The 72,089-nt window shown below is 42.3% G+C and overlaps 1 protein-coding gene and 1 long non-coding RNA gene across 5 annotated transcripts; one reads left to right on the top strand and one right to left on the bottom strand.

Annotated features, from left to right (window-relative positions):
- Window positions 1-20,259: 20,259 nt before the first annotated feature.
- Window positions 20,260-60,038, top strand: ppargc1a (peroxisome proliferator-activated receptor gamma, coactivator 1 alpha). 4 transcript variants are annotated; one of them, XM_075451759.1, is made up of 13 exons: window positions 20,260-20,494; window positions 23,109-23,288; window positions 38,309-38,500; window positions 39,388-39,513; window positions 40,635-40,980; window positions 42,859-42,904; window positions 43,125-43,198; window positions 46,578-47,802; window positions 49,841-49,933; window positions 50,799-50,919; window positions 52,711-52,832; window positions 53,164-53,315; window positions 56,579-60,038. In XM_075451759.1, exons 1-13 carry the CDS (start codon window positions 20,447-20,449, stop codon window positions 56,680-56,682), a joined length of 2,829 nt encoding a protein of 942 aa, XP_075307874.1. In that variant the 5' UTR covers window positions 20,260-20,446; the 3' UTR covers window positions 56,683-60,038. The 4 variants fall into 4 exon arrangements, with proteins under 4 accessions (XP_075307874.1, XP_075307872.1, XP_075307873.1 ...); XM_075451757.1 differs by having other exon boundaries at window positions 40,635-41,955; XM_075451758.1 differs by having other exon boundaries at window positions 38,306-38,500.
- Window positions 33,997-35,041, bottom strand: LOC142369150 (uncharacterized). Its single transcript, XR_012767526.1, has 3 exons — window positions 34,891-35,041; window positions 34,356-34,565; window positions 33,997-34,226 (listed from the first exon to the last, which is right to left on the bottom strand). It is a non-coding gene; the product is annotated as an uncharacterized LOC142369150 (long non-coding RNA).
- Window positions 60,039-72,089: the final 12,051 nt, after the last annotated feature.

Below are 72,089 nucleotides of genomic sequence, written 5' to 3'. Positions count from 1 at the left end.
TGAGTCCAACCTTGACAGTGCAGTGTTTTACTTAGTTTTCTTTAGTTCTTTCTTCACTCTAATACTGTAGCACATCGTTACACATTCAAGGACTTGGTTAAAAGGTAGGCATTCATTTCATTTCAATTCAATTCAAAATACTTTATTTGCATGGAACCACTTCACAATAAAAGTCATCTCAGGGCAACAAACAGAAGTTAAACATGTTCACTTCGAGTTCAATTAATACAGTCCAATTTATTCTAAATGAAATCCAGTTCAATCCATTTATATGTCAACCAAATCCAGTGCATTCTAATTCAAGTCCAATTCAGTTCCATACATTCCAATTTAGGATGGTAGTATTTAATGCCAATAAAAACAATGTCAAATATTCACTTCTATTAAAAAGATTTAGTTAATGTTTGAAAGACACTACTGTTAAAAGTTCAAACACGCAATGAAATATATTCTATTGCATAAACCTTTTTCCAACATTTTCCTTTTTGCCATGGCAATGCGACTGCAACTGTTAGGTTACCAGTTCAGAAAACCTTGAACATCCAAAAAAGATGCTTTTATGGTACCCTGTGTGTTTATAACCAACACAGTGGGTTCCTGAGTAACCATTAAGATATTAGATGTAAGGGAGGTTTAATTAGCTGTGGTAGCTTTAAGATTCTGACGAAGCTGAAGCAAACAAGAAGTAAACTATAGCAGAAGTGGGCTCCCCTCTTATCATAGAATGTTTTTACAAAGACTTAATGTAACAATCTGCTTCAGAGATGCAAACTGAATGTGAGCAGATGAGACAGCTATAACACTCTTCCCCTTTTCAGAGTCCAACCCCCTTCACGGCGCTCAGGTGGGACGTGGCCTCGGACGAGGCATGTCACCACTCGCCTGATGGGATCCACTGAGCGGAATAACCGGGTCCGACATACAGTCCCTCACCTCCGCCTTCCCGTTTTCCTGATCTTTCCCTGTTCTCCCAAGCAGCCCATTGTTGACCAGCCGTGGGACGCTGGTGAGAGACCAGGGAGGAGGGAGGGCAGGGTTGCATTTGATCTGATCCCTTCAGCTTTCAACCCAGAGCTGGAGGAAGGCTGAAAAAAAAGAGGCATTCTATCAGCGAATTAAACTAAGATTCATCCTGGGCTTATGTGATTAAAAGGGGAAGAGGACAGCATCAATTAACAAAATCCCTCCCCAACATTTTCACCATTATTTGTTTGAGGACGTGCTGTCTGCGATGTAAGCCCCTTTTTATGCCATGCACAAATATTTGGAGTTTATTTCACTGGGGCTTCTCGTGGAAAATGAGCTCTTGCCTTCAGTGAGCAATTTAGACGAACGTGTTACTTGTGAATGTTGAGAGACTGACATGTTTACGCCCAGATTAGTCTGACGAGAAATAGCAACAAAACAGACGTATTGTGTCACTGCAATTGCTGTGCTATTTTCCTATCTGTGTTATATTAAAAAATACGTGGGCAGCATCTGCTTCAGAACACAATTGTAGCTCAGCATCTTTAGAAACCTGGTTAACTCCAAAGACCTTGTCATTGTTGTCACCTCAATTTGACCCTGTCTGAACTGCCACATGTGCCTTCACATAGAAAAGATTTTACAACACCTTTATATACAATGTGTCATCATCTCATTAGCCCTATAATGCGGTGATCTGACATCCCCAAGGGCTCTCGCCGCTCACTAAGATGTTTGTAATCTTGGTTGGCGCTGCCTCTCCGTTCATTGTTTCCATTCCATTGTTCACCTGCCACATCATCGTCGAGATAAACCACAGACATGTCACTTACAACCAACTCCGCCTTATTAGATTAGCCGGCAACTGCACAAACGAAGCAGACACACAAGCTGTAATAAACACATTCTCAGTCCCATGCAAACAAGTGGCAGCTCATAACCGCGGCCTTATTGCTGTACAAGTGCATCCTTAAAAGTTGCTTCTTCAACTATTAATCCTAATTAACAGGCCTGGTGTGGAGGAGCGATAAACGCTGAACAGAGATTATCAGCCAGCTTGACACTCAAGAAAGAGCAGTGCTGCACACAAAAGCCTCGGCTGCACACAACGGCTAGTAGCAGCGAAAAAAAAGGCACAGAGGGGAGCAGAAGGGGGAGGCTGTGTGAGAGGAGGTGCAGAAAAGGAGGGAGTTAAAAAAAGAGTGGAGGCAGGCAGTTAAGACAAAGGTTGCTGGAGGAATGTTAGAAAGGGGAGTGGAAGGGTGGGGGGTTGACAAGAGGAAAGGGTCCTTCATCCCTGATCCCCAGAGTGTGGACTAGAGTGTGAGCAGTCAGATCAGGGGGCTCTGCCAGCCATCAGGGAGTTCACACTAGTGTGGCTGTAAAGCGCAACTTTCTAAGGCACACATAAGTGGCCCCTTGGTATACATGCTGGAAATAAGATGTTCCAAACAGGTTTGGGGTATGTCTGTGAAATCCCTTAGTTTTAGCGTCTTTGTGACGACTTTGTAGATCAGTGTTGCCTTATGACACCAGAGCCTCTGTTTCTTCCACTGTGTATTAAACTACACGGTCTCTATTTATAGTTCTGTTTTCATCTCTTGAGTTGCAGTTTGTGTTATGGCTACATTTCCAGAGACAAGTCCCGAAGCAACTACGGGAATTCATGATTTATTTGGGTTTCAATCAGTCTGCCCATTTGCTGCAGAGAAGGAGGCGTTAATATTTGCTGTTTTTAGCAGCACCTGAGTGAGAGGTCGATGGACCCAAGACAGAGAAGTAAAAGAATCTGCACATTTATCATCCAGAGTAACAGAAAAACGTCATGGGTTGTGTTAAGAATTTTAGTAGGACCTTGATGGTAGATGACTGGCTCTCATTGAAATAAAAGTGTAAGTTGTGTTTTTTTCATGAAGTGCGCTCAGGCGGACACAGGGATTTAAGAATGCAGACATGGCTCTGCATTTTAAGGCCACAGGTTTGATTATTATAGTATATTTTCAGTCTTTATAATTATTCTCTGTGCATTGGTTCAAAGAGTTTGAAGCAAGCAAAAAAAAAACTATTTGTATGTAACACAGGTTCCTTCCTTGCGTTTTCACTAGAAGCAGTCTTACCGCTTATTGCTGTCAGTGAACTTTTTGCTTTAGTTTCTTTGAATTTGCATAAAAAAATGAAAGTGCACAGATTTAACATAATTTCAAAAAGTCAGATCTATTCATATACTGTATGTATGCACTGGCGCTGCTGGCATGGACACTCAAAGGCATCAAATGAAAATCTATTGTTCTGTCTCTCGTTGTTGATTCACAAGTCCCAGCAGATCCTCTCCTGCTTGTTTGTTGGGGATGAGGGAGCCGCCGTCAGTTCATTGATGTCAGATACTTAGTACAGCAGAGATGGATGCTCACAACATGTGTCTCTGAAAACAAGATGAAAAAAAACCAAAAAAAAACAAAACAAGGGCATCGTGGATAAGTATTCAATGATCGTTCTCTTTGCATATCAGAGTTATAAAGTTGTAGACCTCAACATACTGTCTGTTTTTGTTTCAGTTTGTTTCTGCTCTAATCATTACAGTTAATTTCCTCAAGCTCTGTCTCTAGTCAGCCTTCAGATATTTTTTGAAAGGATTTCCAAAACTGACGGTGTGTCATTGAGAGCCTAAGAGCTCATGCTGCATTGGATCAGGCAGAATGCGTCTGGCATCCCTGATTTCCACCAGGTATCCCCGTCTAAAAATACATTATTCAGGTTTTATATTCCTTAACCAGTTTGGAATTAACCTATAAGATTTTGCCTGAAAGAAGGAGGAAATAAACTAGACGCTATAGCATCGTCATAAGTTGTCTGTTTCTATTGCTTCGTCACACATGGCTGTGATAAACACAGGAGTAGGTGTCATCGTCATCTAAACCAGGCAAACAAATAGACAAAACCAGCCATGTTCATAATAGATCAAATTGGTTGCAATCGGATACATAATTATAGTTTTATTTTAGCTGATAATGGATAAATGTTTGGTATGTCTTTTCTTGACTTTGCTTTTACTTTGTGAAGCACTTTGGGTTGCACAAATAAAGTTGAGTCGGAACTGACTTGAAAAAGTTGTTCCTCCCACCAAGCACGTTTGCTTTTTTGCTTTTTTTCAGTAAAAACCATCTCAGACAAGCATGAAAACTGTTTTGCAATTTTGTTTTCTTTTTTTCCCCCCAATTTGTCTTCTCCAATATTTCCAAATACATTTGAAAACCTATGAAAAAGCATTGACGGAAACACAACTATGTGCGTGTCGTGAGGTTTAGCATGAAACTAAGCTAAAGCTCCCTCAAGCCACCAGATATTCCGCCCTCTAATCTGTTGTAAAATGGTAATGACAATTTTGACAAAATCTTTTCAACACATAATCTTTGAATTTCATATATATATACATTAGAAGGGGGCCATGGTATCAAGGTACATAATGTGTGAATACTGAGGACAGGGGATGATACTACTCAAGGTGTGAGGTGACACTACACATAAACTTGATGAAAGAGACTAGTCTGAATAGGAGTGTGTGTGTCATTTGAAGGGGGGAAATGGAACTCTATGTATTGCAGGATGTCGCACTCAATCAACAACTGGAGGTGTCACCTGTCTCTTGTATTCTCCATTCAAAGGAGCTTACCAAACCAATCATTGCATGAAGGGGTTTGTCCAGGACACATGAACATTTCTTCTCCTTTATTTATTTCTTTTTTTCAAAGTGTTCTCTGCAGCTTGATATCTGCACATGTAGAAATGTGGTGAGGATAAAACGGCTTCTAATTTTTCAGAAGATGTATGCATTTCCAGTTTATGTTCATTTATGAAAACAAACCTGATGATTAAAGAGTCTGTTAACTTCGTGAACTGTGAGTACCGGATTTTTTTCAAAGGAGAAGCTCAAACTTTGAATATAACACAAACAAAATAGAGACGTAGCAGACCGACTTGCTCATCTATTACTTAAAAAGAATCTGAGTTCCATTTTCTGGTCATGGATGGGTACATATGCTTTGTGTTGTCAAAGCCTTATAGCCCCTAGAGTCTTAGTCTGCGAATACGTGCTCATGCTAGTCCAAAGCAGCTCCAGCTTACACGGGATGTGATCCTTAACTCGCGGTTGCCAGTTCAGCAGATATCTCCAGCCTTGTCGTACCAGGGCAAGCCAGTTTCCCTTGGCCTCATATTTATTAGCCCTGATATGTGTGAGCTGGCGTGCAGCACGAGCAACTGAGCGAAAGCGCAGCGGACACAAACCATGCTTGACGTGGCCATCTCATGTGGAAGGCGAGAATAAATAAGATTCCAGCGGGGAGGAAAGTGCACAATCATTGCCTGAGAACTGGGGCCTCCCATCATGCGATTCATGCAAACCTAAGCAGGCTCCTACTTAGACTCTTCACTGGGACTGAGTTAAAGTCCTTGCCCAGTTAATTCACTTGAAGAACATGTCTGGTCTCCTGGCACGGCTAGCCTCAGCTAAAAGTATCTACGTTAGCTTACACCACGGTTGGTTGTGACTGAGATATCCCCCACTTTCTTTCCCCATCCATTTCTAAATGTCAGTCTCCACAGTATGTTCCTTGTACAGAAATGTTGCCCTTCAGCATGACTGAATTCTCTCAGGGAGAGATGTGTGAAGACACAAGAAAATTCTCTGCTATCAATAGAAAAGTGTCCAGTGTTATTACAACACTGTGTGCACTCATGTACAGGCTATAACTTAATCTTCGTGAGGAAATGGTGTTTGGGGCCTGGGAAAGAAAGGCAATTTGCAAGTCAGAATAGTTGCTTTAATAGAAGACTCAAAACGAGGTTACTTGATATCGAACAAGTCTAAAAATCTGGTTTCCCAGCTATCTTGAATGAAGACCAGGCATGACTTTAAATAGCCAGCGAAAGAACCAATCATAATTCTTTATTTTGAGAATGTAATTTTCTCATGCCTTGCCAGTAATTAACCTCCACACAATAAGGTATTGGAAGCACCACAGAACCAATTCCAGACCCACAGTTTGTTTAAAAGACTAGGCTATATGATAGGCTGTGCATAGCAGGGGACTGGAGGAAGAGGAGGAAAAAAGGAGCCAAGATTTGACTTTATCTTTTGCAGGGAACCTTTTCTTTTGCATTCTCTGCCTCGTTTTATTCAAAACTGCTGTTTCTTCACTACTGCTGAATTGGGTTTTGTTCATGGCTAATTCCAGCCCGTCTCAGTCCAGGGCTCGTGGGAACTGCCGCGATCGCTTACAATCACTTCAGTCAAACACCTGGGAGATAATTGACTGGGCTTCGGTCAAACTTGTTTTTTTTTTTTTTTCTTTTTCCTCCACCTCTCTCTCTCTCTCTATCCCTGAGACTTCACAATGGAGACAAAGAGCATGAGCACAAGAAAAAGATCCGAATCACTAAATCCATTCCCAGACAAGGCACTGTATAGATGGCCCGGGAGCCAAATTGCCTTGCCCCAGTCTGGGCGAGCTGAATATGAAAATGGTTGAGGAACAGTTGCTGTTGTATGAGCTTGGCAGTCTCAAAGTAGATGTAGTGTTGAAGAACATAACCGTAAAAACACATAAGACACATTTATTGTCTTTTTCAGGCCTTAACAAATACTTCCAGATCTCAATTCCCAAACCAAGAACTTGCTACATAGCAGAAGTGTTCACAGAAATTCTATATCTACCTGGGACAGTATGCAGGTGATGTTACTGCTGGGCAAGGTGTAAGAAGTGTGTTGACTGAAAGTTTCAGAGCAATCCGTTTGTATGACAACACTTTTAAATTAACGCTGTTTAGCATTTAGGGAGAGCTATTTGTAGAAATGGAAAACTAAGTAAATAACTAGAATTTCATTAATCAAAACGCATGTGACATTTAGAATCATAATGTTTTTGCAACTGTATGACAAGCTGTTTATATCTGCAGACCAATCAGGTCGTCTCCCATTGCCATGTTACTACATCAGGGCTGAACAGACGAAGGAATAGGTTCCACAGTGGATCTGAAGTGTTTTCAGAGCTTTCAGTGGACACTATGGCTTCTTTCACACAACTGGGAGGGGAGGAGGTGTTCAGCTAGTGGAAAATCTGCCTTTCTGTTGCTCTGTGTCACCTATTCCGACACACTGCCTCTTAAAATAGTCTAAAGGCTAAAGTTTTAAGAGCTAAAAGCAAACGAAGAAGGAGTTTATATTTAAGCCATGACCGTCGCCGAGCTGTCAGTTGCAACACATCCTTAAACCTAAGGACAGAGTCAGCCCAATGTAAGTGCACATTTGGAAATGAGGGCTACTTTGACTCTTTCATTTGTTTTATGTTTTTTTATTGATTTCTATATCTTTTTAACTTTTTGATTTAGTTTTGGCGTGGGTTCTCTCCGGGTACTCCGGCTTCCTCCCACTGTCCAAAAAATCATGCATGTTAGGTTGATTGGCATCTCTAAATTGTCCTTAGGAGTGAGTGTGAGCGTGCATGGTTGTTTGTCTCGTTTGTCTCTATGTGGCCCTGCGATGGACTGGCGGCCTGTCCAGGGTGTACCCCGCCTCTCGCCCATTGACTGCTGGGATAGGCTCCAGCCCGCCCGCGACCCGATCGACGGATTCAGCGGTATAGATAATGGATGGATGGATGGATTTAGTTTTGGTGACTAAAGGACGTTAGGAAGTTTACAAAACAAAGAATAACCCTTCCACATTAGTGACCACATTAGATGTTCTCTTCATTTACTAAGTTACCAGAAAAAAAAAAATAAAAAATTAACTTTAACTGAACTCAGATACATTTAGATTCTTAGTTTTCCCAGTCATAGTGATCCTACTAAGTTCCTAAGTGCTTAAAAAGAAGGGTAAATTGACTTTTTCTATTTTCATTCTTTTTTTTTAGAAGCAAAGAAAAAAAGTGCTTCTTAAGCACTTAGGATTCCCCCAAACAGCCCCCCAGTATTGTCTTTTTTTTACTCAGGAGCTCGGGGTGGTCAGCTGATAATTGGCCACCCCAGTTACCCCACTGTATTATCATGCTTCCACGTTTGATTGCACACATTTCTCTTCAGGAAAGAAAGGGAAGTAACTAATCATTTTTGAATTAGTGCATGGCAGCAGCAGGAGCAGTCATTAAAATCACACTGCCATTAGTCATTATGCAGCAGTTAGACGTTACAGTTTTACTGTTAAACATAATCACACCCTAGTTTCATTATCCATCGGAAGTATTTATTATGAAACAGTTCTGCAGTGTGGTCTTATCAGTGAGTGCAATTTGTTGAATTCATGTTATTGACTCAGTAATCTTATTCAAGGTCATGATCCTCTATAAATAAAATTCATAAAAAGCAGGCTTGTAAACAACAGTGGACTTAAGTTGTCTCCTTATCTCGCTTGGCAGAACATATACACATATATATGTATAAAACGGTTTATCTTCCATACCATTTGGCCACATCCCAATGTGAAATCACATTTAAGAATGGATGTGCATATATTCTTGGCCTGTTTACTCCAGATGCATGTGGGGCAGAGGGTAAATAAAGGGTAATTATTATTAGGTTATGGAAATGGAACAGTTTTACATGGCTGAGGCTGCCTTACTCGCAAGATGACTAACAAGAACTCAAAGTGACATAGTAACCCATACTTATTTATGTGGGACTCATTCCAGCATGTGCTGAAATCTGTGCGTTCTTTTCACTGACTTGATCTGTTTACCACATCTGATCCTTTTCTTCTTCGGACTGCAATGCTACCATGTTGACAGTGTGTCGTTCTGTTATAATTATGGCCTCATTGTCCATATGTGTGTCTAATGTCCCTTGTTGCGTGGAATCTGCATGAAAAAATGATTGCTTGTCAGTGATTGTTTTGTGACTGCTGTTATGCTTTCACAATGGCATTCTAATATCAGCCCCCACCCCCTCAGTCTGCTGATTTAGTATTCATTTTCTTCACAAATGCTTGTGTAGATCAGAAACCAGCTAAAAACTGAAAAGAGATTATGTTAAAGAGTTTACTTTATACTTCAGCTGTGGTGAGAGCCCATTTCAGCCAGATTTCAAATTTTTTTCATTCCAGACATGCTTTCCAAACAAAGCAAGATTGTACAACCTGAACCTTTTCATATATTAAAGGGACATAGGCATGAATCAAAGAGCACTTATGTGTCTGTGCTGCCTCAAGACGTAAGAAAGAAAAAAATAAAACTTGCTATGGGATAGGTAGATGTGTGGTATACCCTCACTCTCTTTGAGCTATCATCAAAGTCTTAGAGAGTCTGCTGCACATGTGATTGCTCCACAATGTAACCTACTCAAATTTCATGAAAGCATTCTTCGATGGCCCGCATCTTAGCACTTCTCCTTGAACCCCCCTGCTGTGAGAAGTTCATACAACAGTCGTTATTATGTCATGACAGATGCCGTTTACCAAAGCCCTCAACCTTGGACTCCTCCTTTAGTACGGCTGCACTCGTCTACATAGTTGGCTATAACACAAATGATGGGGTCAGGTATGTTTACACTTATTTTTATATCACACCTGCTTACATACATTAGCTTTATGTTTGGCTAAAGATACAATATTTTCTTACCAATGACACCCAATTTTCTATTCCATTATAGGATGACTGATGTCTTGGAGTAAGAACTGATTCCTCAGAAATGATTATATAAAACACTGTGACCAGAAGATTAACAGATTTTCTTTCCATTATCAGCCCAGAGAAAGATTAAATCATGTCATCTTCCACATCCATATGTACCTTTGTGCTATGTGCAGCTTCCTGGCTGCTCTCACATTGGGCTGTGGCTACTAGAGGTATTTTTCACATTTCTGGCCCATTACACTCAGCTAGGACTTGATGAAGCTAAAAGTACCTGTTTTAATTGCTGTGTTTTATAGACTGTACACGAGGCTACACTCTCTAAATACAGCATGCTTAAATTAATGGGAGCGTTCAGCGTTAGTGCATTTTTAATGAGGACTGGAGGTTGCCAGAGGAGTTTTCTATATGATGAAGCACACTTTCCCCTTTGTTGGTGACACTGGCACGATGCGTTGTGGCGCCCCAGTGCACGCCAGCTGGTATCCAGTGTGAAGCCAGCAGAAAGCTAGGGTGCTTGGTAAAGAACATCCTGCACAGACACACAAGGCTTTCTCTTTGGTGTCATTTTTTTAAGGGAAGTGATGCCGCTTGAAATTCACTGTCTGACGTGCAAATAGCCACATTTGCAGACACGCCCTCACGCACAAATATACACGCATGCATACGGATAGTTTGGTATTTTTCCATGTTCGTAACAAGAGTGCACCTGTTGTCGCTGTAAACGCTTTCTCTCACACACACACACACACATACAGAGCTTATCAAATAAAAACAAGAGTTTAGAAACTTATATGTTGCAGGATACAGGGTGTGACCCTGATTTACATTTGTATGTGGAGTGCAATGGAGTACACAGAGTAGAAACGGCAGTCAGCAGAGAAGATAACCCCAAAACATTCACTCTAAATTTATGCCAGGATCCTATTCCCTCTCACTGAATTAATGCTTTAATCTCTGCCTCTTTGTTGCATGTGTACTTGGGCTCAGTGTGTGTTTGTGTGCGTGTGGTGGGAGGTTGGGGGTGGGGGATTATATTTCTCAGCAGCCACTGTTTTAGTAGTTCTTTCGGAATGAAAGAATTTAACACACAAGTCCGGCGGCTGAGAAATTGCACCTTTTGCCATTTCACTCGTTCCTCTTTTCAAAGTCACACCAATAGTCCCCATCAGTTCTGCTGTCTTTGCATTTCTCCTCCACAAAGAAATAGCTAGTGTTCTTTAATGGGAGATTACCTTCAAATGCAAGCTTAAAAGATTATGCGCTTTCATATATGTCTTTGAGGTCCATTATTCGATGTCATTTCTTGAACATTCGGAGCTCTCCCTCACTTTCCCATCTCTAACTCTTTTGTAGTTGTTCTGTGCATCTTTAATTCATTCCTTTATCTACTCAAATAATAGTCACCTGTTCATATCGTGCACCAAGACTTTTTTTTCCTGTAAAATCCATGTTACATCTGTGACTTAACGTTCTGTATCTTTGATCCTGCGGCTCACTCTGCATGCAGCACCACCAACATCTCCACTGACAGACCGTATCCATAATTTATTCCATTCTAAAATGAAAAATCCGACGTATGCCAGGGAATATTCATTTTTCCCCATAACCGTCCTGCCACCTGAGTCATTGCTTTATGAATTATTTTGACGATTGGTAACGATGTCCTGCGTTGGTAGGCCCATTACAAGAGGGGATCTTAATTCGCCCATTGTTAATTAATTGCTTCGTTCTTAGCGGGAGTAATAAAAATGCTATTAAGTAAAATACCTCTATCATTAACCTAACTTTGTTAATATGGGTATCAGTGGGGCTCGATAAACAAAAGCTGTAGTGCCTACTGCCGCATAGGGGTAATTAAAAATGTGCAGTCATTAATTATATTGGCGGGAGGATTGTCCAATGAGTTGGAGTCTTGTTGACTGTACCCCTCCCAAGCATGATCGCCATCAGGTGCTCAGCAGAAACAAAAAGTTTTTAATAGACGGGGACTTCCTGCTGTTTGTCAGCTGAAGATTAATTTGGTAGTTACTAACTAGTAGAATCACTTAAAGCAGAGTTTTAAAAACCTTATTACAGCCCTTTCCTGGAGAGGCCATAAATGGCCTTAAAATATCAGCGGATGCTTTAACATTGAGTTGCAATCCTGCATAGCACATGGGTTGTCTCAGATGAAAGGCAGAAGTTATGCAAACTGCTATTAAGTCTGTTTGGCCTGGAGGCCATAAAATAATTCTCAGGTTAAATATCTGCTATCTCAGCTTGTACAAACAAACGTGTTTGTACCGTAGATAAAACTTTGTTACAGCTGCAACATCTTTTGAAATTAAGTGGAAAATTTTTTTGTGGGCTGGGTACTTTTCCTTTGAGGACTGACGCAGGAGCAATAGTTTAGAAAAGAATGAAGGAATGGAAATAATTAAAAATGCACCTCTACTGCATTACTGATTTACAGAAGTATAAATTCTGTAAAAAAAAAAAAAAAAAAAAAAGAGTGAATGGAAATCTTTATCATTTGATTGGTTCTGCAGGTAAGAGGGCAGTGATATTCATTTTAAGCGTGGACAGCCAGAAGGTACTGCACTAAAAGTTAGAGTGTCATCAATTATTAGCCAACGCACGCCAGAAAGGCTAGACTGAACTGCTAGAAGGAATCCTGTGTTGCATCAGTAAATTGAGAAGAGGGCAACATTGTCAGTGAAGATATTAGCCTTAGAGATTTCTTTCATTTGTTTGTTCACAAGAGAACGCTGACAGCAATCACTTCTGCCCAGAACAAGCGCTGAGATTAACATTGCCAGCTTCATGTATCTCCGAGCTCATTGTTTTCTTCCACTTCGCTATCTTTGTCATCCCCTTTTCCTACTTTCTCTTTTCCCTCCCCATCTTGTCACATTTCAGAAGAACTGGCAGCACAGGCGTGAAATTGATGTGATTTAAAACAACTGGGATATCTCTATGAGCCATTTGCTTTGCTGTTATGGCCACCCACTCTCCCCTCAGCACGACTCTGGGCTTTCTGTTGCGATTGAGGGCATACTGCAAATTAGCCAGCAGCTATCTGAGGTTACCAGCCAAGTGCACGGCTGACCTCGCTCCCTGCCAAGCACAGCCCCTCCTATGACCAGCTTTACACCCAAACTTTGTTTCAGTGATGCTGGCCTTTCTTTGGTCTGGCTGTCATATTTAAAATTCCGTTACAAACATGTACTGCGTGATTCATAATATCTATTTACTGTGGCACACCTTCAATAGCCCCGAAGTAATTGAATTTGAATAGAAGATGCAGTTCAAGTTTGGAGTAATGTTACCTCTTATGTTAATATAATTTAAAATTGCATTTGCACTGACAAATGGCTGCAGCTAAATAAGAGTGGAAGAATAAAAAGCCAGTTTGTGTATTTCAAATAAAGTCAGAGCATCATCTGAAACCTTTGGTGGCGATTCTTTTTTTGAATTATGGATTTCTATAAAAAAAAAACTAAAAAAAAAAACTAGAGGAAACATAATGTGCATGTGTGCAAACAGAACAAAAAAAAAGAGACAAGAACAGAAAAAAAAACCTATCCCCTTAGTAATGTTGGGTCATGAAATCAGCCTCTGACTTATCCCAGAGCTTCCCATTTACAAGCAGAGATAAGGGCAGTTTACGCCTATTGTTGCAGCCGGCCTGAAAGGGCATCTTCGCCATCTACTATTGTGTGACACTACATTGTACACAGGGCTGCATAAAAACATCCTTTTGTGTTAAGTGAAAAGAGAGAGGTTCTTAATTAAGCAAGCGAGAATTTAAGTGACTTCCCACGTGCATAAATGAATACACAAGAAAGCAACTGTGTCATCCTAGATGTGGATAAATGAATAAGTTGTACAATGCAAGTAGCAGTAAGTGGGTTAGCATGTAAATAAATGAATAAGTTAGTAAATTAGTGTTTAAGTGTGTTAGCATGTAAATAAATGAATAGGCAAGTGAATTACAATGTGAGAGAGTTTGCAGGGAGAGTAAAGATGTTAGGGAAAGTGAGAGTGTCAGCAGTGTAAAGGAAGTTATCGCTTCAAAAAGCTTTTGAGGACACAGTTGTTGGAACAGAGCTTGTGTTAGGGCTGCACAGCGTGTGCATCTGGCTTTTGCATGTCGTATTTCCTCATGTACAGATGACATGCCAATTACTCCTTAATTACACGCGTCATCTGGACCAAAGTGCCCAATGCCAGCGCTGATTAATCCTGTTTATTGTGGCAGTGATGACAGTCCCAGTGGACACGCAGCGCCACAAAACGCACAACAAGGAGTTATGAAAGGGACCCGAGGAAGGCAACGGGAACAGAGAGGCCTGATTCAAGGACTGCTTCAGAGTGCATCTTGATCTTGATCTCGTCCACCCCATGATCAGATATCATGAAAATAAGTTTTGGAAAAATCATTTTATTTCCAGGTAGTGGAAACAGCTTGAGGCATGACAACATAAGACATGGAAAAAAGATCTGCAGCTGCCAAAAACAATGAGGTCGCCAATAGGAAAAGCCAGCATTATTGCTCAGCACAATCTGAAAGATGCTTACACACATTTTCATTTTGATGGGTGGCTGTCAAGTCATTTCAACGTCATGAAATTGAAATTAGGATTCTACACATACCAAAGCATCAGTTTTTGCCATCTTCAATACCACATCTCATTATCACTCACAGTTGTCATTTAAAAAAAGAGAGTGTCTTTGCACCTCAATTCTATACCCAAGATGTGATAGTCAGAGGGGGCAATGAGGTCATGTTGGCAGTGGGAGGGACTGTTTGTATGTCTGTGTGTGAAAACCTAGACCTTCCTGTAAATGAATACATATCACATGTGAGCAAGATGCCCATCGTAAGCAGAAAGATCTCAAACCGTGACCGGAATATGCGGGGGATGGGAAGGCGCTAACAATTACATTAACGCAGAGATAGTGGATGCTGTTGGGCTTGCACTGGGAGTCAGGCAGGGGACTGCTGCCATCCCCATAGAAGGAGACGGTAAGGTGGTTTATCTTCAGAGAGAGGGAACAACCTCGGAGCATGGCGAGATGGTCGCTAGCCTCCCATCATATTAACCCTTTTGTTAAAGTTGACACTTCCTGTCCATAATCACTCCTTCCTGTACTCAGCTTCCATCTTCGTTCCCCTCCTTCCATGTCTGCCTCTAATTCATGCCCCATCTTTGTCCAACTCTTTCTATCACTCACAGCAGATCCCTCTTGCTTTTGTTACTCCCTGTCACACTCTCTTTCAGCATTAGCTCCATCTCCATCCATCTGCTCCTTTTGTCTCTTTGCTCTTTTTCACAAGGATGTCTTGGCAAAAATGGGTATTGACTGTGCCTTCTCTTTCCTCTCATCCCTGCCCTGCTTTTTTTTTTTTCTTCCCATCACAGTGTACTTCAGCAGTACATGCTCCTTTTAGGAGGTGATGTGAAGAGTAGTAGAAATGCAGCCTGTAAGGGGAAAAAGGTGATGATACAATCAGTTTTATTGTGCTGTAAGGATTTTTTTTTCAGGCTTGTGGTTATACACCCGTATGCAGGCTGTATGAAAGAATTGCAATTCACATGCATTTTTCCCCTCTCTCATTCCCCCTTTCCTTCTCTTTTCATTGCTGAAATAATTAGGCTGCAGTCTGGACTCAAGGGTGTAACGTTTCTGCTCATGTCTCCATGATACGAGAATAAAAGAAAAAAAAACAGGTTGTGCTGCTCCAGAAATTTCTACCTGTGTGTCACCAAACATCCCCCACTTCCACCCAACCTCTCTCCCCTGATGCTGTTTTAACGTAGAGTTCCACGAGGCACAATGCACTTTAGCTGACCTAATTCTTCCCTGGCACTCTTCCAGTGCTAAGAGTACATAAGGACTGTGCTGTCAAGGTATTCAGCCCTGCCTCTCTATTATTTTATAAATCAAGCAACATCTGTTGTGCTATGGGCCCTTCTCGTGACTCGCAGGAGGTTTTTGCAATATGCAGAAAAATGCACCTGAAATGGCTTCTGGCTAGTGATGAGATCTTAATAATTTAGCTTTCATATCTCAGTTCACTTTTATTTCTTCTGCTCTTTAATTCTGCAATTTCTGTTCATCATTTTTGGTGAGCTATTTACACATGCATATTCACACAAGGCATTGGACTCACCAACTTTTATACACAAACTAAATCTGAAAAAGTACCTTACAGGATGTTCAACACGACACTCACGTGATTTCTCTGTGATCTTTGGGCATCTCTTCCGAACAAGTACCTTCTATTTCCTCGTGTTACTTTGCCCGGCATGTGGCATCCGTTTGAGTTTTACAGCAATTTCAAAATACACATATTTCAAAGTTAAGGTTTGTAGCATTTTAAAGCACCCAGAGTGCGCGAGCCATGTTTATGTATGTGCATTTGCAACTCAAACCCTCACGGCCCATGAATTTTAATATTCCTTGTGAGTGCAATACCCAAGCAAAACACAAAGTGCCTCACGAGTCCGTGCCCAGAGCGCCAGTTTAGCTCCACCAAGATGCGCTGCACACCAGGGCTGTGCTCACACTGCTGCCTCTCTCTGCCACCACATGCTGGTGATCTTAAACAAGCCAAATAACAGCCCTCCAACACACGGCCCCAACGGGAGACTACGGCTCACTTCACCATGTGATAATATTCAACTATAGCTAGGGAGGGGGGCACCGCTTTTCCGCAGCTCCACCAAAACAGAGGTGGAGTACAGAAAGGGGAGGGTGGTCCTGTGTTGCGCCCCAGGCTCCTTTTTGTGTTTACAAGTCCCTGCATGAGGTTGATGCTATTTTCTGTTCCATGCCTCAGCCATGGCTAACTGGCCCTAGCCTCTTCATGCCATTTGCCATAATATTGTGGGCCGGACTCACAGCGGGGATAGTAGCCGCCATCCTGAGAGCGGCTAAATGACACAGTGGAGTTCATTGATGGAAAGGATTACACGCTCGCATGCAGGGCAGCAAAGCAATGGGTTCTCTGAAGGGCACTACAAAGAGAGCCGATGTAAAATCTTCACAAGGGGAGAAGGCGCCAGCTTACTGTATGTGAAAGAGCGAGTGCCGGCGTAATTTGTGGCGTCAAACGGTTTATCTCGCATGAGTTAGAAGCCGATGGAGGCCAAGGAAATGCATAGTGATCTTGAGAGTTTTTTTTTTTTGTTTTTCTGTGGCACCGCAAGGTGATGGAAATGTTCACACATGCAGTTCAGTTTTAATGTGTCAAATGATGCAGTTTATGAAAGGCCACTTTTAAAGAACTTGACACCATATTAGAACCACATACTCGCACTGTGTATCCATTTACACTTCCTGCCAGTTCTGTATAGCATTACATCCTATGTTATTGTAGAGTACAAGACTTCTGCGAAATGCAACCGCTTCCTCTACTGTCCCCTAACAGGGAGAAAACAATATGACATATCAAGTGGAAAAATGACCCATGCGCCAAAGATCTCAAGGCACATCAAATGACAAACCAGACAACGAAGCATAAGTTGTCTTATTATAGTCCTGAAGGATACATGAATAGATGTAGCACTCTGTTTTACCTCTGCCCTCAATTAATTCTCATGAATTCAGCCACCATGTATTAAAATGGCCAGATGCTGGGATGGATTCTGTTGGGAGCAATGACATGCAACAAAGTGATATGAATCACCCCACACACACACACACACACACACACACACACACACACACACACGCTGTGCAGCCACACACTCTCAGAGGAATGGTAACACAATTTATGGAAAAAGCAAAACAAAACACAGCCACCTAAAAATGGGTGGAGTGTCAAAAATAGACGCTGTAAAAAAAAAAAAAAGGAAATGAATATCACTATAATTTCTACCGGATCAATGCAAATTCTGCTCTTTAATGGAAATGTTGATATCAAATTCAATAAGACCATAAATGCTAATAGAAGGCTTTGTGCCATGAGTCAGGCCATGCTTAATATTCAAACAAAGATAATTATCTGTGGATTAGCCCCTTTTTGGCTTTGAGAACTCTACTTGTCAACTGATTCTTGGTAGAAACGGTTTTGTCACTCAGAGCCAATTATAATAGCCTGTTGTCGGTCTGCATGTGTATCCACACTGTTATTTTTGTGTTTGGAAGTTTTAAAAATGTCACTTTTAATCCATTTCGACCACATTTGCAAGTTTGTGCTAAATAGTTTGCAGTATTCACAGCCTTTGAGGGCGCTTGAAAAGGGTCCATCCTACAGCATGACAAAATTTTCACACTCCATCCCATAGACACTACCCCCTTCAGAGGTGATATCTATACGAGCGGCTAAATGTAATGCTGGTGTGAAAGCAAGGCCTGAGGCAAATTTTTGGGAACAGAATCAAACATACAGTAATGATGATTTTGTAGCTTGCAGTGCTTTGGCCTCACTATCCTCTGATGTTGGCTGTGCCACACATCACTTAGTTCTCATTGTGTCCAGTCTCCCCATACTTAGCCATTCATTATCAGCTCTGTGCATTTGGAACAAAAGCTGTGGCATTTCGAAGATTACCTGTACTTCTAGAGGAGTGTAGAACCCCCTCTTTCCTTTTGAAATGACTCTTGTTTCGACAAATCTCCACCTCTGCATACATAAATATCCAGCCTCCAGCAGGGAAGTGTTTGCTGAAAAAAAAACGAAGTCCATTCAGGAGAGGAACTTATAACATTATATCTATATTTAGCTTCTGTTGTCTTAAATTGGCATAAAGAGTACAATCAGATAAGCTGTTTGACTGTGACTTACATGCTGCTTCAGGAGAGGGAGAAATATCTTTTACTTGCATATAGCTCCTGCCAAGACTTTTTTTTCCCTTTTTTTGGGGGGGCAAGTCGGTCTCCATTATGGTGCTTTGAAGTCTCTTTTTGCCAAGCAGCTTCTGTCCAGGCCATTACCTACACATGCCATACCTTCCACACAGAGTCAGGGAGGTTAGAACTAGACCTTTTTATTAAAGAATGACTAAATCCTGCTATTATTTAGTGTTTTATCTCTGCCCCAGTCACAAAGCCGCCTACCGTCGAGCTCCACGAGACACCCATCTTGCCCCTATATTGCTATCTGTGCAGTGCTGGTCCATCTGGGCTGTGTGAGGTCACTGCACACACCACCTGCTCTGATCAGGTTTTGCCTTGGCTTCTGGGTGGCATCTCTGAGCACACGTGGAGAGGCAGATGTATGGATTTTGTAGTACAAATGCCCCGAGATATCCATAAACGTAGCACACGCTCACACTAGATGTCTCTCAGCACAGAGGGAGCCAACACCCGCTTGCTCGCACACAATCTGTACAATTTACATTTCCAGTCCCAGAACCTTTTTATGGGTTTCCATGCAATTTTGTGTTTAATGAGACTTACTGTATGTGGTTCACTAATTTAGGGAGACAATTGCTCCTTGCATGCTCAGGTGGACTTAATAGGCTTACAAGACTAAAAATTGGACTGGGGTTAGCATATTCCATGGAGTGAGTCTCTCAGTACACATAATTTTAACGTGGTTATTTCATGAAAACAATGTCCACATAGGAAAAAAAATTATTATTCTCAACAAGCATTATTTATTCAAACTCTAAAGCAGCAGAGTCGCACTCGTATTGCGCAATTCGTTTAAATTACTAAGAAAATTCCAACATTACAATAGCTCAGAGAGACAGTAACACTTAGAACTGACAAACAATTACTCCCCCCCACCACCACCGCACCATCCCCCGAAACAGAAAAAACAGTGTTTGAAATGTCCACAGAGCTTTTGTTTTTATTTCACCGAGGTAGTGTTGCCTATACACATCCTGTTGACACTGTATACATGGTTGATACTGCCACCTGTCCTCTTTATTGCCTCTGAATAGACAAAGAAATTCTCCCCCAGCGGACCTGAACTACCTTGTTCGATTTTCTACACACGCCAACAGGCGTTTTAGTCTGCAGTCATAGCTGCGGGAGAGAAAAGGGAATGGCTCAGCCAGTGGAAAGTATATGTCATCTTAATGAAAGATCCTTCAGTTAAACAGACATGTTGATGTCTTCTCTCAGTGCAGAGAAAACCTGGTATTTTGCCGCTGAAACCTAAAATCAGGTGGATCCCATGAAAACAAATCTCATAGATCACTTTAAGTCCTTTTTAATCCTAACGAAAACTGTCAAGAATGGCTTTTATAAACAATTATTACTATTATTATTATTATTATTGTTGTATTTAGAATGTTGTAAATCAGTTGAGCAAATATATTTATGAGCTTAACCGTTGAAATTGTGGTGCAAACCAAACCAATTTGCGACCGTTTGACGTTTGCAACAAAGCATAATCATGAGACATCTGTCTGGCAAATAGGTCACTTAGTCAACGACCTCAGACAAGTATATAGAAGTTGTTTTAAAAATCAGTCTAATCGTATATGAATGTTAGAATGTTAGAAAAGAATAGATCGAACCACAAGCAGAGCGTCTTTCTGATGTGTGGACATAAATCCTGCACACATGGATACACGATAAGCTGTTTTTTTTTTTTTTTCTTGTGGACATTTTTTGCAGTACACGGAAAGGATTTTACTATGTGCGCAGGCAGACCCCGCCTGCTTATCGCGCGTCACCGGCGAGTAGAGTGGACGCGGAGTCACTCCCCTGCCTACTTTTAATAGCTTTGTCATGTGATGGAAAGCAGTTGTAAGACAGGTGCCCTCGGTTCATTCTCGGCGAGGGGCAGCAGTTGCCTGTGTGAGAGCGAGTGGGAAGCGTGTGTGGATTTCTTTTTTACTTGATTTGTTTCTTTTTTTTTTCTTTTTTTTTTTTTCTTTTTGTTTCTCGGACCGTCATTCAGTGGCTGGATGGCGTGGGACAGGTGTAACCAGGACTCGGTGTGGAGAGAATTAGAGGTGAGCACATCTAAAACACCGACTTCTGTCATCCCTCTTGCCCCCTGGACTTTTTCCTTTTTTTTTCTTCCTTCCATCTGCCGGAGCGATGGACAAGTCTACGCTCTCTCCTCCTGCGCCGGTGCAGTCCGCGACATGCCGGTGTAGCGCGCGTCTGGACACGGTTGAGGATGCGAGGGATTTATACAACACGGGGATATGTGACAAGTTGAGGGAATGTGTGGAATCTTCCTTTTCAACTCGCCTACTCGTTGTAATACGTGCACGGGGCTCAAGACCAACGCTTTCTTCTTAGGATCTGTTTTTATGTTCGGAGCTTGCAAGCTGACGGAAATCTCTCCAGCCGCTGACGGCACGCGCTCCGGTGCAAAGAGGGTTTTCACCGCGAAATGACTGAAATGTCTCAAAGTCAGGTATTGCGCTGACGCATGAAATCCACTGACGATAATAATTCCTCTGATGTGCCGCGGTGCAAAGGTTATCCACACAGAGGCACCGCTATCTGGCATTGCGCAGGAGCATCATAATCTTAAAGGCACCGGCCGGCCACGACTGTGCCAACATCCTGGCCGAAGGAGCGCTGGCTGGAGAGCAACATCGCATCCAGCCAAAAGTCGCTGATTTTTTTCCTTTTTTTTTGTTGCTCTGTTTACGCGATTTTCTTTTAGCCCTTTTTAATTTCTCCATACAAAAAATGGCTCACGTTCGCAACAGTGTTCTTGTAGCATATTCTATCTTATCTTCTTTGATTAAAGTGCACGCGGATGATAAGGGCAAATCTGAAGAATACTTAATTGTCCCATTTTTGGGGGATTCGTCGAGTTTATACAGCTTGTAGCGGACGCTTAGATGTACCTGGCTATAGCCTACTTGTCTGCATTCATGAGCTCACTGATGCTTCAGACAGTAACTATGATATAACTGCAGTCTGGCTGCACATTTATGATTATAAGGGCTCTGTGATCATAAGTGGAAAGGGAAACTTTGCTTTCGATTAATATTCTGTTTGTTATCCGTCATTGTTTGCGATTAGAAACCCCCTTTGGACTTTAATCCAAGTATGTTTCGAGAGAGTTTCTCGTTCGCTCTGCGACGGCGTTCAGCTTGTCAGTCAACCAAACACATGTGGGTACTCCAGAAGCTTATTTTCGCGCGATTCCCTGCAACGTTCGCATGCTTATTTTCCAAAAAGCTTGCCTTTTGAAGAAGAGAGCTGCCACCAGCGCCACGATACGTCCTGTAATAATCATCCCAGCAGGTGCTTTCATGTGCGATGCGTGCGTAAATCACTGGCGCGCGATGGCGCATTCTGATTGTCTGACTGGCGGCGCTGTTTCATTAGTTTGAGAAGAAAACCATAATTGAAAATAGGACCACCAGTCTCTGAATATCCGACCAGTTGCCTTGTCTGACTGGATCATCTCGGGGGGGCGGAACACACAGTGAATCTGTCCCTTTCCCTGTTGCATTTGCAACATAACGGATTTGTCTCATCACAGTCCAAGTCATCGTGTATTCTTGTTGGCAGATTCCAAGTAGGCTACTGATGAACCGTGACATCGGTGTTTTCCCACTTGGCAAAGCATTCTTCTCTCAGCTTTGCCCTAAGCCGAACCCGACTGTAAACCCTCCTCAGTCTGCGGGACAAATACCTCTCGGCATCGCCCGAGGATGTCTATCTTATATCTTTCCTAAGACTTCCCTTTGGCGCTCATACAACGCCCGATGCGTTGTCAACTAAATTATGAGTGTGTAACATCTTCGATGACTGAAATAAAGCGATTTTTCTGGGGCTTGGACTTGTATTTGTGCAGCCAGCACAGTGTAAACACGCCTCAAACCTGGGGTGTATTTGCCTTTTAACGACCACTGACTAATAGTTCTGAAAGTTCTTGAGAGTCACCTTAACTTTTGCTCATTTCAGCTGTGTGAGGTTGCATATTTCAATTCACTGTATCTTGTGCTGAACATAAAAATGACTGATCTGCAAAAACATAGAGCAGTGTGAACGTGTTTCCTCTTCTTTCCCCTTGTCAAAGCACTTTTCCAGCTTCAATGTACAACCCTGCTTTGCAGCCAGGCCAGAGCTGATGATTTGTGTGTGGAGGAAGCAGGAACAGCTGCTACAAACAGTACACATTGGCTAGATTGCATAAAAGAGGCTGGTGAATAACAAAATGTCAACAGGCAGCGTTTAGTAGCCGGGAGGCCAGCACCAATTGCAGTGTACACAGTGTACTGGAGGTCAAGAGAAACTAAGTGGAAACAGGTTGCACGTTTGCACGTTGTTCTGTAAAACCAGCTGACCTGCAGCCTGTCTAAGCTACTCTGTTAATAATCAATGAGGTGACAATAAGAAAAGTCAAAGATTAAATATAGTTGGTACAATATGTCACATTAAAGTGGCAGACATTTTTAAAATGATCATATAAGAGGAATTACTGACATTTGATTTTTTTTATATACTGTTCAAATGCAAGAACCTTTGTTTAAGAGGGAATCCTTCACTTCTGTTCAGATGCACAGTCTGCAGTTGTTTTCCACACTGTCTAAAAAATGTGATGTTTTTTTTTTCATGTGAAAGTTACATGTTTGTTTGTTTTTTTTTCACCAGTGTGCTGCCTTGGTTGGCGAAGACCAGCCTCTCTGCCCAGACCTCCCTGAACTTGACCTCTCAGAGCTGGATGTCAGTGACTTAGATGCAGACAGCTTCCTGGGCGGCCTCAAATGGTACAGTGACCAATCAGAGATAATTTCCACTCAGTATGGGAATGAGGCATCCAATCTTTTTGAGGTAAGTGATGCTTACAGAAATGTTTCAGATCAAGTCACAAATTACTTTATTTGATCATTTATAACTTTGCAAGCTGCAGCTTTTTCTGCTTTAAGGTGCTGAGATGCACCCATAGTGATATAAAAACTCCAAGGGTGTCAGGAGTGAAGCAGAGTAACAACAGCTCCCAGCAAACAAAGCACCTTATCACATTCTTGAATACAGCCCAAAAAAATTGTACAACTGTTACCAGTTTACAAACACAAATTTACATTGTGCTGAAGTACAAAAGTGGAGATAAGGGGAAGACTGATAAGTCCTGGAGGACTTTTGTCCCCTTGTTTGGCTTGTGGCTACGATGGGAGGCTGCCTTATCAAAATTTTGAGCATTTATTTCAGCTTGAAGGCAGTAATGCGGCACAGATCTGAGACAATGTGTCCGTAGTAAACTCTGGACTTGGCGCCTGTATTGCAAAATGCTTCTCAAAGGTTGGAGCATAAAACTTTAATCTTTGCCCCACTTGTGTATTCTTTATTTTTCCCCTCCTATCCCTTTATTTCTTTCCTTCTTTCTCCCTCTTTCTGTTCTCACCCGGTGGCAAACGAAGTCCACGGAGGGTGATGATCTGGCTGGGGCCATAAAGCCATCGGTCTTGGGACTGAGTTCCAGTCCCCAGTTCATTATAAGTCTTTATCAGTGCTAGAGATAGACAAGAAGGGCTGAGATTGGATGCTTTAGCTGCGCCTCTGGAGGAAAAACCCTGTCTGAGGAGGCAGTGCATGTGCATGTATTCAGACCTGTCATGTAGTCACATTTCCAAGGTCTCTGTTGTGTGTTTTGTGTATGTACATCCTTAGAGGGGATAGTTGATAACAGACTAAATTCTTTCCACTTTTGGCCTCCTCCCTACCACCACCTTTTCAGAGCCTCTTTATATCACCACACATTCTACCTCTGGACCACCCCAAACAGACACACACAAACACAAACACACACACACACACAAAAGAAGGGGGGCCTTAAGTACTAGCTGGTGTGACTGTGGCTCCTCTGTCGTCTGAGAGTGATATGGCTTGCAGCCACTGAGTGACTCTGGAAATGGATAAAAATACCATTGAAGAGAGTGTGTGTGTGCCTCTGTGTATATGTGTGTGATTTTAAAACACTATGGAACTTAGCACCCACTGAGGACCCTGATGAGGGAAGTTGCTCTGAGCATGAAGCTTTGTCTGACTTACAAAACGGGATTGAGCCTGAATCTGAGCGGCTCCATGTGCACATGCTCCTGTAGACCACAGCACGTGTTTGCCTCCACATAACCACCGTACATTGCAGTAACAGGGAGATGCTTTCACACACTCAACGAGCCAACAGCTATTGTATACTGCTGAGGGCATGGAAAGGCTTCAAATGAAGTTTTTAAAAATTGTGTTTTCAAAGCAAGTAATATAATTCCCTGACCGTGGTATTATTTTTTTTCTGCCACCTTTGTAAAGTTACTAGTCACCATGTGAAGTTTGCGGTTCATCATACTTCAGGACTCAGCTAATCCTACTTAATCTGACAGAGGAAAGTTTGCTGCTTGGCAAGGATCAAGAGGTTGGGGCTGCAGCTGTACCCGCCACCCCCATGACAGGCCTCTGCACAGAACAGAGGCATCCGTTCCAAAAGTTGAAGATTAGGGAAAATGTTAATACCTGTCCAGTAGAAATGTCTGCAAGGATATTCTTTTTTTTTTCTTGCAGTCCCCCTTTCCTCTCTTCCACATTCCTGTACTTTACAATTCAGCTGCTCGCAGGTTATCAAAGCATTAACATGTGTAACAGCTGGATGCAGCTGTCATGCTGAGGCCCCTCATTTAAATGTCCCCCATCAAACCACGTGCTCCCTTGGAAGTTTGAACCTGCAGTCACTGGTTAAGTAAGCCAACTGTTGAAATGATTTGCAGCTTTGACAGAAAGAAAAACACCTGCTGTTTTTCGTGTTTTTTGTACTTATACTTATATTCAGCTTGCACTTCCATGTGACACAGTAACAAATGAATGGACACAGTTTGACCCTGTTTTAAGGTACAGTTAGGTCTAAAAATATTGCATTTGCATCTATGAAAGTTTTATTCAGGAGGCAATTGAAATCGTCAACACTCTGAGTAAGCAGTTTAGGAGAGTGTATGAATGACTGTTTCTATCTTTGTAAGAGTCTGTTCTGTTCTCTAAGCAGTACACTTAGATCATAGGCAACCCCTGGCTAGCCTTTTGCTCCATTCCCTGCCACTGCCCCAACTGTCCCTGACACAAAATGTGAAGAATGATACACCACACCCCCACCGTTTACCACACAGCAACACACACACGGAGCTGCTATCACTTCTTGCCCAGCATGTTTGACACCTCTTCAAAACGGGACGACCGTGACCGTCCAACAGTCTATTTTGAGCTGCAGTTGTTAAGGGGTAGTTAGTCAAATAAGTTCCCAGTGTACTGCCAAAGATAACAGCATAGTGGTGTCACCAAATGTCTTTTTAATCACAGGTCTCTTCTCAGATTTTATGTCAAGCTTCAACCATTTGATTGATGGAAAAGTGTCTCCTGGATTCCGATGTGGACGTCCTGGTGGCGGTCACACATTCATAGATGAAGGCATTTACAGCTGTTGCAGTCTGTGAGGTGGTGGACATGAATATGAAAGAAAATTGGCACTCCCTTTGATATGCTGGTTTACCTTTTGATATGCTGCTGCTATATGTGTCCTTTTGTGAGATACACCGGTGATAGATGGACAGGTGGGAGTCGTGGGACACAGGGACAAGAGCAGATAGAGAGGAGTGAAAGAAAGGGAGACGCACAGACAGAAAAGGCCAGCAAACGACAAGACAGACACACAGTGAGGCTTGGGGACAGATGGGCAGTCAAACAAACAGTCACATAGACAAGGAAAAGCTTGGACTAAAGCCAGCCCAAACCAAAGCCGATGGATTGGAAGTAAAAGGTTGTAGGCTTAGTAGGTAGTAAAATAAGATGCTCAGGCTTAAAGCATTACTCTGACATTGAACATGCAACAAGAGTATGCATGTGAGTGCACATATGTGGGTCTTCATTATGAAAACTTTTTAAATCACTCCACGGAACGTTGGTCATGATGGCATCAGCCTTTAGAAGGCATTATGATGCTCTGTTTTGTGCCTTTTTGGACAGATGCTTAGGCACTTATTTTTAAATCAAGGCCGATTGGATTGATTGGGTTATGTTTAGTGGGCTTTGATAAAAACATGCTGGGATAAAATGCTTTCCTCAAGCAGCTCTGTCGTTCTTGCAAACATGTGTAAGCATAGATTAGCTCACACACTTGTTGGTTATATACTGTGGCTCCTGAGCGCTGAAACAGGAGTGTGCACAAAGTCACACATCCTTTGAGACGGATTGTCATGCCCACACACATGAATATATACACACACACACGAAGAACAGCAGAAACCCTTATTGTCCCTGCTCCTTCTCCCAGCTGAATGCCGGTTGCGTTTATTTTGCAAATTTATGCTGACATTTGAGAGTACACCACCCGCACCAGTTCACTGCTCCAGCAAAGGGTGTATGAATTATCATATTCTACTGTATAATATGATTTTCTCAAGTGTGTCTTATTAGAATACACCATGCTTTCCTCCTCTTGAGTTCCCTCCAGTTTTACTGTGCTGATACATTGTTTGCACTGTCTGATGGAAGAAATCCTTCATCACTGTCAAACTGCGCTCTCAGACCCGCAGCTATGCTGTTTCAAGATACACAAATGAGAGGGAGTGTGGACAAATAGGCACAGATGTATAGTAGAGAGATGCAGACATAGGCTGTCCAAGCCTGTGTCATCTTGGAGCGTCTGTCAGATTCACTCCACAACAAGAGCTCTCAACCCGCTGTGGGCTCTCTTCTCCTGCCCCCACCCCCCTTCTTCTCTCTGTCTTCTCACTCCCAAGGCAAAGCACTTGTTCTTGGCTGATGGAAAGTTGGAGCATCGGTGGCTAAACAAATATATTCTGGCCTACAACAGTCGCTTCTGGAAAGAACGGCTGGAAGGGAGATGGGAGAGTTGGGGGGGGAAATAAAAGGATAGCAGTGGGGTGGATGTGGCCAAAAAGAAAAAAAAAATCCCCCTGGGGGAATGTTTGGAAAAAGAGCAAAGGAACATCTTTTGGTCTGGTTGCGGCTGCTTCGCTGCCTGTCTCTCTCTCCCACACACACACACACATACACTCAGAGCATGGTCCCAGTGGGCCGCTGCTGCTGATTGAGGCATGGTTTGGTGTTGTTGCCCCAGCTGATCCCATGCCCCCAGTGAATACCCATCTCTGTCATCACACCAGAGCCATCAGTGTGTGCATGAGTATGTGTCTTTGTGTGCCTGAGACAACCTAAACAAAGATCAGATAGTGATGTTCTCTGGCCAGACCCAACACTTTCCTCACTTTTAGTTTTGTGTGTGTTTTGGGCTGAAATGACTATTTTTAGTACCTGGGCTAATCTCCACTAAGAGTCTTTCAGGCCGGTTTCATGTTAGCCTGGCCTAAACACTTAAGCCAGACATCCACCCTCACCCCTCAGACTCATGCTCTCACACACAGCAACATGTCGCAAAATTCTATGCAATTAGGCCAACCTCACTTGTATGATTTAATAGATTACACCGTAGAGTGGAGGATTGTACAATCACATGATTGTAAAATTCTTTTGATGCTCCTCTCCCACTGTAAGTTAAAGTTCAGGATGGTGTGAGCAGAGAGAATAAATGAATTGATAAGACTGATAAGTAGTGGTGCAGAAGGGCCAGAGTAAAAGCAATACTTAATTGTTGGAAAATGGTATGAATAACGGATCAGAAAAAATATAAGGAGAGAGATGATGGAGAGGAGCTTTCGGTCGGTGTATGCCAAGATTCATGGCAACGCATTGCCAGTCTTGGATAGGCTGTTTCCCCTCTCCAGCAGAGGCTGAGCAATTCCAGGTGTGTGTAGTTCCCCTGCCAGCATACCCAGCAGAGGCGGTAGGCTTGGCAAGTCTGCTTGTATGACATAGTCTCTGTGACATAGTGTCTGAGTTTTTCGTACATCTCCCAAAGAACTTTATGGTCAAATCATAACAATGGATAATAACAAGGTTATTTTAGAAGTAGATTCTCACATTTGAAGATACATTCTCATAATAATGGGAGGAGCGTGTAGATCTTTCAGATTATGTTAATTCCACTGAATTTGAGACGAGGGTGGAGTCTCTCTGAATAGTGACTGATGATTGTAGATGGGTGTCAGTTTCAGACGGATTGGGGAATATCATGATAAAAAAAAGCTTCTTTGATTATCAGCTATTTCTGTTTCAATACTTTGATCTTTTGCTAATTTATGTTTACAAATTTGGCTTTGCTTATTACAGTCCAACGATGTGCATGTGAAGGACTAGTTTCCCCTGGTTGAGTCAGTTTGAGCTTCGTCGTCCATGCAAAAAAACACCTTCCTTTTCTAACTAAGCTTTATGATGTGCACTGCATGCCTGTAGCTCCAGCTTATCCCCTTTCCTGAAGCATTTAAGTCTGCACAGGCCTCAAATAGTTCAAGAGGCTCTCTTAGGCTCTGCTGATGCATGAGTGACTTGATGCGTGGATGACTCACTTGCTGCCCAATCAGTAGCTCCTGAGTGTAAAAGGAGAGCTTTTACAGAAATTTTGTTGCTGAAGACAGAAAATATTGCTTTTACGTGGGGAAAAAAAACTGGTTAATGTATAAAATTTTTTATTTTAATGTAGAGAAAGCAAGGAAAAGAAGAAAAGTCAGCCTCAAAAACCTTTTTGTGAGTAATTCATGTAAAATTATGGCAAAAGCATATAAATGCAAATAAATGCTTTTTTTTTTGCCAGAAGGACTGTAAAACTTGCGCATTATGCGTGAATATGTTATGTTACCAATCTGCTAGAAATTGGCGATATGTATCTGCCTCGACAGGGCTGTTGAAGTCAACAGCTCTAACATTGTCTGCCTGTTGATCAGCTAATTCTGGAGGACCAATTTTCAGGCTATACCCAGGCTAGCCAAAGCTCTTTTCATATTGCAGCAGGCTTTGTAGTATAATAAATCGATGCTCAGAAAGGATTTGGAGTGTTTGATGCCTGTCATTAAGTGTTCAACAGCCACTGATCATTTTGCATTTGGCAAACATAGCACAGTCTGATAGTGTGTGCAGGTGTGGTAGGTATGCTCAGCTACAGGCAAGCTGTAAAAGCCTATCCATCCTAAAGGCAACATATCAGTATTCTACAGAGAATAGATCCTAGATTACAATGAAATTCAGCTCACCATTCAGTGATGCTGCTACAAAGAAAGAGAGCTTTCATGCCCCCCCTCATCTTTTCTCATAGTATCCTTGCCTCGTGTCGATGAGGAGGGATACTATCGACTTGCGAATACAGTTCCTTTGATGTAGTTTTCATTTTCGTGCGATTTTCATTTTCTCACTTGATAATTTTTCCCGCACCCCCACATTGTTGCTCCTGACATACCATGCATGTGAAGTCCTCTTTGTTCCGCCAAAGCTACCTGACGAGCATCCCACAAACATATGGCACTTGAAGGTGTGTGAGAAATAAAACCACAGATAAAATGCTCACAGAATCACAGCATGAATAAGAAACGCTCACACTCTGCAGAGGCTTTTTTTTCCAACCCACCAGATGTAACTCGGCACTCGCTCGCACACACACAGAAGTAATGGGTTTATTTAGTAATCAGCAAATTGCCTTCATGCGATGTGTAAGTGGTGAAGCTTGTGAGGCCTCGATAAGATCATTTTCTCTCTGTTGTTTTCCTGTCGCACTACATACGGCAATGAGTGCAAATTGAATAGGTTGACCTTTTTTTTGCTGCAAAATCAAATTGACTGCATTTCCCCCCAAAAGATTCCGCCGTTTCAATTACCATAAATTTTTGTTATTGGTCCCCCTGTCATATATACAAACCAGAGAACGTAAAGACGTTTAATAGGACAGTGATACAGAAAGACACGTGATGTGTCTATTGTTTCAAACACTGTAGATGACGATATCTTGTCCACTCTCAGCTCTCCTTGCATTGGCATTGTTCTGAGGAAGACATTACTTTGACAAATGAAACGCCACAAACCGTCGATGGGCTTGGCAGGACCTGAAAGGTCAGGAGCTGCGTTGTGCAGGTGTCCGTGTGTGTGCGTGGATTTCGGTGTGTAGAGGTGATGAAGCAGATAATAACAAGAAATTCTGGTCCATTCTGCTGTTCTTGTCAAAAATCTATGTAAATATCAAAACCAAAGTGACCAGCCATTCTGTGTGTGTGTGTGTGTGTGTGTGTGTGTAATTGTTTTATGGATAGCTACACTTGACTGCTGATGACAGACTTACATTCCAGCCAGGAAATGTGGCAGCAAGATGGACAGCAGAAACAGTCTGTGTGCTGCTTTTTTTCTATCCCTCTTTGCACTCAATCTGTCCCCCTCCCTGTGCTCCTCCAACACATTATCAGCAGTGTAACAGTAGGTTCAAAGGCCCCTTGCTTAGAAGTGCACATTCAGAGCTGCCGACTTAAGCAAATAGCTATTTGCATGCCATTAAGAGGAAAAAAGCAGAGAGGAGCACCATCCCTCATCCAAACTCAGCATCTCGCTGAATATTTACTTATTTGAGCACCCCAATCTCTGTTTTTCTTCCCCTCCTGCTGGGACCGTCAAGACACAGTCAGAGCAATCACAGCAATCAGTGTTTCCTCGTGCCAAGCCGATTGGGAAGTTGCTGCCAAAACAAAAGAATGAGTGTCCAGTCATTATGATGGTGTGTGATTTGGTGGCGTTAGGAAACGGGTGCTTGGACCATCTGTTTAACGGCTGGTGGAGGAAAGCAGGCTCGGGGGCTAGACTGTGGATGGGGAGGCTTCACCAGGACACAGTGAAACCTCTGTTATCTGAGCAGCTGTCTGATAACGTTAGTTAATACATACATAATATGAGAGTTAATACATAACCAAGTACATGCATTTTACACTATGTTTGGACAGAAGTTGTTAGATTATTTTCAAAGGTCTTTACATGGTCTCCCTGGGCACTTGCAACTTTGCAAATCTTTATCATTGTTTTTTTTTTCTGCACACAACAGACTGCAGGATCTTTTTACCCAAAGTTGGACAGAAAGGGCTTGTGATAGCACGGGGCGGCCTTAGCAGATCTTAGCCAATGTATGACAGAGTTCAGGTGGTTGGCTTTAGAAGCAAGGTTACTAGTTAAAGTATTTTTTCCCACAGAAAACTATAAAGAACTGCACTGCCAACATCCCTTGAGTGGGTGTCTTTATTGGATCTGGCCTGTGTCAGCAACTGTAACAACAGTTCTCTTTTTTGGCTCACTCTCACATCATTTTCTTCTCTTTCCCCCGTCAACTCATCTCATAGTGCTGTAACAGTCTCAAATGCTTCCCAAGAGATCTCGACACCCACACGTCCTAGTACTCATTGATGGGCCGAACCATTTCCTCTGTGATTTATAACTCATGTTCATGTCTATACTGAGACATACAACCCAATTCTAAACAGGCAACTTCTGCCACATCACCTCCTCTTTGTACAGAGAGCTTCGAATTTTGTGTAAATTGAGACACACAATACTGAATTTCTACTTGATGAACATTTTGTTTAGACAATGGAAAGAGATGGGGAACCCTTTAATCAGCTGCCTGGTTGTTGAACTGGACAATCTTGTCTGCATTTGGAGACTGTAATATTTATCTGTACATTTCAAGTCATCATGATAAACCGGATACAACAGTCCAAATGAGAAAATTGTTGAATTTTTAATCTTGAGGGGAAACAATCGATTCAGGCCTCCCTTTCCATCAATATGGATTCACAGCGATGTCTACCAGGACTGTGATTGTTGTGTCCGGAACATGTAAAGCCAGTCCACTGGATCATTTGCTCAGGAAATTATTTTGGAATAACGAGACGCTCTGTTGGCTCTGTAGTTACATGGAAAATGACTTCAGTTCACTGCTACATCGTGTGAGCCGTTCACAGCCCTGACCACAATGGAGATTTAACATTTAGTTTTATGATTTTGAACACCATCAGACTGGGGCGCCGCTGCCTCACACACACACACAAGCGCACTGAGGAACTTAACAGTGTTATGTATGGTTTCATCGCTCTGTATAGGCTATAATCACCCTCTCTCCATCTCAGTAAGCTTATGCTAAATGACCAGACGTCTCTTGCGGCTGCCATGATTTGTCTCTCCGCCGAGCATCGTGCCGTACCTCACCCTCCCTGTCTTTATCTCCTCCCTCCTTCCCTGCCACCATATGTTGTGCCTGTGTGACCGGCCGGCATGTCAGGCCTGACTAACACCTTAACGGCAAGGCTGACTTTGATTTATTTCCTCTGAAATCTGGGGGCCGAGGGTAATAACACAGAATGACATTATTTGTTTATCAAATCCAAGGCTGCTTCTCTTGGCAGAGTCAAGATGTGATGACTTGATACGCGCACCCCACTTGCCATGTATACATACACCCCCCACAACTCCTGATTGTGCCATTATTAGAAGGTCTGCCGAGTTGCTTAACCTCATCCGAGGGAATGCCTTTGAAAACTGAAAGAGCAATGAGCAGGGGAAATGAAAGGAAAATTCAGAGGAAGCAAAGCAAGGCAATTTTGAAGGCACAAATTTGACCCCGCCACACAATTTACTGGCTAAATGAGGAAAAACATAGATGTATGATAAACAATGCTTTAAATACCAGATGACCCGTTTAATGAGAGACACTTTGGCCCAATCCCAATTCTATTTTCCTACCCCTTCGCCTACCCCTCACCCCTACCCCTCGCCCCTTCGAATGTAGGGGTAGGCGGAGGGCTGAAAACATACCCCTTCGAATTGGGACAGCACTTCACACTCACGAACGTAATAAGTCCGCGCCGTCAGTTGTTACGTAACCAAAAGCGACAGCTTTAGCCAGAAGTAAACAAACATGACCGGTGCTGTGGTGTTCGCGCTGTCCTGGGCTATTCGTATATTTTTAGAAATATCTGCGTCAAATCGACGGAGTGCCATTAGGCGAAGGCGTCTTCGACATCTGGGAGCATTGCTGGATCTTGTTACGGTATGTAGAATGATAAATTAATTTAAATAACGCGTGTGAGTGAGCAGCTAGTAGCTTCCAGAGCCGGCGTGTGCATATGATAATGTATTTGTGTGTGTATATGAAAGTGCTTCTAACCTGTACATTTGTGATATCGTGTAATATAGAAACAATTTGCTTGTCTCGTGAGATTTGCTGATTTATTGACTGTAGTAGTATCCTACCTGGCTAACCTAGCTGAAAGCATAAGCTAACGTTTAGCCTTTGTTACTCGCCTCGTTCCGTTTGGAATAAACAATGCGTTTTTGAAGCGGTTTTCTTTGTACCAGGTTCAGATTTGATGACATAAATAAATGCACTGCCTTGTGTGTGCTATCAATGTGTTGGTATGGGAGGATGAAAGTCTGATCTTTCCATGTTTTTCTTTCCAGCAGACGGGTCATCCTACAAATTATTGCCGATTGGACCACATAATGTACCCCAATTTTTTTGTTATCCCTTGTATAATAAATCTCTTCATACCAATATCCATTCCAGTCGTTAATATGATGTTGATGTGATAATCATGCTCACAAACGTTTTGTCCTTAATTTCTTTTATTAGGCTCACATTACAGACTGGTAAGGCAGCTTATTTTCAGAAATAACAGCTTAAAGTGTCTGCTGTAAAGTGTGTGGTGCAAATATGGACAATAAACAGTATGAATATAAACAGTATGAATATAAACGGGCAACAGTGCAATCATCAAGAACGAGATGACCGGAGCAGGAACAGCGAAGGTGCTTGGCGCATCAGAGGTGCTTCATGGGCTCAGTGATGTTCTGGGAGAACAAGACACGATATGACATTATAGCATGCACTTTCATCCATTGTAAAAAATTAAAAAAAGGTGTTTCAGAATGCGGTAGTGTTGGCTGTGTGTACAATAGGTGCATGGCGCATCAACTCACCGTAAAGTTTGTCTATCATGCGCTCAAACAGAGCTAAAAAGCACTCCGTTTTCTGCTTGTGGCGCTTCTGCTCCTTCAGGCTCTCCTGTATCAGGTAATCCATTATGGGATTGGACTTCCTACTTCTTTTTTTGGATGGGGATGACTTTAGAAACAGATCTTCGTTTTCGGCGCTAAACCTGATCAGGCTCTTTGTTTGTGCTTGAGTCCCTGTGAATCAGTCACGTATATGAATACTTGTAATAATAGGTAGCGAAATGACGCTCATGTCACTCAAAAGGAACTTCTCTATGGTTAACCAACTACATTGCTTGTAAATACTCGTGTTACAATTTAAAAAACGACAACTCTTTCGCAGCACCTTCACATGCATTGACCGATTACTCCATGTAAATAGCGACTTTTCCCATGTGCGTTTATAACAGAAAATAACTACACATTGCCACCATGTTAAACTCACACAATACACCAGTTATCACAACTTAAAACGATTAAAACAGTTAAATTATGGCAAAAAAAAAATAGAGGAACTTACATTTGTGTGGTGCTCTTGCCTCTGCCATTTTTAAAAAGACTCACGATCTCCCGGTAGTCGCGTTGTACTCTGGGAAATATATCATACCCCTTCAAACGGAGTCTGCCTGGCCGAAGCCCTCCGTTTCAAGGGCTACAACAGAGGGGTAGGGCTAAGGGGAAGGGCTTTGGAAGAGTATTGGGACAACACTACCCCTTCACGTGAACGCGCAAAACGGAGGGGAAGGGGTAAGGGGTAGGGCCAAGGGGTGAATTGGGATTGGGCCCAAATCTTCCCACATCCAGTGTGGCTGTGACATGTTTTTCCTCAAAGAACAGGGATGTTTAGTCAGTTGAAACCTTATCTGCAAGGTATTAAGTGATTAGAACTGTCATTCTGGTGATTTCATGATGCATTTTAACATTGAAATGATGCGTTGCACTGAAAAGCTTGTTTTAATTTGATCTCTGGGAAGTTTGCTTACAGCTCTTGGAATGCTATTAGCAGATCTAATTTGACTATTTGCCTCATTGTTCACAAGTTGGTGTTTGTTTTTAAACATCACCTTCACCTTCCATTATCAGCTCTGTGAATAGTAGCACCGAGAACACAATGCTGGGCTGTAGAACCCAATAAAAGAGTAAAAGGCAAGGACAATCTCAAAGACTGCCTGGCTGATAACAAAAGGGCCTCAGCTATAATGAACAACTGGGGTTGGCTTTCCTTTCTCCGATGTGGGGAAACGTGGTGGGATGGGGGGGTAGAGAAGCTCCGCCAGCTCTTGCCAGCGTGTTTTATGGCTAATTGAGGCATTTGGAATAAAACTACTTCAAAATGGCACCCTTTAGAATTGGAGCGGGGTTAATATATAGTGATCCCACAATTAGCCCAGGATTGTTAAGATCTCTTTAATTCTGTGAGGTCCATTAAGCGGGATGGCCAGGAAAGTGCTTCCACCGAGACAATTTTTCTCTCCGTTCTTTGTTCTTGCTGTCCTCTTTTCCTCTCAGCAGCTGCTTTAGTAATCAATATGAGTGGACATGGCCTTCAGCAGGTTGCCAGGTTATTCAGCCCTTTGGGTGCCACAGCTTCTGAGGTTCACCCAAATAAAGATTTTGTTTCCGAAATATACAAGAAGCAAGTGAATTATTGGTAGTAGATTGACTTTGGTGCAGAAACTCTGTACAGTGTGGTCCCTAAGCTGGTGTGGAAAAGCTGGTCCTCCTGGACAGAGCTATTAGATCATTTTCTCTCCTGGGTAGAAGTGATCACTGAGGTTTGCTCTTTAGGCTACCCCAGTTTCTCAAATCCCCACTTGGTCTGTGAGTGCTTCCACGAGAGCCACAGCAGCGGTTGCTGCCTGACCGTCACGACTTGGGGTTTTACAAGTGTCTCTCTCAGAATATGAGAGTCCCTTCTGAGTTATCTTTGGGGATACAGTGTGACTGTGGGAGCTTGCCAATTGGTGGAGGTTTTTGAAACAGGACTGAAATCACTACTTTTGCCTGCCGAAGCCTCACAAATCCCCAATCCTTTCTAAACCATACCATAATGAAACTTGCATGGGCCAGCTTTCACTGTAACTATTTTCACACAGTGCCAATTGACTGCAATTTCTACAGAATGGAGATTTAAAGGATTGAGGAGGAGGGGAGATGTAGACAAAGCTACACCAAAATACAGTCTGGATATTTGATGAGTATGGTCCTAAACGGGTGGCCAGCTCATTAAAGACCTGTTTGTGATCATCTAAAATGATCCCAAATCAAAATCTTTCGTGTGAGGATATATATTTGGGCTAAGCCAACACTCCAGCTTTATCAGCAGTTAATACCAACCCACTTAGTGCTCAGGTAATGATTTGGGAAGCTGGGAAATGGTGAGCCTTTCAATAGCACTAAGTTCCAGCACAGTGGATTTTGAATCTTCTTGCAAGTAATTAAACAGCATGCCACCTCGTACAGAACAATTTCCTGCAAGGCATTTGTTTGGCAATACGGCATGGCCCCCGTCTGCATCGTGTTATCTCTGTGAAATATGACTTCTTTATCTTTTAAAAAAAAAAAAAATAATGACTGAGTGTCTATGTTGTTTGGAGAAAATCTACTCAGTGAGCATTAGATTAACATTTTCCTCACTGTTAGCTCACTTACTGAATGGCCAAGATATCTGTGTCATCTATAAATGAAAATTGGAAAAGGGAAAGCATTAAAATGGCTGCTATCTCATTGGTAAATACACAGATTCTCAAGGAAAAAAAAGAGAAGAAAATGCCATCCATGGTGGGTCTGTAATTGTATAAAACCAGTGGGGCAGACAGATGCAAGTGGGTGCACATGTGGGATTCTGAGTCTTCATCGGTGTAGTGCTGGTATCTAAGATGTTGGTGTGTCGCCCCCCCCCCCCCATGGCATAATGATGGCCACACACCGTCACCAAGTGATGATAATCCTGCCGTGTGTATAAAGGGATTTGTTCTTGTTGGGCTGGCCACAGAACATCCCTGGGCGAAAATACTGTTTATCTTTCCGCTGTCTTGAAGTCCCCTGGGTTTTATGGCCCTGGAACTTGCACTTCCTGTTTTCAGTAGTCAGTGTAAAAAGACACAGCCATGCACACATACAAACGTGCACACACCTCGCTGTCAAGCATGCAGCACTGATCTTACTCTTAATATTAATCTTTATACATTCTCTTTTGTTGTTTTTTTCTCCACACACATGCATAATCAATATCCCCCGTCAACCTCCCATTTTACATCTTTCCCTCAAAATCTGTCTCTTCATATTTATTGCTCTTTGTCTCATATACAGTCAGTTAAAATTTCAACCATTAAACAGCCAGCTGTAGCGAGCACATGGCTCTTCTGGTATGGCTATGAATGTGGCTGTGCGGCAGGAATGGGCTTTAAATATCAGCCGTCAAACCAACATTTTAAATATATCGCATTTATTTAGCATTAGTGGGTCGTAATTCTCCTTATCTGAGGGTTGCTTGCAATCGTCTTGGCGGCAATCCAATTGTCTCGCAATTCTGTGGGTGAAAAGAGAGGAGAGACAACTTCTGCCCACTGTTTACTTCAACCAGTTCAACTCCATCTGCCTTCCTTGCTACTTGTCAGTCCTGGTAATGGATTTCTTGTTGGAGATGTTATTTTGGTCCAGTAAGCTGCTGCTTAAAATATGAGTGACAGGCTTGACTCACATGCACATAAGGAGAATTTTGTTTTCTGACGGCTGCCAGAATAGACTGGACTCTGCAGTAGAAAAAGAGGAAAAAACCTCCCCATTATAGTGACAATGAAAGTCTGCATGTACCCAAAAGCTACCTTTACCCCTGAATAAAGAATAGATTCATCTTCTCTTCACTAAAATGCCCTATTTCTCCCATCTTTCTATTTTTTGGTCTCTGTCTTCCTCCTTTCCCCCCTCCTAAGAAGATAGATGAAGAAAATGAGGCCAACTTGCTGGCAGTGCTTACAGAGACCCTGGACAACATCCCGGTGGATGAGGACGGATTGCCTTCGTTTGAGGCCCTGGCAGATGGGGACGTGACCAATGCCAGTGACCGGAGCTGTCCCTCCTCTCCTGACGGCTCACCACGCACCCCAGAGCCTGAGGAGCCTTCCTTGGTAACACCAAAAGCTCTTCCTCTATGCACTCTAGAGTCAAAAGACGCACTCCTTCCAAGACATGACCTCCAAATATGCACACATTGTTGCTTTTTTTCCCACAGCAATCCACAGCAAACTCTAGATAAGGCTTCACGACGATTGGACACCAAAAATGTGTTAAACTTCTGTTTGCCTGTGTCATGCTACATATTTGTCACAATGTGTTCACGCAAGTAGATGTGCAGATACAAGAAAGAAGGAGAATTGATAAGTGTGCTTACTGCTCAGTGCTAATTAGATAATAGTGCTATTGTGGTGGCAATTCAAAGATATGAAGACTGTGGCGGGGCCAGCTGTGGTTAACATACTGTCACAGACCCTAAATTGAAGCTGATACACGATTAAAGTAAAGGTAAAACACAAGCCGTTCCATCTCATCTCCTGTCTGTGGGTCTCAGCTTATATCTCTGTGCTGAGAAGTCAGCATATACTTGCGCTGTTATTTGTACTCTGTGACTTTACCATCTGGGTATTTCTCCAGCTTTAATGCTTTGACCAAAAATGTTATGTTATTCTACGTTATAGTCCATTTTATTCCATGCCGGTCCACATCCGAATGACCTTTATCAAAATGCCTGAGTGTGTTTATTCAATCACAATAGAGAAGCCTGGAGGTGTGTACACAGAAACACCTGTGCAAGAAATAAAACTTTGTTTTTGTCATGTCTACTATAAACTGTCTTAGTGTCACTGTAGTAGTAGTGTACTTACTAATATAATTAATTCTATAGGTGACATTTATAAATTCACAGACTGTGTAATTGAAAGAAAATGTACATTTGCATAACCCAATGCTTTTCCTCTCTTTCTCCCACCTTTCTGGTCCTGTTTGGGTCCATTTGCAGCTAAAGAAGCTCCTTCTGGCACCTGCAAACTCCCAGCTCAGCTATAATCAATACACAGGTGGCAAGGCACAGAACCATGCAGCCAGCAGCAACCACCGGATCAGACCACCACCTGCCGTCGTCAAGGTAGGGACACACACACACACACACGCACGCACACATACAGAGACACACAAAACACATGCAATGCCTTGCCACTTATTTAAGTCAATTTCTTCATCTTTCTCTTTCTGCTCCTGTTCTGTCTTGTTTTCTTTCTTTGTTTTTTTTGTGGCCACCTTTAGATGATGTTAGAATACTGCTTTAGCAGTCTACTATCCCAGGAGGCTGTCTGGTAATGAAAACAGGCTGATTGCTGTAGGGCTTTCCAGGCGAAGCATCGGCACTGTTGTCTCATTAGCTCCAACACTTATACGCCTTGGTATGGTGCCTGTTGGAAAAAATATATAAATAAAATAACAACGACAGACGCCTTTGCAGTGAGATTGATGCCTTGAGATACCAAGATCAAAATATCACACTTGATGTTCTCATTAGATGCTCTAAAAAATGTTTCTGGAGGAGTTGGGTTGATTAACATATGATTTTAGTCAGTGAAAGTATCATAAGTTTGTAAATATGAATAAATTGAATATGTGATTTCATTTTCATGTCAGAATGCATCACAGTGTTTGTACACTGCCATATATAGCATATCGCACTTGTTTGCTCTTGCTTTGCAGAAATGTCTGAAATCTCCATTTGTTATGCTTTACTGAGTGCTTACAATCTGCTAAATGTAAAAAGCATCTGTATCTGCTCATATTGTGAGGTAAACACAGCACAGACAGATTTATGTGTGCTCTGCGTACCATGCACATTCAGTGCGTCAACCTTCCTCACTGAGTCTATTTTCATACCGTGCCTTTGAGTCATCCATTTCTGGAGCAGAGCGAATGAGGACTCCCGGAGGACACGGTGCGCGTACAGAGTGGCGCGATGGTGCTTGGGGGGCCACGCAATTAAGATGATGGGCGGACGGCACTCCCACCATCGCCTCCCAGACACTTGGGCGACTACTCTGCTCAGGCTGTTTGAGTCACTCTCTCAGCCTCTCTCTGCCATCTCTTGCCTACTTTTATGTTTTTCTGTCTTGGAGTGCTCATCATTTCTCACAATTGGATCAGCTATACTGTTGTAAAAAACAGTGAGGATGAATTTTAATCTCAAGAAAACTTAGCAATTGTCTGTTTCTCATTGTTGTACAGACGGAGAGCCCCTGGAACGGAAAAGCAAGAGGGGGCTCCAGCCAACAGAACCGCCCGGTGAGGCGGCCTTGCACTGAACTGCTGAAATACCTAACAGCCACCGATGACATCCTGCTCCACACCAAAGCCAGTGAAGCTAAGAGCGCTTGGGGGGGTGCCAGCAGCAGAGAGAAGAGTGGCCTGGGTCTCGGTGCCTCCTCCTCCTCCTCCTCGCCATCCTCATCTTCCACATCCTCGTTCTCCTCCTTGTCCTCCACCTCTTCCTCCTCTTCCTCCACCACATCCAAGAAGAAGTCAGCTGTGCCATCTCAGCAGCAGCAGCCACCGCAGCAGCATCACCAGCGAGGTGAGAGCCGGGCTGCAGGCGACTGTAGTATGGCTGGTGGTGGGGCTGGGAAGTGGCAGCGTTGCACTCACGATGATGGGGTTGAGGAGTCGGAGGGTGCCTCTATCCCTGTTGGCCACAGAACCTACACCTGCGGCCATGCCCGCCCCAAACTGGAGCACAGGCCGCCCAGTGAAGAAGGAAGGCCGCCAGGCGACGTGGGCCGCCTGGCCGCCGCTAGGTTTATTAGGTATATGCATTCTTATTCCCTCCCTCCCAGAGAGGTGAGTCACAGCTGTGAGCATTGCCGAGAGGCTGCAGGCGCCACTCAGGCTAGTGAGGGCTTTGGCAGGCAAGGCCGGAGTAACAGTAGCGGTGCCAGCCGTGCACCTCACAAGCACATCACAGTGACAATAAAGAAAAGAGACGAGAAGCCGGGGCACCCTTTACTCAGCCAACTGCTCACCTCCAAGCAGAGGCCTACTCAATTTCGAGCCAACCTACCCCCACCCACAATTACTCCTTTACAAAACACTAAAAGCAGATCGGCAGGGAAGAGGTCTAAGAGCTCAGCCCAAGTTTGTTCTAAGTTGGGAGAGGAGGAGGTCAGAAGGACCACTGATCATAGAAAGCAGGAATTAAGCCTGGTTGAAGAGCCCAACTCAGGGCTCCTGTTGTCACCTTTATCCTTAGACCTAGAGAGCTGGGTTAGCCAGCTAGATCCAGGGCTAGACATGGTCTTTGGACTAGAGCTGGGGTGGCCAAACCAGGGGGGCCATGGGGAGGATGTTGACCATGATGATGATGGTGTTGATGATGATGATGTCCATGTCATGGGCAGCCCTGCAGCGGTGCTCTCACAGGGCCCACCAAGCCCGCTCATCCCAGATACTAGCATTGCAGAGCCCAACCCACCCTGCATCATACAAGGGCAAGGGCACCCACACAGGCAGGCACTCAGCGAGCACCCCGATGACCAGGGCCACCCGTTGTTAGGTAATCATGACTGCATCCCCCCCACTGGCCTTATCTCTGCTCTCTCTTCTCCCTCTCCTGCTCTAACCACTTCCGAGTTTGATTTCACTACTAACCTGTATTCTAATTTGAATCTAACAGTCATTCTGAGGACATAAACACCAATGACTGCAAAAAGCCTGCTCGCCAATGCTTTTCACCAGTCCCAGAGGCATTTTTTTTCAAATTCAGGATATCCAATTTTTTTTTTTAAAAAGGAGGGGATGGGAAAAGGGGTGAGCCTTGTCTTGCTACCCTGCATTCACAAAGTTGATTCCTGAACCATTTTTGGCTGATTGAGCTGAGTGTGCTGAATAAGTACATTTAGAATCAGAGCCCGGGTGCTGCTCTTTAGCATCGTGCCACCAAAAGCCACATTCTCTTAGCTGGAGCACAAGTCGGCCAGAGCCTCGGGCAACTGCACAAGCTTCCTTGACTCTCCTTTCTTCCTTCTTTTTTTCCCCCTCCTCTGCTGTTGGTGCATGTGGTTATGACTTTATTGTTTAGCGAGGGGCTCACCCACTATCATATGTCTTGTTTGTGGCATTGTCTCTGTGTGTTTTTATTCCATTACAATCTGTCAGTTGTCCTGAACGCAGTCTGTCTGTGTGTAGACACGTCTGAAACCATCCTTTCATCCTGCCTCACAGAGTAAACATGATATCCTAAGACAGTAAATTGTTAAAATTGGGTCAATTTGAAAAATATACTTTGTACATTAGAGTCCATAGTAAGGCTTTTTAACCAGGGATGGGTGTTTTTGTAGTGATAATTGCGTTTGTTCAGCCAATTTGAGGTTAAATGTTGCAGATGTGGACCTTTTCTCTTCTGCCATGAGTGTCATACTTAGGTCAATAATTACCCATGCTCCTCTGTGTTCTGCAGCCAAACCAACCACCTTGCCACTTCCTTTGACCCCAGAGTCTCCAAAGTAAGTGTGAGAAGTTTTTCCACGTTATTATAGGCAAAAAAAAACAAAAAACAGCAACATACTACAACAAAAGACAAAGCCAAAAAAAACCCCGATACGGACTAAAATCCAAGTTTTGAGGCATTTTTGTGACTCATTTCCATTTCTTATATCACAAAAACTTTTCAAGACTTTTTCCTGGAAGGTAAGATTTTGTCTTTTTTTTTCTTTTGTCTTCTAGTGACCATAAGGGATCACCGTTTGAGAACAAAACCATTGAACGCACATTAAGTGTGGAGATTGCTGGAACCCCAGGTGAGTACACTTCTCTGATCGTCATAGAATATAATTCGTCATAATACAAACCACTAATACTATCAGTTATTACTTGCGTGTTGTAGCTTCCTAATGTTGACTTCTCCAGCATTTTGAGAGCTCTGTCACAGTTCAGAGTTCAAGGTGAATGTATAGGAGATTACTTTTATGTGCCGTAGTATTGATTAGGCTGTACAATCTCTTCAGGGTTGAATAGTGAAATCCTCCCATCAGTCCCCGTTCTTTGTGACTAAAGAGTTGCCATTTCTCTATCAAATCCTCATGCTCTCTGACAGACAGCTTATTTTGCCCACACATCAAAGGGATATTGAATTGGAAGTGGTATTGTTTTTGCTTTGCAATTAAATCTTTTCATGCAGACAGTAAGATCAGCCGGATTGGTAGTCGTGTCCAATGTTAGACCTTCTTTTCGAGATTATGACAGTGTCGGAACATCTCTCCATCATTATTGAAAATTTCAGTTTGTTTGAGATGTCATGAATTTAGAAGCATGCTATGCGCAAGAGGTCAATAAGAGAAAAATGTGAAGAGAATGGCAGCAAAAGCAGCAATATTAGGGGTAATTAACTTAAGTACCACTAATTTATTTAAGATCAATCATCTAAGGTCAATAGAAATAAAATGACTGCCCTTTGGTCTCTAAGGGTTAGGGTTAGGCCCTTTTTTGGTATTCATTTACCAGCAGTGGAAATTCTTTTCCATGGGGGATAGAAATTCAAACCTCAAGAGGTATCCCTTTGTCCTTCTGACTTGGTCTGAAGTGTTGTTTAACCCTTTTGTGGTGATAAGCTTTCAGGGTCAAATGGGATGCCTGTTGGGACCTGAAAACGGGACAAAGCAGTGCTCCTTAAGATCTGGGGCAATTAAGCACAGTTAATATTTCCCCCTGTTTTACTGCACGTGGGCGAGTCTATTGACCTGTGGCCAAATCTGTGTGTTCGTTCTGTTCCACCACGTCCATTTTACAAGCACGGTCACATAAAGCCCTTCAGCTGACTTCTCCAACTTGGGCAAATTTAAGATTGAATATTAGCAGGAAAGTCATTAGTCCATAAAGCTCTGAGACCCGTTGGTAGTAAGATATTAGTTTTTGAGGCTCATGCCGTATTAGATATTTGGATATAGATCCCAGCAAGCACGGGCTTAAGGTGATTCATGTCTTTTTGCTGATTTGGAGTAACATTCCACCACAATAGAGATAATGGTACTGATAATCAAATGGAGGTAAGCTGAATAGGCAGTTCCACCTTTATGGCAGGACAACCACACAGTGATGATGTTATCTGTGAATTGGCTGTGATATATTTTATTAATTTATGATGAGTTGTAATAGCCACTGTTACTGTGATAGATAGATTAAATTGTCAGGTTAATTGTCAGTTGTACATTTTGTAACTTTCCAAATTATGCCTAATAGCAACTAAAAGCACTGTTTGTTGCCTGCATGTTTGTCTGACCCTTCTCAGAGAGGTACGGTAAAGGCTACAAAAGGCAGCCAGCCCCCCTTGGGATGTGACTGTTCAGGCCTAATCTCTGCCAAGCTAATAGATTTACCCTGTGCTGCTGTGTTGTCTTTAATTACTGTATCTCATGACACAGAGGTGGTCTGTGTGTTGCTATTTGCATAGCTTACTGCCGGATCAACTCTTTAAGCCGGGAGTTGTTATTCGCTCCGTGGTCTCCTCACGATTTACAGCTGGACGAGAAGAAAAAAAAGATTATAAAACCTTCCTGTTTTTTTTCTCACTTGTTCTATCGCTTTCTCGCCAGTGTCTGCATGAGTGGTGTTTGTGTCTGCAGATCATCCATCAGCAGCAAGTTTGACTGAGAGGCACATATTTATCTAACTCTGATTTATTTCACCCGCTCTGCTAATGGTTCCTAGTTTATGATCCCATGCGCCAATTGTTTTGGACAGATGGCGCTTCATTGGAGAAACAGAAGTTTTTCAGGCATTGTCTAACATCCGCTCACCCTTTCTCCTGTCTCGTTCTTTAATTGGCATAATGCAAATATACAGTCTCACCATCAGCTCTGGGAAAATAAAGCGAGGGAGAAGAGAAAAGGGTGGAAAAAAGGATGCTTGCAGTCACAATCTCGATAATAAGTATGATGATAACCCTTTGGCTCATGCATCCCAAACACAGCAAGTTATTTCCGAAACGTACACATTTATATGTCAGGCTCTCGCAATCTCTTTGCCAAGCTGTCTCTCTGGTGCATATTCTAACACTGGATTTGATACTAATAGCTGTCATTTGGTGCAATTCACTGGCAAGGGAAGAATGATGTGCATTATAAGAATGGCAAAGAAGAGGGGAGAGCGTAGGTGTTTCAAAGTGCCTGAGTTTGACTCCAGTGAGAGACTGTTAGTGACAAGTGTGCCTCTGTGTGTGGGCACATTTATTTGTGTGAAAGAAAAAAACAGGGAGAGATGAAGAGCGACAGAAAGGGGGAAATGGAGATTGATCCAGGGAAGATAGCAGACACACGAAAAGAGAAAAGAGTACAACACAAGACTAAACTAAAGAAAGAAGGAGACTAAAGAAGATGAGGGAAGGGAGAATGAGAGTAATGGCGGCGGCTGTTTGTGTGAGTGCATTAACAATGCTATAAAGTGGGCTCATCTCAGGACTTCCCATATAACTGCCATCTGTCTGGTTATAAATCTGTAGGAGGCAAGGGAGGAGATGGAGGGATGGGGGGCACAAGCAGTAGGGACATGCCATCTGAGAAGAGTGTCAGCCCAATCACCAGTTCTTCCTATGCTTCCATGACATAGCCGACATCGTTCCACGGTAACCTCATTAGGCATGCCAAAATATACATGATGCTTAGCATCCTACGACTGAAACTACAGATGTTGCTGCATAATCTCAAAACATGCAAAACATCATGTTAGTGATTGCTCTTTTAGAGCAATGAAAAAGCCCCCTAGAACTCGCTTCTGTCAGGGACATAGGCAGGTAGAGATATGATACATTTACTCCCCCCCCATGAAATGCATTTCCTTGCAGGGATGTGTGTTGTGTTTTTTTTTTTTTTTTTTTTTTGTTTAATGGATCTTTTCAAGGTCAGTAGGAGGAGAATGGCAAGTCATCCATATTACAGCGCTGCTATATTAAGTTACACCAAGCATTACATTAATCTGTCAAGATTGCAATAAAATCGGATTAGGCCAAGTGAAAGTGAATATTTTAATCAGGCATGTATCCGTGTCCACTGTTCATAAACTGACCTGGAAGTTTATAGATGAGTGAGGGGAGAAAGCAGAGGGGGGTACTTGGGGAGGGTTGCATTATGATTCCATTTCCATTTATGGCTCTCACCCAACCTCTGTCTCTTCCTCCCTGTGCAGGTCTGACACCACCTACCACGCCCCCACACAAAGCCAGTCAAGAGAATCTTTTCAAAGCCTCTCTCAAAACCAAGTTGTCCCCATGTTCCTCCTCAGCCTTGACATGCAAAAGAGCCAGGCTGAGTGAGTTGGGTGCCGGCGCTCTGGCCCCGGCCCCAGGTGCCTCAGCCGGGGGCCCTACCAGGAAGGGTCCCGAACAAACTGAGCTTTATGCGCACCTGAGCAAAGCATCCAGCACCCTCCCTCGTGTCGTCACTCAACATGGGGTGGGGGGCGACTTTGAGGAGCATCACAGCACTTGCAACAATAAGCGAGCCACTTCCCGTGGTCACAGCGACCATGACTATTGCCAGGCATCAGCACGTACTAAGAAGGATGGGGGCACAGCCGCTGTTACTACAGCTGTGGAAATGACACTCACCCTAGGTGCTACTGCTGCTCCCTTACCCAGTGCTGGCAAAGTGGAGAATGGGCAAGTTGAATGTAAGGACTCAGCCATACCAACATCTTCATCATTTTATTCTCCATCATCACCTTCACCTTCACCTGGCCCTTTGGCTAAGCAGCCAAATTTTGCCTCTGTGAATGAAGTAGCAGGCCATGTCAGGGGCTTAGGAGAGCAGACCCTGACACAAACCACTCAGATCCCCACACAAGGGGCCACTACTGTTAGGGACCAACCACAAGTTTCTGCTACCAGCCGGAAGCCCCTGTGCGATCAGGAAATCAGAGCAGAACTCAACAAGCACTTTGGCCACCCTCTACGAGCCCTCTATAGCAAGGGTGGTCAGGAGAGAGAACCAGGCAGCAAACCAAACAAGGCTACAGCCCCTGAATCCCTTGAGAAGGGAGAGAATAACTATTGCTCCCAGAGGCTGCCTGGCTCCAGCTACCTGCACCCGGGGTTTCTACCCTTCCACGATGAGCTAGAGCTGGTCGAAGGACGAGAGAGTCGCTTTGTCTATCCATGGGAGGGCACCCCTCTGGACCTACTCTTTGACTGCTCTCCTTGCTCTCCCTCCAGTTCCCCACCATCCAGCTGCTCACCTTCACGAGGCTCCGTCTCCCCACCTTCCTCCCTTCTCCTGTCACCCAGCAGACCTTTTTGCTGGACCAGCAGCGGGTCCCGCTCCCGTTCTCGTTCCCACTCTGGCTCCCGCTGTTTTTCGTCACGATACCGAAGGCGCTCTCTGTCCAGCTCACCTGACAGACGTCCCGCATCCTGGTGAGTTATCTCTTTTTATGTATGGTGTATCTCGAGCAAACATGCTTTCTAATGTGTCTTCTTGGCACACTACATTGACATAATGTATTATCCAAGTTTTGATCTTTAAATAGCCTTTTAAACTGGTGGGATACAATATATTGGTCCCCACAGAGTATTGTGGGCTGCTGGTTTTCAGATGCCGAAAAAAACAGTAAAACAACACCACACATGCATCTTGGCTGCTTCCCAAACTTGCATTTTAAACAAAGCCTGGCAGGACAGACCTGATCAGTCATGAGAGCTGGTGTGAGACAGGACAGACCTTAAAGACTCCTAGATAGAATTTATAGTCTCCTTATTGGATGGTTGTATCATGTCAGAACCTTCCACAACCACACACACACAGCTTTCCAACTATTATCACCATCCTGTACACAAGCACAAGTCATGGTCACACAAGTTTTTATGACATACACCCAACCCACTAGTGATTTGTTACAGACAAAACATTTAAACCACCATTTCTGAGAGACTTCAACACAGTTTTCTAGCTTATCATGTTTTTGACCTCCTTCGATTTTATACTGGAATTGATTCTAACCATATTGTCTGCAGTTGTTCTACTAACCATATTAATCCATCCAAGCAGGTGACACTTAGTTCTGATCTGACAACAGGTAAAGGATTGGCTCAAAGGTTTGGGCTCCCTAAACCAACAAAAGATGAACAAAAAAGAAAAAATATCAGAACATGAAAGGTGCCAGAGGCACTGGACTTTTGAACAGTGAGTTTTCATCTCTAGGCAGGGAGTTTTATTTGAGTGCCTCTCTAACAATCCCTCTTCACTTGCTCCCTTGCATGCTCCGGATTTTTTTTCTTTCTTTTTGATGCCGGGGATATTGTTTTAAGCGGCAGCTGTTGTTTTTACTGAGTGGCAAACCCTCCTCTTTTACATCCCTTGAGATGAAAGCCAAATCAGTCTGTGGGAATGTAGTCTCAGAACCCCTCTCAAAAAAGAATCCTATCATCATAGCCCTCTATGAGAACTACATTTCCCATGCTTCACTTTGATCAAAGCCGAGGGAGTTTGTGTTGTTTTTGTGTTGTTTTTTTTTTTTTGGGGTTGAAGAACAGACTCAGACACTAGTTACTGACAATGATGTGAATAAATTCTGTTTGTCAGTAGGAGTTCATTGAGCGCCTCACAGAGTAGGACTCCAGTGCAGTGATTCACTCTGTTTGCATGATTACTGAAAGGTCAGTTTACTCCACGCAGCCAATAGAATCACTTCATGTCGTTCAGACCCTTTCTCTTTACTCTATACCAACTTTGGCACAACTTTTTTTCAAATTTCACAAACAGTAATGTTCTCAAGTCACTCGCTCAAAATCTGACACCGACATGCTTTTTGAAAATACCCGACAGGGGATGGATTTTCCAAGAAAAGAAAGCAGTAACGCAAGAAAAGAAAACAGATCTTCAGCTGAACAATTCTGAAAAGCACGGGTCCCTACTCAAACTTTATATCGTATACAATCCTCGATCTTTCTAAACTGGCATTCCTTTGCTTCACTGAGTTTCCAAACTTCTCTCTTTCCATTATTCCGGTCTTCCTTCTTCAGCAACACTTCAATAATTGAGCATCAGAAGTTCAAGGAGTGCAGGGATATGAGCGCTCCAGTCAGGCCACCAGGGCTTTAACTATTGACCGCTTCTTCATACAACATAAATAGTAGAAACATGCTTAAGCCAGGTCAGGTGTGTAAAAACAAATAAAGAAATACAGCAATGAACTGAAAACAGTTGCTGTAGTCTCGACTTAGATGAGGAAAATGTTTGCGTGGAATTAAACCACTTGATAAAATCTTATTGTGTCTTTTGTATAGCAAAAACCTAAATGTGGCTCTTAGTGGCGCAAACAAAACATTCAAGGTGTCAACAACTTTGAAGAAGTCAACAGTATATAGTTGGATGTTTTCTAATTGAGAAAAGATTATCAGTATACCTCTGTGCTGCTAAAATATTAAACTTTTCTGCTGTTTGTTTTTCCTTCAGGTCTCGTCACAGCATAGATTTGAATGCTTTTCGCTCCAGAACCCACAAGAGTCCCCACCCTCAGACTCGATCTCCTCTTAGCCGCAGGCCAAGGTGATTGTTTTAGATGAATTATTTAACCTCCTGTTTATTATGCGTTGTTAACCTTTGTTTAGTTGTATGCTTCAGGTAAGGACAAATGTTTATTCCATGCAACGGCCTGACAACATTTTTTAGGTCGTAAGTAAAATAAGAAAAAAGGAAAGGCAGTGGAGAGAAATATTTGTTCTCACCACTTCAAAAATGTTTGATTTCTCGGTGATTTCCTTTACACACCTGACATGTTGAATTTAAGGGACTAGTGTCAAAGAACCACAAGTCATACTACTGCGCAGTCACACTGCACTCATGATGCTATCGGCCCAAAAATGATGCATATTCAACTTGGTGCATCTGTAGTTTTCCATGAGCCACTGCAGAGGGGACTATTTCATATGCAGAGAAAGTACAGGCTCAGACTGACACCATCTCAGCGCTCAGAGCTGATTTGGCACCCACGTGCCTAATGACACCCGACAAGCCCGAGAGTCGCTCATCAGTGGAAAACTTAACGGACACGTCTTGCGCTAGTCTAGGGTGGGAGAGAAAGTAGCACTTTCCTTCTTGATGAAGCCCTAACTAAGCAGAAAGTAATGACATGTGAAGTTGTGCTGACAGTTGCAGCTGCCTGGCTCCCCGACTGTGCTGCTCGCCGGCTCTCCCGCGGGCCTATCCTGCGGGCTTCACAATCATAGCAATGGTGAAAAGACATCTTATTAAGGCGCCCATGTTCTTTGCTTTGCAACGAGCTTCTCATTCATCAGTAGACTGGTCCTTGGTGGATTCTGGCAATTGTTCTTCATAAGCATAGACAGGAACAGTACATTTAAGGGTTGGGGGAGGACAGTGATTGATGTCATACAGATCTTCTCCTCTACAGGTATGACAGCTATGAGGAGTACCAGCATGAGAGGCTGAAGAGGGAGGAGTACCGCCTGGATTACGAGAAGCGGGAGTTTGAAAGGGCCGAGCAGAGAGAGAAGCAAAGGCAAAAAGCAATAGTGAGTCAACTCACACAACTACAGTCGCATTTCTCTATTGCTGTATTTATTTTTCTTCTCGATGCTTGACTTGGCTCAATATTCCTGCACCAATGCTGATAAAAGACCACATGTAATCACTGCTGTGGCACAACCCACAGAAACCTCCCACAGACACACACAGATTATTTAGGATGAGGCAGCCTCCAGCCCCGTGCCATGTGCCAGAGCGTCTCTCTGCTGAAAGAATACACACAAAGTGAGTTCCTGAATGATTCAGGCGACAGGCTCTTCCTCTTTATCTCTGGGTTGTGTATTTTTAACATCTCTGTCGTCTGGAAACACTGTCGACTCTTATTAATCACACCACAGGGGTAAAATGTTGAAATATAGGGGGAAATAGAAACTAGCAGAGCAAGAAGAAGGGAGGGTAAAAAATGGATATGGCCAGTGGTTCTGGTGAGATATTTCCCTTTTCCCTGTATCTGTTCAAAATTTGGCCTGATTCAGTGAATATCTCATTTCTCCCTTATCTCCACTTCCCTTGTCTCAGTGGGAAATTACTCGGGTTTCCAGTGGGGCAACACAGCTCCCGCCTATTGATAAAGCACACATTAAATGATGCAGTAATGCAAACGTGGCTTGGCACAGATACATTTTCTGAAAGGGAGAGACAAACAAGTATGAGCAGTCAAACTCAAGCTGTCAAACAAGGTTTGGGAGGCCGGGGATGTGAAAGTGTCTCTGTGTGTCTGTCTCGTTCGCTCTGTTTTTGCCTCATTCTTTCACTCATTCACGCACACACACACACATAAGCAGCCCTCAGGGTGCCATCAAGAAAAGACCACCTATTTATCAGCTGTCAGCAACAAAACCCCTAATGCAGCAAACACTTTTTTTGTCTCAAAACAGTATGTAAGCATGAAAGAGAGAGGAAAAAGCTTAGCTGTAATCTGTAGTTAATTTGTACGTTTCCAGCTATAAGCCAAATGGGCAAAGGTGAACTTTGAGTTTAGCATCAGGCAACTGATTTACATATATTCTCAAGACAGCATTCAAAATGGCAACAGGCCTCAATGGACTTACCCCAGTAATAGCAAGTAAATGAATGAATAAATAAATAAAACCAGTGATACAGTATAGCCCTAGGACTCAACTGTATTATATGATTAGCAGATGCAATTAAACTCCTCAAAAGCTATAATTGGAGCCTGGCGCAATCTGTTCCTAAATTATTTCACCATGACCCTCACGTCCTCTGAGGTTCATAGAAATCAATGTTTTTCTGCCTTGTGGCTTAAGGCAGCAGCTCTTAATGTTTCCTCGCTCTTGGGTAGGAATGTTCTTTTAATATTAACAAACCTCTCATTTAGCAACCAAATTTTCTGTGAATTGTAGCTCCATCACTGGAAAAAAAGAACACTTTTCTGATATAGAGCTGAATCACCTCACAGCTTTATTTTTAACTTCACAAAAGAAGAAGCAGCCCCAAACTTAAGACATGGCATCATTTGATAAAAATCTCTCTGCTTTTGGTTGATGAGTTGCAGAGAGAAAGAGGAATTGTAGTGTCAAGGTAGATTGAAGGCACTTTCAAAGTGCAACTCCATCAGATAAGAGGAAGGAAGCTGAACCAATCACAGTGGAACACAAACAGACAATAACAGGAGGCCCAAAGTCAGCGGCAGTATCCACAGGAGTGATCAAGACCAATTCATTAAAGCATGGTGAAGAAAGAGAGGGGAAAGGGAAAAAAAAAGCCCCCCCCTTTTAATCTCTTTCCCCGGCTCTGTCTTTCCTCTTAACGAGCAGGAGGAGAGACGGGTGGTGTACGTGGGGCGACTGAGGTCCGACTGCACCCGGACAGAGTTGAAGCGCCGCTTTGAAGTCTTTGGCGAAATTGAAGAATGTGCAGTGAACTTGAGGGATGATGGGTAAGGCCCCAGGTTTTTCTCTGCATGTGGGTTTGCCTCTTTGTGGTATTCTGCTGTTAACGTTCAGTGGATGGGTGACATTTGTTTTGAACGTTCCTAATCTCTTCTGCTGTAACTGCTAAACTTTGAGAAAGGTGACAAAGACCGAGCTTTTGCAGTCGCATAGCATCTCCTGATTCATCTACCTCTACGCCCACAGAGCCCCAAAGATACACCTTTATTGATTCTCTTTTGCATATAAATAGCATGATCGTCATCTAAGACAAGGCTCTCTGTTGAGTCATTGTTACCCCACGGCAACACTGACGTGTCCTTTTCTATTCTTGACCAGGGACAATTTCGGCTTCATCACGTACCGGTACACTTGTGACGCCTTCGCCGCCCTTGAGAACGGACACACCTTACGCAGGTCAAACGAGCCCCAGTTCGAGCTGTGCTTTGGCGGACAAAAGCAGTTCAGCAAATCGCATTATACAGACTTGGGTAAGTGCAGCTTTGTTGTTTTCCCCATCAGCCGCCTGCAGACAGCCATCCGGTATATTTGCGTGTCTTGAAGACTGTCAGTAAGAGGAGGGAAAATCGGGGGTGGGGGATGAATAAGACCGCAAAAAGCCTTGAGTGATGCTTCCAGATCAAAACATACCCATCTCTTTCCTGATAACAATTCCTGCAGCCCTGGATGTCTCCACAAGGCATCTGTGGCTCAAGATTGCAAAGCGAGAGCAGAGGTTGGCCTGTGAACATGCGGAGAATAGAGCTCCATTTCCTCCTTGCGAGTAGCTGTGGTATCTCATGGAGGACTGAGGCAGACTCCATGACTCACGTGAACGTGAGATGCATGTTTCTCCCTTTTAAAGGAAAAGCGAGACATTATAGGGCGAGATAGCACCTGGTGTGTTTTCACGTGCTGGCAGATACATGTCTGTGGGATCCCTTTTAGATTATAAGAGGGGGAATAGTAAGTGGAAAAATAAGATAGAAGAAAGAAGAAGAGAAATTAGGCAAGGAGAGGAAAAGTGGGAGAGAGTTTCAGCAACCTTTACTTGAGTTTGAGTCAACTGTTAGGGTGTTGAAACAAGGCATAGCTTTGATGGCTCGCATTGAGCCCAGTCGCTTACACAGTCTCTCTCCGTGCTGCCTACGCAAACCTGCTGGCCATACTGGGAGTGTGGAGGTCGTGGCGGACTGCAGTTTAGCAGAATCCATCGAAGTGTCTCCTGAGAGTAAACATGCATCGCTTATATATACAGGGCAGTACATAAAGCTCAAACAAAAATCTAACTGAAAGGGATGTAGCAAAAGGCTGAATGATTCATTTAATAAATAATGCAAGCAATCAGTGAAATTGAAGCGTTTCCCTTTGGCATGATGTTCCACTTTTGACATAATGGAGACAGTCGAGTGCTTCTTTTATTTCCCTCTGTTGCAAAATGACTAAAGGTTGTGAGATATGATACGTCATTATTTTAGGTATTTGCGCAGCCATAAAAGATCATCATTTCCATTTGATGATGATGTGTATGATACATATCGACTCTTACATTTTAACAGCAATATGTGAGGTCAAGAAATCGAAAATATACCGCTTCAACAGGGTCAATGGGTCACGTAAGAGAAAAAGAGCACTTTTCTAAATAAATGAAGTGGTTACCGCACAGTTTCAAAGCACATGCTTAAGCCATTAGCCTTTGAAAAGAGTACATGACACACAGAAACAGTTGCTAATCCTAAAGCCTTGAGGAAAGACATTATACTGAGATTGACTAATCAGTCTACTGAAATGGAAAGGCCTTCATTCAGCTGCCTCTTTGTCAGGAACAGGCTATTTCGGTCAACCCCATATTGATAGCACAGGATAAAGAGATTGAGAGGAGCATTTTCTAATAGTGTGGTATCCAAACCTCTTCCTGTGCTTTTTTTCCTTTTTTCTGAGACACTGTCCATTAGTTTTAAGTAGAGCACCTGGGTATTTTTCATCCCTCAAGGTGTGCGGCGAGACACAATCCAGCCCTGGGCCATTGCATTAGATCACAACTGGCGTCTCCGAGCTGCCATGGTCATTCCCATTTCTCAAAGCTCGTGGAGTGTGCTGCTGGGCCCTGTAGGAGCCCCATTTGTGAAGCTGTCTGTTGGCTCAGATAAGACACTCTTTATGTATTATCAGGTTGATCGAGAAAAACAGGACATATGAGAGATGAACTGACGGAAGGGTACGGTTTAATATCAGTTGCCTCTATTCTCATCTCACACTGTGCCTGAAATTCCATACTTTGAACTACATTATCAATATATGTACTTTCATTCAACATGCTTCCGAGTGAATTAATAGTTGTATGTATCTTTCCAGATGCGCTATAAAGTAGCGTGTATTACACATCATATCCTGAGAGCCTTGTTAATAGTTCACTCGTTTTTTAAAAAAATGCTTCATGCCTCACACAGCGATATAATATTCTTCCACCTGCATTCAGGCTGAGCCGCAGACAGTTTCCACATCTGGCACACTGCGGTATTCTCCCTGAAATAATATGCATTTTTGTTTTGAACGTCCTAAAAAAACAAAAATCGCCCATGCTCACGTTTCACATTTCCCTTTCTGAATTCATCATGGTTATCAAATCGGCACTGAGTGCACATGCTGACACCCACTTCTTAAAAAAACAAGTCCCATCTACATAAGCGGAGGTACCATTTTTGACAAACAGTTCACAAATACTTCAGTCTGATGTCAGTTTGAGGTTATTATGATTGCAATGTGCACATATCGGTGATACAGGCACAGTAGTTGAAGAGGAAATAATGAATTGCTGTATTTAGTGAATATGAACAATAGCTGCACTTTTTATCATTGCGACACAGAAAGTGTTGAACCTGTGTTTGGAGAACGTTCTCGTCCCACTGCTTTTTAGAAAAAAAAAAAATTTTCAAAGAAACTTGCCCAGAATTCTGTGCAAGTCTTTTATTGAATTTATTGAATTATTGGACTTATTTTCAATAAGGGCAACTTATCTTCTGACTAAATCTTTACTATCAGTTTGATGAACATTTCCACAAAACGATTTGGCTCAGAAATCCACCGTCCTTCTACCTTTAGTTCCTTTTCATATACTCAAAGTTAGTTTCAAAAACTAAATATTGAGCAAAACCAAAAGCTTTTCGGTATCAATTGTTTATTATGTTCACGATTATTTTTTCATTTCTATACATTGTTTATTTATTCTAGATTTGCTTTGTACATGTGGTGTACGATATCTTGACCTTTACTCAGGCTTATTAAAAGAAAAAAATTCCGAGGCAGCATCAGAGTCTGAATTTTATGCTAGGTTGCTACTGCAGCATGCAGTTATTGATTGACACGTTTTTCAACTATTTACTGCAGCCGGCCATGAAATTGTCTCGCGTGTAACCATTCACCCTTTAACTCTGACAGGATATACATTAGGTTGTGCATTAACCTGAAATTTCAGTTAAGTTTTCATTTGACCATTTATCATTTTGAGAAAGTTTAGCACCTCTGCTTTTACTGCAGTGCCACAGACAGGACAAACACATTTTTTAGGAAGACGACCCTCGGGGTTAACAGGATAGAAACTATCCGATTAACACTGGAGCTGCACATGACTGAGCAATAACTGGGGTCTCACCATAAAGTCCTCTAACAAGGGGATTTATTTTCCCCTATGCATGTTTTCAAAGAAGCACTGCTCTGATCAACATTAACCAAAACCCTCATTTCCTCCTCCCAGACTCCCATTCTGATGACTTTGATCCAGCCTCCACAAAAAGCAAGTATGACTCCATGGATTTTGACAGCTTACTGAGGGAGGCCCAGTGCAGCCTGAGAAGGTAACCAGCTCAGTGGCGCCTGCTGTCTGTCACAAAGAGGGACTTCTTATACCTCACTGTTGTTTCTCGCTCCTTTGACGACGAGATTACCAGAAGTTTTACACTCTTTCATAGAGTATGTAAGAATAAGTCTATAGACCTATATCAATATAAATGAATATATTAAAAATAAAGTTTACATGAACATAGCTGCTGAAGAGCTGGGAAGAGACATTGCATTCTGGGAAAGCCAGTGAACCCTCAGAATTTGGTGCACAGCTTTGATGCACTCTACTGCTGTACAACCATAAGTTAAAGAACAAGAAGAAGAAGAAGAAGAAGAAGAAGAAGGAAAAAAAACACTTTCACAGTTTGTTTTTTTCTCCAAGCACTACAATACCCACAATTCTTTTTGGGGTGAAGACATGCAGTGCAGCTTGTTCAACCAGATTTGTTTTCTTTTGCTGTTGTTGATTTTTCTTTCCTTTTAAATCTGGTGTTTGGATCTGGTGTTACATTACAAACAAGAGAATAGGTAATTGTATCTTGGAGGTAAAATTCTCAAGGTAACATTGTTGTCTACATTTCAAGGAGAAATGTAGCCGTGTATTTACAAATGATATAAAAAGGAATATTTTTATTTCATGTACATATCGAAGTTCTTTATTTGTTACAGCTATGCACTGTAAAACGCAGCCTTTTTTAAAATGAAGAGCAAAATTTCTTAATTCAGAATGTCTATCTGTAGCTATTACAATTATGTAAAACATACATCTACATGATGTTTAGAAGACATGATATGATTGTAAAAAAGAAAAAAAGACATGTCCGAATGCTCATTTTGCGGGAGCATGTGAACAAATGTCCTTTTTTAAGTTATTTTGTTGGAGAAGAGAACAGTCAGCCATGTATAGTTTTCTCTGTTTTTAAAGTTTCTCAATCAGTGTTTTTGCTTCTACAACCACTGTAAAATGCATTTTTAACATGTTTTTCATGATTGTAAAAAAAAATGATACCCCATTTTTTTAACTGCATATATATGTGTATATATATATACATATATATATGTATGTATGTATGTGTACATGTATATATAAGACTCAGTTTGATTTATTTGCTTTTATGTTTCTTATTTGATTAGAGAGAAAAACTGCTTTCAAATCTTTCAAATCAGTCCAAGCGCATATTTATGTATTTATTTTAATATTTGAATCAATACTATTTATGGACTCCATTTTACATGGTGTACCTCATGAAATTTTTATGCTATTTATGTTAGGTCTTTTGATTTTTGTTATTAAACTTGAAATCACTAGACAGGGTGTACAATAAATGGTTTGTTGGGGATAATATTACCTTCTATGCCTTCAGAAACAATCAAAACATTTAGCTAATCAGTCCAGCAGTCAGGCCCTCATCTGTTAGTAATTCGTCTCCAATATCAGTCATATCCGCAGCACCTAACTGGGTTTTTCATACAAACACTGAACATGAAGCAATAAAATGATTTTGCAGGAATTTTGTTGCACCGCTGTGTACACGTGACATGTTGTCATCTCTCCACTCATGCTTGATTATGTGAATGCCAAACAAAAGTTTACAATTTCCTTTTCCTGAATTTTTTAAAGATCTTGTATTTGATGTACAAAATATATATACACTAATATTATTCACAGTAATTAAAAGATGATTAATGATGACGATAATAATATAAATGGAAGAAAAAAAAATATAAAAAGCAATAAATTATTTTTCAGAGTTGTATTTTAGCTTCTACTGTTGTGTGATTTTTGGACTTGACCCATTACCCAGTCGCTGGTAGTTAGGATTCCTCCAGTCCAGTACCTTGGCTTCTCATCACATGACCCTTGGCGGTGAACCCGTGAATGTCCCCCGCTCTCACCTGCTCTTCCCTTTAAGATGTAGCTGAGTCTATGTGATTGTGTCGCCCGCATTATAACTGTGCAAATGTGACTGACTCTTAACTCATCCCTGTGTGTAAAAAATATGTCGAGTTGAAACTGTTTGTTGTGTAGTGCATGGCTATTACAGGATGCCAGTCGGTGCAGCCTAAACCACTCTGGATATCTGCCTCTCCGCTGCCTAAACTGGTACATTTTAAATGACATTCTATAAGCCTAAAGAAAAGTACTCAACATTGTATCGCATGCCGCACCCTGTTCCGTCAGCGCCCCCCCCCCGCTTCCTACCCCCCACTCACAGTCCAGATATCACAGCGCCGTCAACGTGACATTAAAGGTAACCTTGCGGTTTCTGGTTCAATTAATATCCCGTTTCTAGCACAAGCCAAGTAATGAGAGAACCAGCTTCCATCACAGGAAGGAGAAATCTTTTGTTTAAAAGCCTTGCTGATCACAGGCTTCCTTTCATGGAGTTTGACTATGTGAGACAAGAAACAGCTCATTTTTATGATGCAAAGAGGTAAAAATTGGGTAGAGTTAGGGCTGACGGAGAGATTGAAAAAAACTTTTCCTGTGTGTTAAGACATTGTTTTACTTTTTTGCTGTCTGTATAGCGTTTGGGTAATGGTGTCGTGTCCCATTTGATAGATGTGGCTTTAATCATTGTAATAAAAAGATAAATTTAAAAAAAAAGCTTTGTAAATTGCCTAGAGTAGAAATATATTATAACACCACCTGGTTCAAATTTCAACTGTGGCGGACTTTTTAATAATACTCTGCCACTGCTTAAACGTTTGTTGGGTAATCATGTTTCTTTTGGAAGGACAAAATGTTTATTGGCAAATGTTTGTGTGTGTGTGTGTGTGTGTGTGTGTGTGTATGTGTGTTGTTTGGATGTGTGTGTGTGTGCGTGTGTGTGTGTGTGTTTGGGGGGAGGGGGGGTTATTGCTCTGGGTTGTTACCTGTTTGTGTCCTATCCACGTTGCCTTCTGCCAAGTCCTTACCAATGCCTTTGTGGTTCTACCTATTGTACTACTTTCTTGTGAATTTTATTTTTTATGTGCAATTCTCATCAGCCTCACCATGCCAATAAAGGGAAATGTGTTTGAAAAAAAAAAAAGAACAGTCTATCCTTTGGAGGCTTCTCTGTGATCTGTCTTTCCTTGAAATGATGAATGTCCCTTCATCAAGCACTGTTGTACCACTTTCACTCAGTGCCGAGGATGATGATGATTTGTGTTCTCTGATTACTATCAAGGAGACATCCTTGAAATTTTTTAAATGAGAGATTTAAAAGTTAGGAAAACAAGTGGATTTAGAATAAATTTACCATCTCCTCATCCCGTTCCCACTATATTTCAAAGTGTTGAATGAAAGCTGACTGATGAGGAAAATGACATACATCCTCAGCACATCTGTCTCACTTAAGTTTCCCTCCTAATAAAGAAACTCTAATTCAGAGCCGCTTCCCTCTTTGAAATTCTGCGAGAGAACACTGTCGTCTTTGTCTGTGTCCACAACTTGATTCCACACTGGGACTATGCAACTTAATTAAAAAAGTTGGGGGGAACAATTTCATTAACGCGATGGAGAGCTACAGCGACTTGATGGTGTGCTTGATATTCAATGGGGCTCCATTATGACTATAACAACCCCCACTTTTCTGTAACGCACACACACATTCGAGCCCAAGAGCTGGGATCACACCAGAGGCTTCCACCAAGTCTTTTTTCTACAGGTGGAAAGAGAAATATGGGAAGAATGTGCATTAAACTTTAAGGTTGGGGGTCTGATTGTGTTTTTTATTAAGGCCTCTGTTTAGCCCCAGAGAAGAGAGCGGCTGGCTTTCATTTCAGCTTGGCTGCCGTATTACAGCGGGAGGTCTCTCTCTGCTTGCCCTTTCCACAGAATGAAACTGTCCCTGAAAATCTCTCTGCTCCCCTGTCGGCCTTTTTTCCGCACCTCACTCTTTCCATCATGATAGGATGGCTTTTTTTTTTTATCCGTTATGTGTCTTTTCTTATTATTAACTAGTAGATAAGCAGCTATCTCTTCTCCAGTTGGAAGTAAGTGGTAGCCTTGGAGATAATAGGGTTTGATGGGACTGGGCTCTCTGTGGGACAAACACTGAGACGTTTCTGTTGAGTTGTAGAGCTCTGCATTTGGCATCTACAGTAGCTGCAGCTGCCTTGTTGGATGCTCTTGAAATCCTAATCATGGCACTGACGAGGCACGCTTTGTTTCTAACAATGTGACAAGAAAGTGTACATGCTTTCTGTTTTGGTGGCCAAGTTGTAAAGAGCCGTTTTTGCAGTTTTTTTTCATAAGGATATCATACTTTTACTGTAGTTTTGCCAAATGTTCTTTTCCGTTTCAGTATGCTGTAAGCAAGGAATGATATGGGAAAATCCGACTTTGGCTATAAACTACCTGAGACTAGTTAATTAAAGCCTGTGAGGTGGAACATTAGCAATCTTGTTGGTAATTTACTTTAAAGAACTCGGTCCTAATTCTCAGCCTCACTGGAGGTGTATTAAAGGTGCAAATTTCTTTTCACTATGAAAAGACAACAACTGACACAGAATTCACATTTATCGTAGCTTTTATCACAATAATTAAGGTTAGCTGACACTGATTATGTCGGACTAAAAGGTTGGCAGAGAATAATGACAAGATTGCAGTGCCAAAGAGGTTAGGGAGCTCCTGGCTATGTCAACGAGACATCAAAGAACTGACGCCAGGATTTGATGCTGTGCCGCTCAGCTCTCACCTTTAGCGTCCCTTCAAGGTTTTTCTTTGCTCAAACCCCCACACTTCTTTTCTTTTTGTGTGAGTCTCTCTAGCACAGTTTCTCTCTGTACAAATTGAGGATTTCTACAAGCTTACTGTTTAGTGTTAATCTGTTGCCGGGCAGAAGTCAGTCCCTCAGGAGTGAAGCTAAATCGGTGCGAGTTTGGAGGAATTTGAAGGAGAAGCTACCTTTAAACATAGCGATATCATGACAGTGCTACAGGCTGTTATTCAAACAGATAACATGTACCTATTAGGAATGATTAGTTAGGTCATATGACCTGTGGTGTTCTCTCGCTGTAGTCATGTGAACCAGCTCATCAGCAAAATAAACATTTCCCGTGGCAGTTTCTGGACCCATCGTCTTGAATACAACTGCACATTTTGTTCCTATCATTTCTGAAAGTGGTCTTTGATGAATCTGAGCAGGATGTTGCCTGGCTTTCAATTACTAAAACTCGTTTTTGTTAGCACCATTTTTTCTCCCGCCAGCCTTCTATCGTATGCTACCTTATGGGAGAAGATAATGACAGTGCTATTAAAATCACAATCTCCCTATCCAGCATTCTAGTTTCAGCAGTTTTTGCTGTTAAAGAGTAATGAGGAACAGAAGGACAGTATTCTTCTTCCCCCCCAAACTATCAACTTTGGGACTGAATGTATTCTTCGCTAGATAATTAATGGCTACAGACAAATGGTGGTTGATTGAGCGACTCATCCCTCTATTTTCAATCACCATCTGCTGTGTGTTGCTGGCAAAAAACAATGTTAATTACCTCGAGTGTGCCCAAGACGTGGCGTATTAATTAGAAAAACAAAAAAAAGAAAGAAAAAGGGAAACCTAAAAGATTTAATTGTTTTAGTGTCTGTAATGATGTGTGGGTATTCATAGATTTTGTTGATGGATTAGCACCGGAATCAGATCCAGAAGGCAATCATTTGTTAATTTGGCCCTTCTGCCATTTACCAACAGATCAGCGTTGCTTTGACACACTTAGATTTACCTGTCTCCTGTGCCTCCAGGCCATGGCAGGCCTTTAAGAATGCTGGAGCTGGCAACTCTCTGCCACACAGACGGGACATCAGCAGAAAGATGAATCTCCACTGTGACCGCAGGGACAGCCAGCTGACAGAGAGCGTTAGGACTCCGGATGCAGACGGCCAAGCTTTTTCAGCGGGTGCATCACCTGACCAAAAAAGGAAGACAGGGAGAGAAAAGAGACGAAGCAGGACTGACTCAAAATGACAAGGCTGCAATGGGGCTCTTTGGGCCAAGGCTGTGATGGCACCCTGCAGACAATCCGTCCCCACGCTCCCACACTCCAAAGTGTGCAGGTGGTGGGAGAGTGGATCCTGATAGGCCCAGCATCACAGCACTGTCGCTAACAAGCCGATGTAGAGCGGCATGTAAATGTGGAGATGATGAGGGAAGCATATCATTGGTAATTATTTAGCAATCATAGAATAGCATCAATATCAATTAGCATAATTTCCATGACTTCGGTACTTAATGACTTCATTCAAAATACCAACAAATCAAGCTTGTTTCCTTCACAGAAGTAGGTAATTTACAGTCAGTTACAGACTGGATTATCGACATTAGGCAGAAGCAGTGCAAATAAAATTCAACGTGCTACAGTTAAAATGGCTTAGTACATATGGTGTAAATAGTCTCTATAAACTTCCTGTTTGAGTTTTTTTTGTATGAAACGTTTTGTCTCCTATATGCAAAAATTTGTCTGAATGATGACAAAAAAAAACTGATCTTCAAGAGTAAGAAACTCAGATTTTAGTATTGCTCTACATGATTTTAAATTCAAACAAAAATGCGGGCAGAGCTGATGAGGAACGATGGGCAGTGATTGTTCAGGTCAGAGCAGACTGAGCTTTTCATCTTGTGGTTGTTCTTTCACGGGAAAATTGTTCGGTACTTCTCGAGGTGGAGGAACGATCTTCAACAACTACCTCTCTACGATGGCACATCATGAAATCTCGAAAAAGGGACTGTTCCTGTGTCAAAGATTCTTTGATGGACTTAGCTCTTTGTTTGGTGAGGTTCCAAGCAGGCTTCTGTGTCTCCCTTGTTTTCTCAAAGAATGCACTATAAGACTATGCCAGTTTTTAGTAAAGTAGAGGGCAGTGAAGTCTTTGCTCTGTATTCTTTATGACACCAAGATGCCCCAAACAAATTAGCAGTTGCTGTTAAAGTTTGGAAAAAGATGAAAATCCCTCTTGGTAAAACTATGCCTTCGTTGTCTAAGACCCATATTCATCCTTTTTACAGGCCTGATAAGATTCCACAGGAACAATGAAAGATTGTTTAAAATTTCAGGCAATAAAATGAGCTCTCATCCCCTCAATTTCATTTTCCAACCATGTGTGGTGGTCCAACCCTTCACTTGAGCCTTCACACCGCGTTGGAAAATGTACTGCTGCAGTAGCAGTCAAGTTTTTATTTGTTAGTTAAATGGTCTCAAACTAGTTGGATCTGGATTTTGTAATGGCTTCATTCAAGCATTCTTTACTAGATGGCTTTGGAAGGATAACCTGAGTGCTCTCTCCTTCCCTTCTCTCAAACTGTCCTTTTCCCTCTCTCACTTATCTGATACTTGTGTATCTTTTAGCAGAGTGGTCCTGGCTGATCGGGCGGTTGTGTCTAAATCCAGTTCCCAGCTACTTAGCCCCCACCCACGCCACTTGATCTGATACAAGTGAGCATAAGAGCATCTCTCCCTCTTTCTCAGACCCCAGCCTGATGTAACACATAGCAAAGCTTCACAATACAGTAGAGTGGGCACATGGTCAGATATTGTTTGTTTGGACTATTTATGTCAGTGTACAGTCTGCAGCAAATGGCACCATAATGCAATCATTCATTCTTGCTATTCTGTGCTCCCGTCCATTAGGCTAATGACACTCTATAACTGTGCGGGGGTTCCCTGGCTGCTAAATTCAGGAACGTGAGAAGTAAGAGAAAGTGGGTACACCGCCAGGTCATGATCAAATTCCTGCATCGGGAGACATCTGCCCTGTGGTGCTCCTGAGCAATGGACATCTCCAAACTCTGAGCTGTAAAACTCCTTGTGCTATCTCACCATAATATGAAATGCGGGAGGTGGGAATCAATAAGGCACTAACAAAGGAGGTTTGATGCTCCATCTCTGCAAAGTGCAGATACACCTGCAGTAACATTGACACTCCACATAAAGACCTCAGCTTCTCTGGAGATATTTCATCTTTAAAACTACTTAACGTACTCACCTCCATCAACAGCACCAACAACAACTTCCCAGTAGAGATCTGTTTACAAGAGTCTGCGGCTTCCGAGCATCTCTGTTGTGCTAAATTTGCTCAATTCTAATGTTAGTAGTATACAATGGCAGGGCAAATATGTGGGTTCTTACAATGTTCCCTGTTCCAATTTCAATAAAGAGTGATAGCATTCCAATATTAAAGCTGCAGTCGGCAACTTTTTTTTAGTCATATTAGCTTGAACTGTCATGGGATTCTGGAAGTAGAATATTAAATAGGCTGTTTAGGAAAAATAACGAAATCTGTAGCTCCCTCTGAAGCTTTTAATAATGCTTGCAAAAACCGAGCGCTCCCGGCTGTTTTTAACCAATCAAGTTAGGGTGGAGGAATCCTACCTGTCAATCACAGCTTGTGCACACGCTACTGAGCGTGAGTCTGCCCCAGCTTGTGTGCGCTCACACTGGTGTGAACTCACGTGCACAACCTCGTCCACAGAGGGGGAGGCGTTTGGGGGGCGATTCGGAGCTTGTTAGAGGTTGGGGGAGGGACCTGAAAGTTGTATCAGTTCAAATTTTCCGACTTTAGACTCGGAATTTTGAAAACCTGCCGACGGCAGCTTTAACACTGAGTACTAATGACACCAATGGGGACATAATTTGTCAACCAAAATGTTGCATTAGAGGAAATTTTCCTAAAAGAGCAATCTACCTAAAATACTTCTCTCATTAAATATTAAGTAAGTTATTTTCTTTGTTCACAACTCTATGATGTCAGTCTGTAACTGAATCCATTCCATATTATCAGTTAATTTCCCCTTAGAGTCACTTGTAACACATTTGCTTTTCTGTTTCAACCACAGGTTAGTTGGGGCTTTTCACTAACGTATAGAACCACTGGTGACAAGATGCTCGAGCTGTGTCTCCTAATGTCGCCACACCACAAAAGGCAACTTCCAACTGCGAACCAGAACCCACAATCCATGCAAAAGAAACCATAACTCGCCTATACAGAGGGGGGCAGTAGTGAGCACATTGCGAAAAAAGGGAAACTGTAAGACGGCTGAAATTAAAAAAAAATAATAATTTAAACATAGCATCATGTATTTGTGTTTTTCAGAAGTGTCATTCAGAGCTGGCCTCTCTTGAATCATGGTTATCATTTGGTATTCAGGTTCTTCACTCCTTGCCACAATGTTGTGAACAATTAGAAGAGATTATATGTACATACCAAGTAAGCAATTCCTCTGTCATCATTGCCAACATCCTTTAAACCAATGCCCCCCCACTCTAAAACCGCCAGAGGTGCTTGGGTTAAGAAAACAATGGTTTGGACGGTTTGAGATTTCTCTTGTTTTAATATCAAATAAATTACGAATTCAGTAAAATACATGAAAAAATAGGGCAAAAAGACTACTTACAGTCTTACCAATAGCCCTTTTCTTGAGCTCGTTGGAAAAGGTCATGTGGTCAAGCAAAGATGGTCGACTAAATTCATAAAGACTTAGGAAATGACAACCATGCTGCAAAGAGAATCTAACTCACTCTAAGCTACTATAAGGGTCAGCAGTTGTGAAATCACAGCTCTTCAAAAAGTATTCTTAAAGCTGCAGTCTGCAACTCTTTTTCAAGCATAATGCCTGGAACTGTCCGGGGATTCTGAAAGTAGTACATTAAATACCCCAATACAAAAAAAAATGAGTTCTCTAGGTCCCCTATATGTCCCGCTAGGTCCCTCCAAAGCCAGCAGGTTTGTTTACAAAATTGCAGACCGGACCGGTAAAAGGTAACCAATCAGGTTTACGAGCTGGGCTCTGCTGCCTGTCAATCACCGATTGTGCACGCGCGATACAAGGTAGGCTCGTCCCCACGCTTATTTATCTAGACTATTGAACTTCATTACGGGCTTGTCTACTTACTGTGTCTTCCATGATCGCAAATGACAGGTGAGTTGATGAATGAGGAGTCGTGTAAGCGCATCTGGCGTGCACGTCTACGTGCACGAGTTCTCATGTGTTTTGATGGGGCGGGACAGGAAGTTGAATAACTTTTTATTTTTCGGTTAAAAAATAAGCATTTCTTGCATTTTGCGACTACGGAGGTCACCGTTTTCAACTTCAAGCGTTCTGATAGATCATGTAAACTCTTAAAATGCCAAAAAGTAGGACTTTACGTATGACAACAAATCCTGCAGACTACAGCTTTAAAGAGAGTAGAAGGTGTTAAAGGGGAACAGATGCTAAATGCTCTGTAGCTGTTTCCAAGCCTGCCACACACCCAGAAAACAGCTTCTACTGATTCCCTTCTCTGATACATAAGTAGCACCAAATCAAGGCCATGTCCTGTCAAATTAATTACTTATCATCTCCATATACCCCTTTAATCTTTATTCTAGAGGCAACATTACAACTAAAATGCCAGTGTTGTCCCAAAGTATTACAAAAATATTATGTAATGGAACTTTTCCACGTCTTTGGACTGTCAAAAATTTCAGCTCAAATCGTCCTGACTTAAGTGCATTAAAATGTGCAGACTTTCAAGCTATAATTACTGGACAAAAATACCCCACGCCTTAATCCACATGGTAATAACGCAATTAAAGTGGTGTTTCTCGGACTTGGTAATCTTCTGTGACAAGGCTTACAATTCAATTAACCCCATTTAACACTTTATTTCAACTTCCTGTGAGACTAATTTGCTTTAAACTTACTTCTCTTGCTATAATTATGCCATAAGAAATGTTCGGTTTCTGAGTTATCAGTTGTTTATGTCAGGGAAGCAGTGATTTTTCGGGACATCTGGGATCTGTTCTTATCCAGCAAGATGCCTTAAAGGGAATTCTTATGTTTAGCTCCAAACAAAATGATAGCTTTGTCATTTTGTTATTAGGCCGGCCTGCCTTTATTGATCGCTGTTTATGTGTTGAACGTTTAAGTATAGTGAATTAAATTCCCCCTGTCTTTTAACCAGAAAACTATATTCAATAACCTTTAAAATCAGGAGTGGCGTCTGTGTGAAATTGTTCTTGTTTTTTTTATTTGATTCTCTCCTCTGTAAACCTGAATGCATCCATGAAGACAGGGTTTCATTTTGACACAAATTCCAATAATTTCATAGTTCAACCAGAGCTGCACTTCTCCTGACACCTACCAAAGCCAGCTATGGATCTAACCCATTTAATCACTGCTTTCTTGTTCTCTACTAAGCTCATGCTGCCTGTGACATATTGAGCCGGCAAACTTTCCATGTTCCTTCAGAGAAGGTCACTGGGCCAGGCCCAATCTAGCCTCTGAAAGTGAGCCAAGATTTCCACTGCTGTCGTTCAGATTAGTATTAGACGTGAGTGCCTTTCCTAAGCAAATCAGACAGTGTGAAGGACAGAGCCATTCTTCCATTCAAGCACGCCTGCTTCTTGTTAAAGAGAGACAGGGTAATAAGTTGTAGGACAAAGGGAAGTTTGTAGGAAGTCCTCCCTGTTCATGATTGCTTTTAAATGTGAGAAGCCATTTTGTCATGTTAGACAAGAAGCGGTTGTATTACTCTGACTAGAACTACAGTACAGGAGCTGTCTATGTAAGCTATGTAATGTCAGTAGTGGCAGTACTCAGTCATACCTCTGATAGTTACTTCCCTTTGAATATGTCAAGACTGTCTTTATTGTTTAACCTTTTCAAGAAATTATAGTCACATACTTATTTCAGGAAGTGTATGTTTTATTCAATAAATGCCGATAGAGATATGCCCATATATAGATAAACGACAGAATAAAACAAGCTTCAGATCACCTGTTCCACAAAGTTTGTTCAAAGTGGCAGTTTTCCTGGTTGTCAATTGTACAGCCGGGCACACGCTGTGTTACACTCTGAAAAGCGATACAGGGACAGCTGGAATCAAACATCTACTGCTAAAAGACAACGCAGAAGCCAAAGTCTGCTGCACAGTTATGTGAGGTTGGCACACTATGTCCGTGATGTAAATGGGATACTATTTCCAAAGAAAACACAGCATTTGTGTGATTCCAGGGTTTTGTTGCAAACGCGAGCAAACGTGCTTGGTGGAATGGTATCGATTGGCTTGGAAGGACAAACTTGCACCTGGACTCAATCAGCGTTGATTGGAGAGTGGCAGCATGCCCACATGCACACAACACAGCTGACACACATTATCCAGCTTTGGAGAAGAAGGCGAGGGTGATAATCAAATGTAGCTTTTATAGCTTGAAACTAACACTTTCCCTCCTTAATTTCATATTGTGCATGTAAATAACTTGAGGCACGATGTACAGTAGATTATATCACACGTCAGTGGAGAGCAGAATGAGAAGCTTTAACTTAAACATGGTCTTTAAGTTTAACCCCCCCCCCACCACAGCAGGGACGACATCATTTTTGCAGAGTTGTGACTTTATTGGAAATATTGTCTGTTATTCAGGTGTCCCGTTGTTTGTTTGGTCTTTTATCACTATTTTCCCTGAATTCACTGAAAGATTCAAGTCACAGTTATCGTTTTTATCTTCTTTAAGGTTTTTCATCCAAAACCATCCTTGTATATTTTCACTTGCATTATGATAGCCTCAGTCAGTAAATCTTTCAGCCAGTCAAAACATGAGGAGTAAGTGTCTGTTTTTTTTTGTTGTATTTTTTGTCTTTAATATATCTTCAACATTTTGAAGCCAGTCTCTTCTACAAACACTGTCTTGCTGTTGCAAGAGCTTTTGACTCACAATTATTCTCCTATGTTCTCTCTTTGATTAGTTGAGAAGGCTATGCCTTGTCTGCAAACTTGTTGGCGTGCTGACCGGATGGCTCAATTCGGGGATGATATCAACGCTTTTAGCAAATGCTTTTCCTTGAAGAGATACACCATGGAGGAGAGCAGCTGCTCACTCCTAATGTGAGCGTTGTGGCCACGGGGTACGACTTCACATCCCATCTTATCACCGATATGGCAGACAGGATACAGTATTTGTGAACCTTCACAAAGATATTTTGCCTCATTCATCAAAGGTAAGTTTTGAAAATTCTACTTGAAGTTGTATTTGATTATCTGTGACAGCTGGGGTAGAAAGTCACCAAAGCAAACTTAAAGGAAAATGCTTTAATAGGCACCGCTTTATCATATGCTTTCAGCAAAACTGTTACTAAGTGGATGTCAAATTTTGGACATTTCTATTCAAAGTTAAAACTTTGTTCCATTGTGTGTACATTCCAATATATAAAGTTGAGGAGGTACAAGTTTCAGTATCAGTAATGAGGGATACCATTTGCTGTCCTCATTACATGGCATTTAAGGCCAATTGGAGTAAATATCAGGCTTCAGCAGTCTAAATTTGTCATATTGATAAAAGGTCCAATAAAAGATTGACTTTATTCCTTTGTGTTACTCTGGACAATTCCTCTCAAACAACTGCAAAGTAAGAAATGCAACACAGAGAGAGGACCTTTGACCTAAAAATCTGGGCAGTATTTAATTTGAATAAATCTAACTACTGAATACCATCCATCCATCCATCCATTTTTCTATACCCGCTTAATCTGTCAGTCAGGTCGCGGGGTGGCTGGAGCCTATCCCAGCGGTCATCTGGCAAAAGGCCGCCAGTCCATCACAGGGCCACACAGAGACAAACGAGACAAACAACCACACACACACTCACTCCTGAGGACAATTTTTTTTAGAGACGCTACTGAATACCAGTTGTAGCTTAATCCAATAGTGCTCCTCTTTCTTTTAGTATCTTTAAATCAAATATGGAATTTCTTCAAGGTTTAAAGTGGGCCTAAATGATTGAGGTTTAAAAAATTTGAATCAGGTCAATATTTAGTAGAATATAAATAAAACATAACCAAAAGAGAAATTGTACATATCATATTCGCCTCTTAGTTAAGCTACAATATTAATATTATCAAAGAGCATTTCTCCCTATATATTTATGGAGTTTATCTTGAATTGTACCAATGGCGATGACTGAAGTATAATTATTCCTCTAATTTCCATGATGCGTGCAGTAAGAACAAGCTAATACTGTACTTTTATCTATAATTTTTCCACTCATACTCCAGTAGCTGGAGTATAATGCCTATCCAAGTCCAATTATATGCACTCCTTTTAAATCCTAAAACCTCTGGTGCAATGTGCTTCAGGATACAAGTATGCTTCTTTCTCAATAAAGACATATCTACCCAGGTCTTGTATCCCTGTGGAGGCACGGCACATTGTGTGACAGCGGAGAGGAACAGGGTGGAGCGGCTATTTTTACCTGAGGCCCAGGAGTGAGCTCAACACAGAAGGTGAAACGGGAGGGGAGTGGAATTTAGGTAGCGCTTGGGAATGTGAATTGTGTAACGTTAATCATCTGGACAGCATAGACATTAATTGTGCATGAAGCTCGGTCTCTAGACATGAATTGTTCAAACTGACAGAGGGCATGTGTGTGGATGTGTGAGATTAGGAGGCAACGAGAGAAAGGGTATGGCAAGATTCTGTGAGAGTCGGGGAGTAGGAGAGGACATGCTGGAGTGTATTTGTGTGTGTATTTAATGGCAGCGTAGCTGTACTGAGGTGCTATACAGTGGCCTGGCTCACTCTTGTAGGTGAAGTGCACTTTGCTCAAAGCTACATAGCCCCAGAGGAATAGGGTGTGTTTTCCAGCTCACTTTTCAGGTTGGGAAAACACACTGATGAAAAAGGATGAGGCTACAGCGGCACACTAGGTCTTCGCAGGAGCTCCTGTCACAAACTAACACCATTACAATATCAGCCTCAGTGCCTTCTAACCAAACTCTGCATATTTACAAAGTGTGTGTATTTGCGATTGTCTTGTTAAAATTTTACAATGGCTGCTGAGCACCTTGGAGTATTGAATACAAAAAGTATGTCTTAATGTGCCTCGGCATAATGCCAACAGATTTGGAGAGTGCTGATATGGCGTATTTTTCAGTTTGGAGCATCCAAGACTCTCAAAGGCGGGGCGCGAACCCCTGAGAGAGCAGGGGGTCTCACCTTTTGTTATCATTTTCAGAGGCACCGATTTGTGTTGACCTACTTTGAGAGCTGGAACTGTTGAGGCACTGAGCACCAATGCAAATGAGATCTGTTGCTTCTTGCCTGCCTGTTGGATTTCTAGGCACATGATGCAACTGGGGAAAAGAAATTCCTGCATGTCATATACTTTCTTCATGTTTCATGGACACTGCCTCTTTTTCAAAGATTATCTGGACTCATCACTACAGTAGTTTTTTTTCTGGTTGTTGTTTTCATGAAAGGTGATTGAATTAGTGGTTTGACAGGTGCTTACTTGGTTTGCCTACAAAACCTTGCATGAACCTGCTTAGCATTGCAAATGAGACTGATTGCAATGTGACTTAAGCACAACACTCCACCTGCTTGACAGGTAGGTGTCAGAGATGGCTGTCATTCTGTCAGCCGCACAGCCTATCCCCTTCCAGTGATTCCATGTTCACAGCACATTTTGG

Source organism: Odontesthes bonariensis, chromosome 19 (assembly GCF_027942865.1).
Source record: "Odontesthes bonariensis isolate fOdoBon6 chromosome 19, fOdoBon6.hap1, whole genome shotgun sequence".
Taxonomy (NCBI): Eukaryota; Metazoa; Chordata; class Actinopteri; order Atheriniformes; family Atherinopsidae; genus Odontesthes; species Odontesthes bonariensis.
The sequence above is the reverse complement of the archived record's forward strand: the minus strand, read 5'-3'. Positions and strand labels throughout refer to the sequence as shown.

Excerpts from the sequence above, each read along its gene's own strand:
- ppargc1a (XM_075451756.1), top strand. The coding sequence starts at position 20,447 with ATGGCGTGGGACAGGTGTAACCAGGACTCGGTGTGGAGAGAATTAGAG. Across the intron at positions 38,501-39,387 it reads AGCCTGAGGAGCCTTCCTTG|CTAAAGAAGCTCCTTCTGGC; the intron begins GTAACACCAAAA and ends GTCCATTTGCAG. Across the intron at positions 47,803-49,840 it reads GACAGACGTCCCGCATCCTG|GTCTCGTCACAGCATAGATT; the intron begins GTGAGTTATCTC and ends TTTTTCCTTCAG.